Source organism: Triticum aestivum, chromosome 5B, assembly GCF_018294505.1.
Source record: "Triticum aestivum cultivar Chinese Spring chromosome 5B, IWGSC CS RefSeq v2.1, whole genome shotgun sequence".
Lineage (NCBI taxonomy): Eukaryota > Viridiplantae > Streptophyta > Magnoliopsida > Poales > Poaceae > Triticum > Triticum aestivum.
Genome location: NC_057807.1, coordinates 669,360,803 through 669,432,891, shown reverse-complemented (window position 1 = coordinate 669,432,891; position 72,089 = coordinate 669,360,803). Strand labels below are relative to the sequence as shown.

General features: G+C 44.7%; 1 protein-coding gene and 1 pseudogene across 1 annotated transcript; one reads left to right on the top strand and one right to left on the bottom strand.

The window, feature by feature from the left end:
• Positions 1 to 16,838: 16,838 nt before the first annotated feature.
• LOC123115223 (expansin-A7-like) lies at positions 16,839 to 49,546 on the bottom strand (annotated as a pseudogene).
• On the top strand, positions 36,176 to 39,401 carry LOC123112413 (ferritin-3, chloroplastic). Its single transcript, XM_044533393.1, has 8 exons — positions 36,176 to 36,232; positions 36,584 to 36,655; positions 36,767 to 36,909; positions 37,651 to 37,734; positions 37,839 to 37,899; positions 38,006 to 38,093; positions 38,445 to 38,532; positions 39,147 to 39,401. Exons 1-7 carry the CDS (start codon positions 36,176 to 36,178, stop codon positions 38,522 to 38,524), a joined length of 585 nt encoding a protein of 194 aa, XP_044389328.1. The 3' UTR covers positions 38,525 to 38,532; positions 39,147 to 39,401.
• Positions 49,547 to 72,089: the final 22,543 nt, after the last annotated feature.

The window sequence follows — 72,089 nt, the reverse complement described above, 5'->3', positions numbered from 1 at the left end:
ATATGTTCAAACTTGTTTAAATCATAACAGTAATATTTTTTATAAAAACAGTAATAATTTTTTAAAAAATATGTTCAAATTTCTTACTTGAAAATATCATCAGCGGCAGCGGTGGAGCGGGGGAGGGTGCGGGGATCGAGATCGAGATGGAGGGGGAATCGAGATTGGGATGGAGGGGGATCGAGATCAAGTGTCCTCATGAATTCAAAACGTGCCCATGAAATTTAAAAATATTCATGATATCAAAAAGTGCCCATGAAATACAATCGAGAAATGAAGACTACGATTTAAATACAATCGATCTTAGCTAGCTATCTGTTCACAATCTTCTTGCCCTTCTTTTTCGCAAATGGAGTTCTTCTGTGGAACGGACGTCCTTTAGGTAGGGTGGTCCTGCTTCTTCTTGTGGTTTGTGCTGCTACTTCATCGTCGTCGTCATGTTCGATCTTCGGGTCGCCGTACTTGTCGAAGTCTTGCTCATTGGCTACTCCATCCATTCCGATGATCTTCCTTTTGCCTCTCCTCACGACAACACGACTGGGCTTTGGCGGGTCGGTAATGAAGAAGCATTGGTCCACTTGGGAAGCCAGTACCCATGGCTCATTTTTCGCGGTGACGTTTGCGCCCGCGGTCTTGGATTTGGCTTCGGGTATAACCATGGTGGTGAAATATCGGTCTTCTTTTAGGACGCTCTTGGCCCATCTGACACGGAACATCGGCACCTTCTCTCCAGCGTAGCTCAGCTCCCAGATCTCCTCGATCCTTCCGTAGTATCTGTCCTTGTCCTTACCGGTGTAGGATTCCATCGTTACCCCGGAGTTCTGATAACCATCGCTCTTCATGTCCTTGTCCTCGGTGTAGAATGTGTAGCCGTTGATATCGTACGCCTCATAGGTCATCAGGTTGTGCTCGGCGCCCTGTGACAAGGCGAATATGAGTTGTTCTTCCGCGGAAGAATCTTCATGTAAAGGGTACGACAGAAGCTTCTGCTTGAACCAACGCGTGAAACATGAGTTGTGCTCTTTGAGTATATCTCCGTCCGTCCTCTGTTGGCCTCGGTCATTGTACGTCTTCTCAATAAAGGTTTTGTGCTCTACCACCCAAGGATCGACCACGTCTATGTGTTGTAGCGCGACTAGGTTTGCTCTTTCAAAGTCGGCGAGTCGACCCTCGAAGTCGACATGCATTTCGCGGCGACCCTCACGGTGACCCCATCCAGCGAGCCTGCCGAGGTGCCTGTTGACGGGCAGACCAACGGGGTTCTCGATGCCTAGATAATTCGTGCAGTAGGAGATGCACTCTTCGGTCAGAAAGCCCCTGGCTATACTTCCCTCTGGACGTGACATGTTCCGAACGTATCCTTTGATGACACCATTCATCCTTTCGAACGGCATCATGCTGTGCAGGAACGTCGGCCCGAGTTGGATGATATCCTCCACGATATGGACCAGCAGATGCACCATAACATCGAAGAATGCGGGCGGGAAGTACATCTCAAGCTCGCATAGTATCACCACGATCTCTTCCTGTAGCCTTCTGAGTTGCCTCACGCCAATCGACTTCCGAGAGATGACGTCGAAAAAGTTGCATAGGCCAAATAGCGTTTCACGGACGTGCGCGTCCATGATCCCACGGATTGCAACTGGAAGTATCTGCGTCATCAGCACGTGACAGTCGTGAGACTTCATCCCGCTGAACTTCTGCTTCGCTGGGTCTAGGTATCTGCTTATCTTCCCCGCGTAACCGTAAGGAAGTTTTACTCCTAGGAGGCAGGTGAAAAACTGCTCGATCTCCTCCTGACTTAGAGTGAAGCACGCGGGAGGGTAGTCATTTCCGGTCTTCTTGGCCTTTTTGCCTTTGCGACGACTTTCTGTGTCCTGCTTCGCCTCATCATCATCATCATCATCATCATTAGCGTGAAGCTCCTGCCTGATGCCCATTGATTTCAAGTCTGCCCTTGCTTTCGGCCCATCTTTGGTCCTCTCTGGCATGTTGAGCAGGGTACCAAGCAGACTCTCGCACACGTTCTTCGTGATATGCATGACATCAAGGCTGTGAGGCACACGGTGGATCTTCCAGTACGGCAAGTCCCAGAAAACAGACCTCGTTTTCCATACCTTCAGCAGCGGCTCTGGCGCCTTTCGCTTCTTTCCCGGCTCTGGCGCCTTTTGCTTCTTTCCCGGCAGTGGGCAGTCTTTCCAATTTTTCAACAGCTCGTCTATTTCCTCGCCGCTCCTCGTACACGGGCGTTTTCGGGGTTCGGTTTCACCATCGAACAGATCCTTGCGTTTCCTCCACGGGTCATCGTCGCGAAGCCACCTTCGATGTCCCATGAACACGGTTTTCGAAGACCCGGGATCTCTATCTAGCTGGCGATACGTTGTGTCATCCATGCACCTTACGCATCCAGAAAATCCGTGGACTACCTGCCCCGCGAGATATCCGTAACCGAGATAGTCGTGCACCGTCGTGAGCAGTGCGGCTCTCATAGGGAAATATTCTTTCTCTGCGGCGTCCCACGTATTGGCTGGCGTTTTCCACAGCGTGTCTAGCTCCTCCTTCAGCAGCCCCAGATACAGATTGATGTCGTTCCCTGGTTGTTTCGGCCCTTCAATTAGCATACTCATGTGAATGTACTTCCTCTTCATGCACAACCAGGGGGAAGGTTGTACATCCACACAAACACAGGCCAGGTGCTATGTGTGCTTCTCTGGCTGCCAAACGGATTGACTCCATCGGTGCTCGCGCCCAGCACGATGTTCCTTGGATCCTTCCCAAATTCTGGGTATTCGAAGTTCAACGCTTGCCACTGGCTCGCATCCTTAGGGTGACTCAGCATCTTGTCTTTTTTATTTATCTCCGGATCATTTCCGTCATCTTCCCGCTTCTTCTCCTCCCTATCCGCGTGCCAACGCAGGAGCTTTGCTACCTTAGGGTCCGCGAAATACCGCTGCAGACGAGGAGTGATCGGAAAGTACCACACCGATTTTCGAGGAGCTTTCTTCCTCTTCTTGTATCGAGTGACGCCGCACACCGGACATATGGTAGACTCCGCGTGCTCGTCCCGATAAATGATGCAATTGTTCATGCACACATGGTATTTCACGTGCGGTAAATCCAAAGGACACACGATTTTCTTCGCCTCCTCGAAACTGGTCGGGCACTTGTTCCCCTTGGGAAGACGTTCGTGCCAGAATGACATGTTCTCGTCGAAGCATGCGTCGGTCATTTTGTGTTTTACCTTCATCTCCAGAGCCATGAGCGTTACTTTCAGGCGGGTATCCTCGGGCCTGCATCCTTCATACAATGGAGTAACCGCGTCTATCTCCAGTTGATCCAGCTTGGCTTTCTCTCGGGCGGCAGCTCTTGCGTTATCCGTCTGCTTGCGAAGCAGCTCTTGAATATGAGGGTCCTGCACCCAGCCTCCATCGTCGTCTGCTCCGGCATCTTCATCTTCATGATCATGCCCTTCGTCTTGATCTTCCTCATCATCATGTACGACATCTTCTACATGATGATTGTGTACATCATCACCGTCGTGATCATGTCCTGGAGATTCTTCGTCTTCTCGCCCGCCCTCGCCGCGGTGGTTGTCTTGTTGCCCTTCCTCATTTCTTGCCCGGCCCCCATGGACGACTTCATAGTCATCTTCATCACCTTGCCACCGATAGCCATCCATGAAACCACGCAAGAGCAGGTGGTCCCGCACCTGCCCGGAATCCGGGTCCGCAATAAGGCTCTTCAGCTTGCATCTTCGACACGGACATCTTATCTCCGTCTCGTTCTTTTGAAGCATCTCGGCCTTCGCGGAGCTCAAAAACCTATTCACGATGCCTTCGGTCATCGTGCGGACCATGGTCGCCTGCGGGGTAGAGCAAAACGATATTTTAGAACCAAGAAAAATTTGGCATGACCTTCCCTAAAAATAGGACCAAAAAGAATGCATAGTGCCAAAATTCTCGCCGAAACGGAAATGAATCAACATTCCGGCAAAATATTGGCAACTATCGCATTTCAAATACCGGTACCTGCAAACACAAACATATATGCAACACCACAAACACAAGCAACACCACAAACATACATAGATCTAGCTAGGCCACAAAAAGTGCATGTGCACGTTGTTGGAGCGAGCTAGGGAGAAAAAAAGTAGATCTACATCATGAAGATAGCTTTCCCCTTACTTACCTATCAAAAAAAGGTAATTTCACCACTTAATTTTGATGAATCTATGGTGGAAATGAGGTGAGGAGGAGGAGGCAGCCGAGACAAGCTTGGAGGAGGAGGTGGAGAGAATGAAGTGGGGAAAGTGAGTGGGTAGGTGGGCTGTCCAAAATATCTTGTTGGTCCCAGGTTACTAATGGCGCACCACCACAAAATGCGCCATTAGTAACCCTGGTTACTAATGGCGCACCGGCAGGTGGTGCGCCATTAGTACTTTTTGCAAAAAAGTAAAAAAAACATATGTATACTAATGGCGCACTACGGAAAAGTGTGCCATTAGTAGTTTAAACTAGTAATGGCGCACTTTGGCATAGTGCGCCATTAGTAGGTTTGCAAAAAAGTAAAAAATATATACTAATGGCGCACTGTCTTGGTCGTGCGCCATTACTAGTTCTAACTAGTAATGGCGCACTTTGCCACCCCTGCGCCATTAGTTTGTATGGAAAAATGGGGAAAAATCAATAGTAGTGGCACACCGTGAGCATGGTGCGCCATTGGTGTCTTCCACACTAATGGCGCACGAGGAACCGGTGCACGATTAGTATATAGTAGTGGCGCACCATTTACCTGGTGCGCCATTAGAATCAGTCCAATCTATAGCCCTTTTCCTAGTAGTGTACCCGAGATTCGATCGTCGGTATCTTCATACCTAGTTCAATCTCGTTACCAGCAAGTCTCTTTACTCATTCCGTAATACTTCATCCCGCAACTAACTCATTAGTTACAATGCTTGCAAGGCTTATAGTGATGAGTATTACTGAGAGGGCCCAGAGATACCTCTCCGAAACACTGAGTGACAAATCCTAATATCGACATATGCCAACCCAACAAACACCTTCAGAGACACATGTACTGCATCTTTATAATCACCATTTTATGTTGTGACGTTTGGTAGCACAAAAAGTGTTCCTCCGGTATTCGGGAGTTGCATAATCTCATAGTCTGAGGAACTTGTATAAGTCATGAAGAAAGCCGTAGCAATGAAACTGACACGATCATAATTCTAAGCTAACGGATGGGTCATGTCCATCACATCATTCTCCTAATGATGTGATCCCGTTCATCAAATGACAACACATGTCTATGGTTAGGAAACATAACCATCTTTGATTAACGAGCTAGTCAAGTAGAGGCATACTAGGGACTATATGTTTTGTCTATGTATTCACACATGTACTAAGTTTCCGGTTAATACAATTCTATCATGAATAATAAAAATTTATGATTAATTTAAGGAAATAAATAATAACTTTATTATTGCCTCTAGGGCATATCTCCTTCAGTCTCCCACTTGCACTAGAGTCAATAATCTAGTTCACATCACTATGTGATTTAAAACAAATATTCACATTTGTATGTGATTAACACCCATAGCTCACATCATCATGTGACCAACACCCAAAGGGTTTACTAGAGTCAATAATCTAGTTCACATCGCTATGTTATTAACACCCTAAGAGTACTAAGGTGTGATCATGTTTTGCTCGTGAGAGAAGTTTAGTCAACGCGTCTGTCACATTCAGAGCCATATGTATTTTGCAAATATTCTATGTCTACAATGGTCTGCACGGAGCTACTCTAGCTAATTGCTCCCACTTTCAATATGTATCCAGATTGAGACTTAGAGTCATCTGGATCGGTGTAAAAGCTTGCATCGACGTAACTCTTTACGACGATCTCTTTTATCACCTCCATAATCGAGAAATATTTCCTTAGTCCTCACTAAGGATAATTTTGACCGTTGTCCATAGATCTACTCTTAGATCACTATTGTACCCCCTTGCCAAAACTCATGGCAAGGTACACAATAGGTCTGGTACACAGCACAACATACTTTATAGAACCTATGACTGTGGCATAGGGAATGACTTCCATTCTCTTTCTATTTTATGTCCTGATCGGGCTTTGAGTCTTACTAAACTTTCCACCTTGTAATACAGGCAAGAACCCTTTCTTTGACTGATCAATTTTGGAACCTTTTCAAATCTTTATCAAGGTATGTGTTTTGTGAAAGTCCAATTAAGCGTCTTGATCTATCTCTACAGATCTTGATGCCCAATATGTATGCAGCTTCACTGAGGTCTTTCATTGAAAAACTCTTATTCAAGTATCCCTTTATGCTATCCAGAAAATCTATATTATTTCCAATCAACAATATGTCATCCACATATAATATTAGAAATTCTACAGAGCTCCCACTCACTTTCTTGTAAATACATGCTTCACTGCAAGTCTGTATAAAACTATATGCTTTGATCAACTCATGAAGGCGTATATTCCAACTCCGAGATGCTTGCACCAGTCCATAGATGGATCGCTGGAGCTTGCACACCTTGTTAGTACCTTTAGGATTGACAAAACCTTCTGGTTGCATTATATACAACTCTTCTTTAAGGAATATCCATTTAAGGAATGTAGTTTTTACATCCATTTGCCGGATTTCATAAAATATGGCAACTCCTAACATGATTCGGACGGATTTAAGCATCGCTACAGTTGAGAAAATCTCATTATAGTCAACACCTTGAACTTGTCGAAAACCTTTTGCGACAAGTCGAGCTTTGTAGATAGTAAAACTACTATCAGTGTCCGTCTTCCTCTTGAAGATCCATTTATTTCATATGGCTTGCCGACCATCGGGCAAGTCCACCAAAGTCCACACTTTGTTCTCATACATGGATCCCATCTCAGATTTCATGGCCTCAAGCCATTTCACGGAATCTGGGCTCATCATCGCTTCCTCATAGTTCGTAGGTTCATCATGGTCTAGTAACATGACTTTCAGAATAGGATTACCGTACCACTCTGGTGCGGACCGTACTCTGGAAAACCTACAAGGTTTTGTAGTAACTTCATGTGAAGTTTCATGATCATCATCATTAGCTTCCTCACTAATTGGTGTAGGAATCACTAGAACTGATTTCTGTGATGAACTACTTTCCAATTCGGGAGAAGGTACAATTACCTCATCAAGCTCTACTTTCCTCCCACTCACTTCTTTCAAGGGAAACTCCTTCTCTAGAAAAGATCCATTCTTAGCAATGAATAACTTGCCTTCGGATCTGTGATAGAAGGTGTACCCAACAGTTTCCTTTGGGTATCCCATGAAGATGCAGTTCTTCGATTTGGGTTCGAGCATATCAGGTTGAAGCTTTCATATAAGCATCGCAGCCCCAAACTTTAAGAAACGATAACTTTGGTTTCTTGCCAAACCATTGTTCCATAAGGCGTCATCTCAACGGATTTTGATGGTGCCCTATTTAAAGTGAATGCAGCTGTCTCTAATGCATAACCCAAAAATGATAGTGGTAACCCGGTAAGAGACATCATAGATCGCACCATATCCAATAAAGTGCGGTTACGACGTTCGGACACACCATTACACTGTGGTGTTCCATGTGGCGTGAGCTCTGAAACTATTCCACATTGTTTTAAATGAAGCCCAAACTCGTAACTCAAATATTCTCCTCTACGATCAGGTGTAAAAACTTTATTTTCTTGTTACCATGATTCTCCACTTCACTCTGAAATTCTTTGAACTTTTCAAATGTTTCAGACTTGTGTTTCATTAAGTGGATATACCCATATCTACTCAAATCATATGTGAAGGTCAGAAAATAATGATACCCGCCACGAGCATCAACACTCATTGGACCGCATACATAGGTACGTATTATTTCCAATAAGTCACTAGCTCGTTCCATTGTTCCGGAGAACGGAGTTTTAGTCATCTTGCCCATAAGGCACGGTTCGCAAGCATCAAATGATTCACAATCAAGTGATTCCAAAAATCCATCTTTATGGAGTTTCTTCATGCACTTTACACCGATATGACCCAAATGGCAGTGCCACAAATATTTGCACTATCATTATCAACTTTGCATCTTTTGGCATCAATATTATGAATATGTGTATCACTACGATCAAGATTCAATAAACCATCAACATTGGGTGTATGACCATAGAAGGTTTTATTCATGTAAATAGAATAACAATTTATTCTCTGTCTTAGATGAATAATCGTATCACAATAAACATGATCTAATCATATTTATGTTCAACGCAAACACCAAATAACATTTATTTAGGTTCAACACTAATCTCGAAAGTATAGGGAGTGTGTGATGATGATCATATCAATCTTGGAACCACTTCCAACACACATCATCACTTCACTCTCAACTAGTCTTTGTTTATTCTGTAACTCCTGTTTCGAGTTACTCATCTTAGCAACCGAACAAGTATCAAATACCCAGGGCTACTATAAACACTAGTAAGGTACACATCAAATACTTGTATATCAAATATACCCTTGTTCACTTTGCCATCCTTCTTATCCACCAAATATTCAGGGCATTTCCGCTTCTAGTGACCATTTCCTTTGCAGTAGAAGCACTCAGTTTTAGGCTTTGGTCCAGCTTTGGGCTTCTTCACAGGAGTGACAATTTGCTTGCCATTCTACTTGAAGTTGCCTTTTTTTTCCTTTGCCTTTTTTCTTGAAACTAGTGGTCTTATCAATCATCAATACTTGATGCTCTTTCTTGATTTCTACCTTCGTCGATATCAGCATCACGAAGAGCGTAGGAATCGTTTTCGTCATCCCTTGCATACTATAGTTCATCAGAAGTTCCAGTAACTTGGTGATGGTGACTAGAGAACTCTATCAATCATTATTTTATCCGGAAGATTAACTCCCACTTGATTCAAGCGATTTTAGTACCCAGACAATCTGAGCACATGCTCACTGCTTGAGCTATTCTCCTCCATATTTTAACTATAGAACTTGTTGGAGACTTCATATCTCTCAACTCGGGTATTTGCTTGAAATATTATCTTCAACTCCTGGAACATCTCATATGATCCATGACGTTCAAAACATCTTTGAAGTACCGATTCTAAGCCGTAAAGCATGGTGCACTAAACTATCAAGTAGTCATCATATTGAGCTAGCCAAATGTTCATAACGTCTGCATCTGCTCCTGCAATAGGTTTGTCACCTAGCGGTGCATCAAGGACATAATTTTTCTGTGCAGCAATGAGGATAAACCTCAGATCACGGACCCAGTCCGCATCATTGCTACTATAATCTTTCAACTTAGTTTTCTCTAGGAACACACATAAAAACATAGGGAAGCAACAACGCGAGCTATTGATCTACAACATTATTTGCAAAATACTATCAGGACTAAGTTCATGATAAATTAAAGTTCAATTAATCATATTACTTAAGAACTCCCACTTAGATGGACATCCCTCTAATCATCTAAGTGATCACGTGGTCCAAATCAACTAAACCATGTCTGATCATCACGTGAGATGGAGTAGTTTTCAATGGTGAACATCACTATGTTGCTCATATCTACTATATGATTCACGCTCGACCTTTAGATCTCAGTGTTCCGAGGCCATATCTGCATATGCTAGGCTCGTCAAGTTTAACCCGAGTATTCTGCGTGTGCAAAACTAGCTTGCACCCGTTGTATGTGAACGTAGAGCTTATCACACCCGATCATCACGTGGTGTCTACGCACGATGAACTGTAGCAACGGTGCATACTTAGGGAGAACACTTGTACCTTGAAATTTAGTAAGGGATCATCTTATAATGCTATAGACGTTCTAAGAAAAATAAGATGCATAAAGGATAAACATCACATGCAATCAAAATATGTGACATGATATGGCCATCATCATCTTGTGCTCATGATCTCCATCACCGAAGCATCGTCATGATCTTCAACGTCACCGGCGCGACACCTTGATCTCCATCGTAGCATCGTTGTCGTCTCGCCAACTATTGTTACTACGACTATCGCTACCATTTAGTGATAAAGTAAAAAAATTACATGGCGATTGCATTGCGTACAATAAAGCGACAACCATATGGCTCCTGCCAGTTGTCGATAACTTTGTTACAAAACATGATCATCTCATACAACAAATTATATCACATCATGCCTTGACCAGATCACATCACAACAAGCCCTGCAAAAACAAGTTACCTCTACTTTGTTATTGCAAGTTTTACGTGGCTGCTACGGGCTTCTAGCAAGAACCGTTCTTACCTACGCATCAAAACCACAATGATTTTTCGTCAAGTTTGTCGTTTAACCTTCAACAAGGACCGGGCATAGCCACACTCGATTCAACTAAAGTTGGAGAAATAGACACTCAGTAGCCACCTATGTGCGAAGCACGTCGGAAGGACTAGTCTCGCGTAAGCCTACACGTAATGTCGGTCTGAGCCGCTTCATCCAACAATACCGCCGAATCAAAGTATGACATGCTGGTAAGCAATATGACTATTATCACCCACAACTCTTTGTGTTCTACTCGTGCATATAACATCTACGCATAGACCTGGCTCTGATACCACTATTGGGGAACGTGGTAATTTCAAAAATAATCCTACGAACACGCAAGATCTATCTATATGATGCATAGCAACAAGAGGGGGAGTGTATATTCATACCCTTGAAGATCGCTAAGCGGAAGCGTTTATCAACGCGGTTGATGTAGTCGTACACCTTCACGATCCGCCCCAATCAAGTACCGAATGTATGGCACCTCCGCATTCAGCACCTCGATGACGTCGTCGCCTTCTTGATCCAGCAAGACGGGCGAAGTAGTAGATGAGTTCCGACAGCACGACGATGTGGTGACGGTGTTGGTGAAGAACAATCTCCTCAGGTCTTCGCCTAAGCACTATGGAAACTATGACGGAGGATAAACTAGAGGGGACGGGGTTGCCGGCACATGGCTTGGTGTTTCTTGACGTGTCTTTGGTGCTAGCCCTGCCCCTCTATTTATATGTTGAGCCTTGGGGTCGAAACTTGGAGCAAAAGCCTCCTCAAAGTCGGTTTTGCCCGAAAGGCAAGAGTCCCACTCGGACTCCAGGACCAACCGCCACAATCCTTGGCGTTTGGACCAGACGCCATGGGTCTCACCGTCTGGCCCAGGGCCAGATGCCAAGGTCTCTGGCGTTTAGCCCCCTGGCCTCCGCAAAACTCCTTTTGCACTGACTTATCGCCCCGTGGGCCTGACCCCTTGGCCTAACCATATCATCCAATATATGAATCATTAGCTCCGGACCATTCTGGAGCTCCTAGTCATGTCCGTGATCTCATTCGGGACTCCGGACAACATTCGGTCACCAACATACATAACTCATATAATACTATATCGTCAACAAACGTTAAGCGTGCGGACCCTACGGGTTCGAGAACTATGTAGACATGACCGAGACACTTCTCTGGTCAATAACCAATAGCAGAACCTGGATGCCCATATTGGTTCCTACATATTCTACGAAGATATTTATCGGTCGAACCTTATGACAATATACGTTATTCCCTTTGTCATCGGTATGTTACTTACCCGAGATTCGATCGTCGGTATCTTCATACCTAGTTCAATCTCGTTACCGGCAAGTCTCTTTACTCGTTTCGTAATACTTCATCCCGCAACTAACTCATTAGTTACAATGCTTGCAAGGTTTATAGTGATGAGTATTACCGAGAAGGCCCAGAGATACCTCTCCAAAACACGGAGTGACAAATCCTAATCTCGATATACGCCAACCCAACAAACACCTTAAGAGACACCTGTAGAGCACCTTTATAATCACCCTTTTACGTTGTGATGTTTGGTAGCACACAAAGTGTTCCTCCGGTATTCGGGAGTTGCACAATCTCATAGTCCGAGGAACTTGTATAAGTCATGAAGAAAGCAGTAGCAATGAAACTGACACGATCATAATGCTAAGCTAACAGATGGGTCATGTCCATCACATCATTCTCCTAATGGTGTGATCCCGTTCATCAAATTAAAACACATGTCTATGGTTAGGAAACATAACCATCTTTGATTAACGAGCTAGTCAAGTAGAGGCATACTAGGGACTGTATGTTTTGTCTATGTATTCACACATGTACTAAGTTTCCGGTTAATACAATTCTACCATGAATAATAAACATTTATCATGAATTTAAGGAAATAACTAGTAACTTTCTTATTGCCTCTAGGGCATATTTCCTTCAACCATTACTTTATCGCTTGGGAAGCGCCACTAGCGTGCTTAGCATGGAAGATGTTGATAACTGATGGTCGTGAAGTGAATAAGAAGGGTGCATGTCTCAAAATATCATTTATCTCTGTTTTAAAAATTGAGCTCTGAAACCTCTGCAAATCATTGCTTCCCTCTGCGAAGGGACTATCTATTTACTTTTATGTTGTGTCACCACCTTCTAAAACAAGCGCCAGAAACTGAGTAGAGCACATCTGTCATGATTTATGCATTATGTGTAGCTAATGTTGGGTGCATCATGACTGGATCTTTTCTACCATGAATTACAATGTTTAGTCGCTTCTTGAACTTTGGAGGTGCTCTGCATTCATGTTTTGCGGTCTCAGAAAGGGCTAGCGAGATACCATTATTGTCATATTTGAGATATCATGGTTGTTTTGACAACATGTTGCTATTTGAGATATTTTTTTATTGCTCGCTAGCTGATTATGTCATTGATATGAGTCACTATAATCTTTAAATGTTATTGTTGACATGGTTAGTTATAATGTTGGCTGAAAACTTGGGTGTTGTTTAAGCTTATTTATGCAAACAAGAGCAAAAGAGTTCGTAAAAGTTTTTCTTTCTCACTTTCAGTTTATCAACTGAATTGCTTGAGGACACGCAAAGGTTTAAAGCTTGGGGGAGTTGATACGTCTCCAATGTATCGACTTTTTCTCATGTTTTCCCTCTTGTTTTGGACTCTAATTTGCATGATTTGAATGAAACTAACCCTGGACTGACGCTGTTTTCAGCAGAACTACCATGGTGTTGTTTTTGTGCAGAAATAAAAGTTCTCGGAATGGAACAAAACTTTGCGAGGATTTTTTATATCAATAATAAGAATTTCTAGAGCCAAGACCTGCAGGAGAGGGGCACCTGGGTGGGCACAACCCACCATGGCGCGCCCAGGTGGGTTGTACCCACCTGGTAGCCCCGCAGACGACCCCCTGATACTATAAAATCACATATTTTCAGAAAAAAAACCGGGAGAAAGAATTATCGTGATCCATGAGACAGAGCCGCCACGAAGCCATGTTCTTCCTCGGGAGGGCAGATATGGAGTCCATTTGGGGATCCAGAGAGGGGGGTCTTCGTTCTTTGTTATCACCAACCCATCTCCATCGCCAATTCTATGATGCTCCCCACTGGGAGTGAGTAATTCCTTCATAGGCTCGTTGGTCGGTGAGGAGTTGGATGATATTCATCATGTAATCGAGTTAGTTTTGTTAGGTCTTGATCCCTAGTATCCACTATGTTCTTAGATTGATGTTGCTATGACTTTGCTATGCTTAATGCTTGTCACTTTGGCCCTGGGTGCCATGAACTCAGATCTGAACCATTTATGATTTTATCATTATATCCATGTTCTAGATCCGATCTTGCAAGTTACAGTCACCTACTACGGTTATGATCTGACAACCCCGGAATGACAACAACCGAGCCCACTCTTGGTGATGACCGTAGTTTGAGGAGTTCATGTATTCACTATGTGTTAATGCTTTGTTCCGGTTCTCTATTAAAAAGAGGCCTTCATATCCCTGAGTTTTCAATATGGACCCCGCTGCCACGGGAGGGTAGGATAAAATATGTCATGCAAGTTCTTTTAATAAAGCACGTATGACTATTTACGAAATACATGCCTACATTATCGATGAACTGGAGCTAGTGTTGTATCGCCCTAGGTTATAACTATCACATGATGAATATCATCCAACAAGTCACCGATCCAATGCCTACGAATTTATCATACATTGTTCTTGCTAAGTTACTACTATTGCTACTGCTGTCGTTACTGCTACAATATCACTGCTACCACTGTTACTGTTACCGTCACTACTGCTGCTATCATCAAAACTATCATACTACTGTGCTACTAATCACTTTGTTGCAGATAATTAATCTCCAGGTGCGGTTGAATTGGCAACTCAGTTGCTGATACCTTCAAATATTTTTTGGCTCCGCTTGTGTCGAATCTATAAATTTGGGTTAAATACTTACCCTCAAAAATTGTTGCGGTCCCCTATACTTGTGGGTTATCAACAACTAGTGTATCTGGTCCATCATCTTGTGTGATAATGACCTCCTCATGTGTATCTTGTCCATCAACATGGACCTCCTCATGTGTAACTTGGCCATCAAGTGGCCCTCCTCCTGTGTAACTTCACCATCATCTTGTGTGACATGAACCTCCTCCTGTGTACCTTAGCCATCATCTTGTTGTGTCAGAACAAGTTCAACATCTAACACATCATCAGGAATGGCCCTTGGCCCCCTTCTTGTTGTTCTCTCTGCTAGATTTGGCAAAATGCCAGCCTTTCTTTGATTACATCCTTTGATGTTGTGGCATGTTTCATGGTAGTATGAACATGTTATTATGATTCCATGTCTGCTCATCACCTTGGTTCCATCTTTCTTTTCAATCTCATAAGGCTGCTTTCTCCTACTCTTGTTTGAAGGCCTCCCTACTTTTTTTCATAGACAGATGGCTTGATTTCACAACCATTCATCTTCTGCCACTCATTCCTATCTCTGCAAGGCTTGATAATGGGTTTGTATGCTAGCTTGAATGCTTCTATAGTGTAACAGGAGTGCACCAAACTCTCAGGATCAATCCTCTCATGCCTGCACCATGCAATTGCATGGTGACATGGAACTCCACTAAGATCCCACCTTTAGTATGTATAGCTTTCTTCCTTCATGTCAACAATGTATGTCATGTTCCTGTTGTCAACCTGAAAGATGCCATCACCAGCCCCTGAAACCATGCATGTAGCTGACAGCTCTATATTCTTCTCAATTCTTATCCTAATTTTTGGCCATATTGAGCCAGGCCAGGTCTCTGTCTCCTTTCTTTTGTTGTAGAATCTGACCATGAGTTGTGTTTTGATCATGTCAATCATTGATCTGAGATGCATCTCCCTAGCCTCAAGAATATATTTGTTGAAAACCTCACAGTTGTTGTTCAGAAGGATATCACACTTGACCAATTCTCTTTGGAATCTACTAACCCAAGTGTTGGGTGGTAGCTGCTCAAGTCATTTGTATGCTTCTTGGCTGATGGCCTTCATTTCCTCCATGCTTTCAGCCCACAGTTCTGGTGTTGTGCTCCTTGCACACTTCCACAACTAGTTCTTAAGAACATCTCCTTTGTGTGTTTGCTGAAAATTCTGCCATATATGCCAAACACAGTGTTTGTGCGCTGCATCAGGAAAGTGCTGCCTCACTCCCTTGATCAGCCCCTTTTGCTTGTCTGACATTATAGTCCATGGCTCTGTGTTTAGAATTCCCAAGTCACTCTTCAGATTTGACAGAAACCATTTGCATGTGTCAGTGTTCTCTACCTCAACAATTGCAAAAGTTGGAGGGTAAATGCAATCATTAGGATCCATGCAACAGCACACAGTATAACACCTCCATACTTTATCTTCAGGTGGCATCTATCCAAACAAATGACAGGCCTATAGGCTTGCATGAAACCACTTTTGTATGCATCCAGAGAGAAATAACAACTTCCAAATATGCCATCACTGACACCCACATAGAAAGAACTGGCTGGGTTTGATCTTCTGAATTCTTGTGTGTAATCCCACATGCTGTTGTACTGCTCCAACTCATCTCCTTCAATGACTTTCTTCACTAGCCTCTTAGCCCTTCTGAGCTTGCTCCTTGTTGTTGTCATGTTCCAATCTTTCTGTACCACCCTTGCAAAAAAATTGTATTCATGTTTTCATCTGCTCTGAAAGAATCAACATATTTTCCAGCCATAAAAGGAGCAGTGAATGACTTAACACACCATTTCATTATGCATGTATGCTTTGGGTTGTATCTTTTGATCATGAAGCAGTTGATTCTCCCATCAAATGATGCAGACAAGGTCCAAGGGCACCCATCTTCACCAAGGTCCAAGGGCACCCATCTTCACAAATGGCATTGAGTCTTTTCCTATCATTTCTGGGGCATTTAATGTCAACTCTCTCCTGACAACTGTACTCTTTGATAGCTTTCCTCGGGAACCCAACAGATCCAAAGGTCTGGCCAACTTGAAACTGTGGTTTAGTGAGGTCTTTCTCTCTAAAACTTTTGAAATTTGGCTTCACCTTATCTTCATAAGAAGAAGGCAGACACATATCCACATCTTCAATAGGATCATCATGTTCTTCTGGCACTGCTTCACCTTTACCTTTCTCACAATCAACATTTCTGGCAAATAATTCATCATCATCTTCAAGATCAATGTCTGAATCAACAAGCTGAGGATTGTATTCTTCATCTGAACCATGGATTACTAAATCACCAACTGCATCTGTTGCATCCATGTTTAAAACCTACAGGATTTTCTGGCCCTAAACCTAAACTGAGATGGAAGATAAGTAGTTCCCGGCTGGGGTGGACTTGGTATGAAATCATCTTCTTCTGACTATGCTCCACTTTCTGACTCTGCTTCATCTTTCTCATGCTATTGATCATGCTCATGCTCTTGATCATGCTGAGGCAGCTCCTGTTCCACTTGAGGGAGCTCAGCCTGCTCCTGTTCCACTAGAGTGAGCTCAGCCTGCTCCTCTTGCTGCCGTTGTGCCTGCTCCCTTTGCTGTTGGTGTGCACTCCTTCTTTGGCCTAATGCCACTGAACCTGGCAATTGGAGGATCCTCATCCTCAGAGTGAACAGGAACAGGAGAAATAAATGATCTCATGCTCTCATCATGATCAAGGAAAATCTGTTGGAAGTGGTTACAATTCAGAGCACAATCCTTCATGTTTTCTGTCATAGTGTTGTCCCCTAACTTAATCTCTCTTAATCCATTCTTGTAGACTGTCAACCCAGGAACACACCAATAAGCCTCGATCATGCCCTAAAACGCATATCCAATTTCCTCCACTAGACTGGCAACAACATTAGGTGTCCAATTATCTATGTCACAGTAATCATATCAAATGGAGTGACCTTTGTGATAATCCCTATGCTTGCGAGCACAAAGAAAATAGCCACCATGTATGACCTCAATAGAGAAGTGGTTGCTTAAGGGTCCTGCAAAACAATCAAAGTGAAAAAAGTTCAGACATTTCAGACAAAGGCAAGTATAGAGAGGTTCAGACAGTACAGAATTCAGAATTTTTTAGAAAGAAAAGCAGAGATTCCTGGCCTCCAATTAACAAATGTATGATCGTACAGGTCATAAAGCAACCACTTTTGGTAAATTAGAGCTGATGTAATTGCAAATTAAAACAATTATGCACACCAAGTGAACTCTCACACTATAATCAACCTTTACTTCTTAAACCCTAGGCCCCTAGACCCATGACAAATTGGGGGACACTAGTAGAAAAGGGGGCAACGGTCCAGGCCGGGTCAGCCCATTAATCCCGGTTCAATCCAGAACCGAGACCAATGGGGGCATTGGACCCGGTTCGTTAGCCCCGGGGGCCGGCCGCGCCACGTGAGCCATTGGTCCCAGTTCGTCTGGACCTTTTGGTCTCGGTTGGTGGGACGAACCGGGACCAATGTGCCTTGCTCCTGGCCCACCACCATTTGTCCCGGTTGGTGGCCTGAACCAGGACCAAAGTCTTCCCTTTAGTCCCGGTTCAAGCCACGAACCGGGACCAATTAGTTGCTGATATATACCCCACGAGCAGAGCACTCTCACTGCTCTGTTTTTCGTGGTCGGCGAGGAGAAAGCTTTGTGGTGCTCTAGCTCACCTACTATGCACACGAGGTGTTCGATGGAATGCCCGAGCCACACTACTTAAGCTTTCTCCTCTCCAAGCTCCATTTTTCTCAATATTTGTCTAGGTTTAGCGGTCTGTCACATCCCGTCCCCGTCTTCACCGTCGTCGATTGCCCGCGCCGATCTCGTCGCCGGCATCACCGTGGTGAGCCTCTTGTTCTTATCTTCTTTCTAAAAGGAAAAAAAACTCTTACTTGTATGTTTATATAGATACTTGTATAATTTTCTTACTTTTATTATTGCATCTTATATAGTGCGATGGTTTTGGTATCCGCCCCCATCGGCCCTCGTCCTGTCTATGATTCAGATGTGGTATATATTATCTTTTCATAACTATTGGTTCATTTATTGTTTATGACAATTATGCCGACCAACGTGACATAGATTTTATTTATCTAGGAGGTTGTTGAACCGGAAATTCCAACCGACCCTATTGTCGAGAGGTTAAATTTAGTTGAAGAAGAAAATAATTTGTTGAAGGAAAAAATTAGAAAAATTGAGGAGGAGAAGATGATATTGGAGTTGCATGTTTCGGATGTCATCGATGATCACAAGATCAAGATGGATGCAATGCGCTTGAAGATTAAAAAGATTAGAAAATATGACATTCATACCGAGGCTTGGTATCATTATGCCGTTGGATCAGTTGTTACATTGGTTGCGATTATGATCGCATTTGTTTTCGCATTGAAATGTTTTACATAGTTTCAGTGTATGGTTTAATTAATTTAGATGCTCTGCAGAGCTTTATGTTGTTAGATGAGAACTATGTATGTACTTTGGTTTTAATGTGATGATGAACTTCTATTAATTTGGTCACTTAATTATCTATTCATGATGTTCTGTAATGATTTTTGACACACTTAATTATATATAATGCACGCAGATGAACCAGCAATGGATGTACGGTTCAAGACACACCTCCGAGTACATTAAGGGCGTGCATGATTTTCTCGAAGTGGCTGAGGCAAACAAGCAGAATGGTTTTATGTGTTGTCCATGCCCTATATGTGGGAATACGAAGTCTTACTCTGACCGGAAAATCCTCCACACCCACCTGCTTTACAAGGGTTTCATGGCACACTATAATGTTTGGACGAGGCACGGAGAAATAGGGGTTATGATGGAAGACGGTGAAGAAGAAGAGTACGATGACAACTATGTGCCCCCTGAATACGGTGATGCTACTGAACATCAAGAGGAACCAGACGATGTGCATGATGATGCTGCAACGGGTGAAGCTGCTGAAGATCAAGAGGAACCAGACGATGTGCCCGATGATGATGATCTCCGTCGGGTCATTGTCGATGCAAGGACGCAATGCGAAAGTCAAAAGGAGAAGCTGAAGTTCGATTGCATGTTAGAGGACCACAAAAAAGGGTTGTACCCCAATTGCGAAGATGGCAACACAAAGCTCGGTACCGTACTGGAATTGCTGGAGTGGAAGGCAGAGAATGCTGTGCCTGACAAAGGATTTGAGAAGCTACTGAAAATATTGAAGAAGAAGCTTCCAAAGGATAACGAATTACCCGACAGTACATACGCAGCAAAGAAGGTCGTATGCCCTCTAGGATTGGAGGTGCAAAATATACATGCATGCCCTAATGACTGCATCCTCTTCCGCGGTGCGTACAAGGATCTGAACGCATGCCCGGTATGCGGTGCATTACGGTATAAGATCAGACGAGATGACCCTGGTGATGTTGACGGCGAGCCCCCCGGGAAGAGGGTTCCTGCGAAGGTGATGTGGTATGCTCCTATAATACCACGGTTGAAACATCTGTTCAGAAATGGAGAGCATGCCAAGTTGATGCGATGGCACAGTGAGGACCGTAAGAAAGACAGGAAGTTGAGAGCACCCGCTGACGGGTCGCAGTGGAGAAAAATCGAGAGAAAGTACTGGGATGAGTTTGTAAGTGAGCCAAGGAACATATGGTTTGCTTTAAGTGCAGATGGCATTAATCCTTTTGGGGAGCAAAGCAGCAATCACAGCACCTGGCCCGTGACTCTATGTATGTATAACCTTCCTCCTTGGATGTGCATGAAGCGGATGTTCATGATGATGCCAGTTCTCATCCAAGGCCCTAAGCAACCCGGCAATGACATTGATGTGTACCTAAGGCCATTAGTTGAAGAACTTTTACAGCTGTGGAATGGAAACGGTGTACGTACGTGGGATGAGCACAAACAGGAGGAATTTAACCTAAAGGCGTTGTTGTTCGTGACCATCAATGATTGGCCCGCTCTCAGTAACCTTTCAGGATAGACAAACAAGGGATACCACGCATGCACGCACTGTTTACTTGACACCGATAGTATATACCTGGCAAGCTGCAGGAAGAATGTGTACCTGGGCCATCGTCGATTTCTTCCGACCAACCATCAATGTCGAAAGAAAGGCAAGCATTTCAAAGGCGAGGCAGATCACCGGAAGAAGCCCGCCATGCGTACCAGTGATCACGTACTTGCTATGGTCAATGATTTACACGTAATCTTTGGAAAGGGTCCCGGCGGACTAGCTGTTCCGAGTGACGCTGGGGGACACGCACCCATGTGGAAGAAGAAATCTATATTTTGGGACCTACCCTACTGGAAAGACCTAGAGGTCCGCTCTTCGATCGACGTGATGCACGTGACGAAGAATCATTGCGTGAACCTGCTAGGCTTCTTGGGCGTGTATGGGAAGACAAAAGATACAGCTGAGGCACGGGAGGACCTGCAAGGTTTGCACGAAAAAGACGGCATGCCTCCAAAGCAGTATGAAGGTCCTGCCAGCTATGCTCTTACCAAAGAAGAGAAGGAAATCTTCTTTGAATGCCTACTTAGTATGAAGGTCCCGACTGGCTTCTCGTCGAATATAAAAGGAATAATAAATATGGCAGAGAAAAAGTTTCAGAATCTAAAGTCTCATGACTGCCACGTGATTATGACGCAACTGCTTCCGGTTGCATTGAGGGGGCTTCTACCAGAAAACGTCCGATTAGCCATTGTGAAGCTATGTGCATTCCTCAATGCAATCTCTTAGAAGGTGATCGATCCAGAAATCATACCAAGGCTAAGGAGTGATGTGGTGCAATGTCTTGTAAGTTTCGATCTGGTGTTCCCACCATCCTTCTTCAATATCATGACGCACGTCCTAGTTCATCTAGTTGACGAGATTGTCATTCTGGGCCCCGTGTTTCTACACAATATGTACCCCTTTGAGAGGTTCATGGGAGTCCTAAAGAAATATGTCCGTAACCGCGCTAGGCCAGAAGGAAGCATCTCCATGGGCCATCAAACAGAGGATGTCATCGGGTTTTGTGTTGACTTCATTCCTGGCCTTAAGAAGATAGGTCTCCCTAAATCGCAGTATGAGGGGAGACTGACTGGAAAAGGCACGCTTGGAAGGGACTCAATAATATGCAGGGACGGATATTCTTGGTCTCAAGCACACTACACAGTTCTACAGAACTCTACCTTGGTGACCCCGTATGTTGATGAACACAAGAACAGTCTGCGCTCCAAACACCCGGAGCAGTGCGACGACTGGATTACATGTCAACACATCAGGACTTTCAGTAGTTGGTTGGAAGCACGTATCAGAGGTGACAACACTGTTTGTGATGAGTTGTACTTGTTATCCAGGGGACCATCTTTGACTATTACGATTTGGAAAGGATACGAGATAAATGGGAATACATTTTACACGATTGACCAAGATCAAAAGAGCACCAACCAAAACAGCGGTGTCCACTTTGATGCAACAACCGAGAGGGGAAAGGCCACATATTATGGTTACATAGTGGACATATGGGAACTTGACTACGGACACGATTTTAAGGTCCCTTTGTTTAAGTGCAAATGGGTCAATCTGTCAGGAGGCGGGGTACATGTAGACCCACAGTACGGAATGACAACAGTGGATCTGGAAAAACTTGGGTACACTGACGAACCGTTCTTCCTAGCCAATGATGTGGCACAGGTTATCTATGTGAAGGACATGTCTACCAGACCGAGAAAGAGAAAAGATAAGGAGGCGAATACATCATACGATGAGCCAAAGCGCCACATAGTTCTTTCAGGAAAAAGGGACATCGTGGGAGTGGAGGACAAGACAGACATGTCTGAAGATTATGAAAAGTTTTATGAAATTCCTCCCTTTAAAGTCAAGGCTGACCCCAGCATCCTAATAAACGATGAAGATTATCCATGGTTACGGCGCAATAAGCAAATGACACAAGCGAAGAAAAAGTGAAGACTTTCTCCCGCAACTATTATGATGATACAATGCCAACTTTGTAACTGACGAGTATGATACCATTGTCCGTTTTGTACATGCACATGCTATGTGTGGGTCAATTTATGATACCATGCCAACTTTCAACTTTTTCAGAGTTCATTTGAAATGCTTTAATGTCTTATGGTTCGGCCCTCGTAATAATTAAAAATAGCAACAATAAGTATTTTGTTGTAAGTAGAAACAAAAAAAGCAAAAACACAAGAAAGTGTTTTCAAATTTGAAAAGTAATGGCACTAACAGAAAGTTTATAATTTTCCTAAAACTAAAAGCAAAAAGAATTAAAAAATAAATAAAAAACAAAAGAAAATAAATAATGTAGAAAACAAAACAAAAAAAACAACAATAAGTATTTTGTTGTAAGTAGAAACAAAATAAAATAAATAAAGCAAGAAAGAAAACAAAAAAGTGTTTTCAAATTTGAAAAGTAATGGCACTAACAGAAAGTTTATAATTTTCCTAAAACTAAAAGCAAAATGAATCAAAAAATAAAGCAAAAAACAAAAGAAAATAAATAATGCAGAAAACAAAACAAAAAAATGGAAAAAAATAAAAATAGCAACAATAAGTAAAGAAAACAAAAAACAAAAAAAATGCCACCTACTGGGCCCACACGGCCTGAATACGACTTGAATCCCTACTTTGGGCCAGGATTCATGCCCGCAGTAGGCCCAGAAGGCCCATCAGGCAAAGCAGTAGAAACTAGGCCCGTAAGCCTGCAATGGAGAGGAGCTCGAGAGGGGTGTGGCAGTGGGGCTTATAAACCACTGTGTGCCCCTCTCAACTAGCGAGATGGGACTAAACTTTGGCCCCGAGGCGGGTAGCACAGAGGCCTTTGGTCCCGGTTGGTGGCACCAACCGGGACTAAAGGGGGAGGCATTAGTCTCGGTTGGTGCCACCAACCGGGACTAAAGGCCGCAGCTTCCCGCCCTTTGGGCTGCCGAAAAGAGGCCTTTGGTCCCGGTTGGTGGCACCAACCGGGACTAAAGGGTGCATTAGTCCCGGTTCGTGTCACGAACCGGGACCAATGCTCCTTGTATATAAGTAGCACTTCACAGTTTTGCAGAGTTCATCGCCACCAGTTGCCCCCCGACGACGCCGAGCACATCGTCGCTGCCAGGCTGCCCCGACGCCGCCCGCCGCCCCCGCCGTCGCGGTCGCCGTCGCCCGCGCCCGTCGTCGTCGCCGGCCTCCCCGAGCCCACGCCGGCCTCCCCGAGCCCACGCCCGCCGTCGTCGTCGCCAGGCTGCCCCGTCGCCGTCGCCCGCCCCCGGCGCCGCCACCGCTGTGAGCCGCCGCGCCGCACCGGCTCTGTTTTTTTTTCATTTTTATTAGTTTAATTTTTTTGTTCATATATATATATAATGTATATGTGTATGTATATGGCTATGTGTATGTAGATGTTCAAAAATTGTTCAGAGCGTGTTTTTGTTCATATATGTATTTTTTGTTCATATGTGTATTAATGTTTTCATATATGCAAAAGATAGATCTTTAGAAAAGTTAGGTTTTTTTCTGTTCATAGATTTTTTTTGGTGATATTAATTATTGTAGAATATGCAAATGTTTGTATATTCATATGAACAATGCATTAGGCAAAACCTTTGTTTTTTTCGAAATTTTCTATTTGAACATTTTTTTTAAAACAAGCAATACTAAAAGAATGAGAGGAAAAAGGAAAATAAGAAGAGGAAGAAAGGAGAAAAAGAGGAGAGGAAGAAGAGGAGAAATAAATAAGAAGAGGAAAAAAGAAGAAAAAGAAGAGGAGAAGAAGAAAGGAATAGAGGAGAAAGAAGAAAAAATAGAAGAAAAAAATTCTATTTTTTCTTCTTCTCCTCTTTTTTTTCTTCTTATTTTTCTTCTTCTTCTTCCTTCTTCCTTCTTTCTCTTTTCTTCCTTTTCCTTAATTGTTTTCCTTTCTCGATACCCCCTCCCCGATAACTCTCGAGGACACCCAAACCCTAGAGAGAAAACGATGTTGGTCTCCTACCCCCTCCCGCCGCGCCCCTACCCGACAAATTAACTCTCTCGAGGCCACCCAAATTTATCAAGTTAAAAGAGCGTTGTCGTCGAGGGCCACCCCAAACCCTTGAAGCGTTGTGTCGAGGCGACCCCAAACCCTAGAGAAGCAGCGTCGAGGCCACTAACATGATTCCTTATTGTGATTAGCTAGCTAGTTCTATGTTTGCCACTAATATATATATATATATATATATATATATATATATATATATCCATCTGTACCATGTTTGAATGATAATTGACATGTTGTAAATATTTGTAGAAACTATGGAGCACACCCGAGACGAAGAAGCAGAAGCGATATTGAGGGACATAATCTCAAATGGAAGGGATGAAGTTGCGTCATTTCTCCTCGACACCATTGTTGGTCAGCTGGAAGAACGGGGTGAAGAAGAGGGCTATGTTCATGATGGCTTCGGCCCATTAATGCCGGTACAAGAACAGGACTATGTTCATGATGGCTCCGGTGACACAATGGAGGAACAAGAAGGAGACCGTGCTGACTGCTCCGGTGACCGAACCGAGCCCGACCAGGTATATATATATTAGTTAAGCCCGTGCTGACTAGTTAATTGATGCTTCCATTGTTTTGGTATATGTACACATATTAATTACTCTCGTCTTTCTTCCTTATAATTTCTAGCCCTCCGGATCGAGCACAACTTCGGTAAGGAGACGAGGCCCGAAGAAAAAGTTGAGCTCGGATGAAAAGTTTGAGATCATAGAAATCGCGCCTGACGGCGAACCGATTGAACCCATCCGGACAAGGAAGGCATTTTCTTCTCAGTGCGGGGTTCTTGTTAGGGACAAGATCCCGATCAGCATCCAGCAATGGTATAAGCCTAAGGAGGAAGATGCTCCAGTGTCTTATGTCAATGATATGCAGAAAGAAGATCTTTGGACTCAGCTGAAGGCAAATTTCACCCTGCCCACAGAGGAGGATCCGGAGAAGCCAGTTAAAGAGGAATTAATCAAGTCGTGTGCTCTTAAGAAGATGGCAGCTCTAATGAGGAGGTGGAGGAAAGAGCTCAACCAGTTTGTCAAAGATAAAAAGACACCAGAATTCATCGGCAAATATGAGAAGATCAAAGATCACTGGCCCGCATTTGTGGCCCACAAGACATCGGAAAAGAGTAAGAAGATGTCGGAGACAAACAAGAAAAATGCTGTGAAGAAGACGCTTCACCATCGCACGGGGTCAGGTGGCTACCTGCAAGCCCGGCCTAAGTGGTCCAAGGCTGAGAATGATCTGCTTGAAAAAGGGATCGAACCAGAGACAATGAGATGGCCAGTCCGTTGCCGGACTTGGTTCTTCGGGTCTGGCCGAACCTTGGACCCTGCAATAGGGTTTTGCCAGTGGACGGACGAGAAACTGGAAATACCAGTCAAGAACCTTTGACACTATATCGATGCAGCGCAGCGAGGGACGTTCCTTCCAAACAGGGAGAAGGACGAGCTCACAATGGCCCTTGGGAATCCTGAGCACCTTGGACGGACACGAGGCACGCCAGGCTCCATTCCGTGGAAGGTTGGTTTTCTGGACGCAGGGGGTTACAAAACCCACGAGAGGAGGAAGAAACTGGAGCAGGACCAACTGCAGGCGCTGCACGAAAGGGTAATGGGGCTAGAGGATCGAGAAGAGGAACAAGAAGCAGCAGATCGCAGCAAACGACCTACCAAAGCTTCCCCCGAAACTACCCCGCCATCTCAGCCGAGAAGCAGCGTGGCTTCCACCGAGCTGCTTCAGCCGGAGCATGTCTTGACGGCTCCTGCCAGCTATCCCATGGATGGTATCATGGAGTCTCAAAATTGCCACATGATGGCGCGATGGATGACTTTCAAGGTCAAGGCGGCTGTTGGCCAAGTTTATCCTAGTGGACCCGGCACAACTTATCACTGGCAGCCGATTCCAAAAGGATATGCTAAGGTGATGGTGGATGAAATAACGGAGGGATTTGAGGACCTCGTTCTTGACCACCCTACTGGTGAAGGGGAGACTAGGCTGGGTTCTGCTCTGAAGACTCCATGCCTATGGAAGAAGGAGCTCATCAACCTTTTGAACTGGACGCCTCCGCCTCCTCCTGCTCCGGCGAGTCAGGGCACTCCGCCTCCTCCACCGCCTCCTCCTCCGGCGAGTGACGATCAGGACACGCGTGGCGGCACTCCGCCTCCTTCTCCGGCGCATGGCGGCACTCCGCCTCCTTCTCCGCCTGCGCCGGCGCTCCCGAGCAGCCAGCAACATCCTCCTTCTCCGCCTCGCCAGCAAGAGCGGAAGAGACCCGCCGCCACCCCGGCTGCTCCGGTGCGTCGTACTCCTTCTCCTCCGCCTCGTAGGCAAGCACGAAAGAAGACAGAAGCCGCAGCCGCTCCGTCTGCTCCGGCGTCTAGCAGCACAACCAGAGGCGGAGGCAATACAAATACGGTCCATCATCTCTCAAGCCTCTAGAGAAGTTACCGTACGAGAGGTCCGAGGAGGAAAACGATACGATTGTGTGGACCCACATGAAGGAGTTCTTTGAAGGGGTGAAAGCAAAGAGACATCCACCTCCGGAGGAGAAGGTAGATCCAGTGAAAGCAAAGCGCACTCTCGACGCCCTGAGGAAACCACCAAAGTCTCCGCCGAGAACCAACTATGAGCGCATTACTGAACAAACATATCTCCAAGCCCAGCGGTCGGGAACTACTGTCAGTGCTAAAAGGTCAAAAGAACGATCAAAGGGGAAAAAAATTGCCCAGCTCGGCGAACAAGCACAGCAATCGTGCCCCCCACTCAATGTGTCTAATGCTCCAGGGATGGTGGCCGGTTATGGCAATCTTGATGATTACCTGCCTGACGATGCACTTCCTGATTTCTTGGAGGTGGACGGACACAGATACGACTACGGGAAGCCTCTCGTCAAAGATGAAAAATCTCTCACAACAATGATGCGAAGATTCCATAATTGGTACATGGAAACCTGCAGAGAGTCTGAGGGTAAGAATGCTTTGTATCTGCATATTAAAGAGGAGCACGATCTCGTTGCAAATGATCTGTTGACTGTTCCATTTGAGGAGTTCTTCGAGTTCTTCAATCAAAAGGCCCTCGATAAATTAATGGTCTTTTGCTACTGCCTGTAAGTACTATTTCTGTCATTAAGTCTCTATATATAGCTCGGCTCTTTCATTGCATGTATTTATAATTAATTATCCTCAATATATATATTATGCAGATTGAAGATCGTCGAGTGCAAAAAACAAGAAATTTATGATATTGGGTTCATTAACACAAATATCATAGATGTATTTCTGGTTGAAAAGAACGTCAAAGAGGCCGAGGACAACTTGCTACAATCGTTGATCAAAAACCAAAACAAAGATACCATACTCTTTCCTTACAACGGCCCGTGAGTGTTACTGTCGTGTGCATATTCGGTTTCCCTTATTACTCAAGCGAGCTTATAGTAATGTAATTGATGAGTTATGCATGTGTGCGCAGGTACCACTATATTCTTCTGGAGATTAAGCTTGAGCGTGGACTAGTAACCGTCTTAGACTCGAGACGGAAAGATCCCAAATCCTATGCGGACATCACTGAAATGCTCAGCAAGTAAATTCAATCAATCATTATCGCACCATATCGGCAACTTTTTGTTCATTTCCTGATATCTCAAGTAATAATAATAATTTTCTTTGTCTTGCGGGGTTTGGAAACAGTTCACCGCAGAAGCTCCGGGACTGCCGAAGGAGCTGACATATAAATGGCCGAAAGTAAGTACTACTGGCTAGCTAGTTGCGCGCATCTCCCGTTGATTCTATAGCTATACTTTCATCAATGCCATTTATAATGCTTCATTATCAGTTTGATTGACCTCTATTTCTCGTAAAGTGCTTGTGGCAGGAGGAAGGAAATGATTTCTGTGGATACTACGTGTGCGAGTTCATCCACACCGCGACTTTGAAAAACAAGCGGGGCTACTCTCAAAGACAATATGAAGTGCGTAAGCAATAATATTCACAATTTCATTTTATTACACCATCATTTCTGTTGAGTTTCATTCATATATATGTATTAATTAACCCCCTTCTTCAAATTAGACGTGGCAGATGCGAAATGAACTCCTAGAACCAGATCGCATGAAAGCAATTCAAGAGGAATTGGCGGGATTCTTTCTTGACCACGTCATCAATAAAGCCGGAGAATACCATGTGGAAATTGATTTCAAATGCTAGGGGTTTGTAATTAAGAGATCTTATACATATTGTACATGTATGTAGCCAGTAGCGTCGGATACATGATACGAAAACTTGTTGTTCGACCAATCTCTCGAAGAAGGAGAGGTCGATCGATCACTTCTCTCGGTATGCATGACGAACTTCTGTACTGAATGCTTCTCTCGATCACTTATGTATATATAGTACGTAGCGTCGACCAAGCACGAACATAAGAGAGGACACTTCTCTCTATTAATTAGCTAGCTAACACAATATATGAAACACCTAAATTAACCCCCCAAAACCCCCAACCTCCCCTCCTTTCAAAAAAAACAAAAACCCCAGCCAATGGAATGCTGACGCATGGATGCCTTTTGGTCCCGGTTGGAGCCACCAACCGGGACCAAAGGCCACCTGACTGGGCTCGGCGCACAGGGCCACGTGGAGGCACATTGGTCCCGGTTCTGGTTTGAACCGGGACTAATGGGTGGAGGTATTAGTAACGGCCCATTAGTCCCGGTTCATGAACCGGGACTAAAGGCCCTTACGAACCGGGTCTATTAGGTGTTTTTCTACTAGTGGGAGAAAGAACCCTAACCACTCCAAGTCTCTACAAACACTAGAACAACTGTGAACACCCCATCCTAACACAAGACGCAACCCTATTTTTGGCCTGCCACTAAGTTCATCAAGAACTGCTAAAACCCTACCACCCACACCCAATCCGTTAGAAAGTACAACAAAATCCCAAACCCTAGCTCGTACGCGCAACTGATCCCACCAGGAACTCTTTACCGGAGCTAAATTATACAGATCGAGCACCGGAGCTGCTGGCGACGGCGACGTACTGTACATGGGCGGCGAGGCATCATCATGACGACACATAGGAGCAAGAGGGACGTTGCGCAGGCCCCTCCCGAACGGCGCGAATGGCGGCAGCTCAGCGTCCAACGACGTGCTCATCGAGCCGTCGTCGACGCCAACGAGCTCGAGGACCTCGGCAGCGGCGACGAGCAGAGAGGGTGTGGGAGGATAGGGAGACAGCGAGCGGGTGCGGGAGGAGAGGGAGAGAGGAGCTAGTGCGGTCTGAGCAGGTGGGCTGGTTTAATGGTCATGCCGTTTTGCAAAAAAAGACGGATGGACTAGTATTCACCGAAGGCACGACCAGGTGGCGGTCAAAGTTGAAGGAATTTGACTTTTCAAAAGAAAATAGAGTGTGTATTGTTTTTTTATTGTTTGATGATCTGATGAGCCTTTCTTGATGTGATTTTATGTTATCCGCTAAGAAACTCATATTTACGTGAGGAAATTTCTACGTCGATAGCTGCATGTACTATATTGGTGCTACAGTATCACATGGTGGCGTTTTTTTCTCGATGTGATGAGAGAGTGCGCATGATTGATATGTTTTTATATGTCGGTTGCTACTGATTGATTTGAAAAAGGATTGGCTCCATAATTGAATACCTCAATCGAATTCAAGAGCTTCAAAATTAGGGAACAAAAGTGACTTAATGGGTGAGCTCATTGAGTAATTGTTGACCTGGTCAAAATTGAGCGACTCGATTTAAATTGAAGAACTCAATTAATTGTGTGGCCTTAGAAATTAGAAAGCACGGTGTATCGTATAAAAGAACTAAATGAGGGAGCTTTAAGAAATTGTTGACCCGGTCTAAATCGGGTGACCCAATTTCAATTGGAGACCTCAATTGATTGTAAGCCTTTCTAAAATGGGGGGCTTAGTGTTATAGAAGATATTATTTTTTGAACGAAGGCAAATTAAAAAGATAGTTGTCCAGTTAATTATGAAAAATCAGCCAAAGACCAATGCAATCAGGGCCGAATCCTCTTGAAATCATGACGCACTCGGAGCCACGTCCACTCCCGCCAAAGACAACAGAAGACGCATAACATCACCCACCACAATAGCCATCCCACAAACCTCAAACGGACTACTCCCAAAATAAAACACCGGAGCAAGAAACATATCCTTACGACTAACATCTTGCAAGGGCTGTCACACCGGCTGGCCGACGAGGATGGCGTTGGACTGCCAGTTCTGGCCCCAGTTGCCGGGCATGGGCATCCACCCGGTGCCCGAAATTTTTATTAATAGTAATTAATAGTCCAGTAATTAGAAAAGTAATAAACTGTAAATGGAAATTTTAAATATAGTAAGGACGCGGTCAACAACAGCGTCCCTATATGGACGCACATGATAATAGCGTGACGTCCACCCCTGGACGCTGTTTTGGATAGCATCCATTCACCATATGGTTGGGTCAAGCCTGCTCGCGGTTGCCGCATCCATCTCATGCATGTCGCCCACTTCATCTCCTCTCCTACCACGGCCGGCCCTAGCCTCCGGCAAATCCCTGCTGCCCACCTTGCTCGGACCGCCTCCGCCTCCGCCTCGCCCCCCACCTCCTCACGATCGGCTCGGCCTCCGCCTCGTCCCCTGCTTCCTCACGACCGCCCCTCCCTCCGGCTCATCCTCGACACCCACATCCTCACGGCTGGCCCCGACCTCCTCTGGTCCAAAGGGGGTGGGCGGAGAACGCCGCTGTGGCGGCATCAGCAAGTTGGTCGGAGGTGTTCGAACCTCTTCCTTATCTCCATTGCTTCTCTGTACGCCGTCCCTATCATTGTTGGATCTTCCCAGGGTGCTACACTGTAATTTGTTGTCATAGAAGGTACGCATTGTGCTATCCCCCAATTAAACAACAGTACTCCGGCCAGGCATTCTACTAGCCCACTAATTAGTGATTACAGTGTTGATGCTTTCAAATTAAACTGTACAAGGAGCAGATGCTTTCAAATTACTTCTGACTAAGGATTTACTACTTGTCTCTTATTCTGTCTAATAGATTCATATGAAAGTAACTTTTATGAAATAATATAAATTAGTTCCTTGTCTTTCATAAAAGGTATTGTGCATCGAATGAAAATATTATAAATTTCGGAACTGTTACGAAATAACATAGTACTTGAGCAGCTGAGCATAATTGATTCCTATGCTATTTTCTTGTAGCTTTACTGATTACACTGCGACATGTTGAGAGCAAAAACGATGCACACACTCACCAGCACTTTCGTTCCAACTAAGGTGCGGCTGCTTAAACACCCATTTGATTGCTTTGTGGCGATCTGAAATCACACACATGAATTTTCCAACACCAATTACCTCCCTTCGCAGCCATCTCATGAACCAGCCCCAGTTAGTTGTGTCCTCTTTCTCCACAATGCCAAATGCAAGAGGTATTAACTTGTTGTTAGCACCATATTCGCAAGCCATTATCAATGTGCCCTTGTATCTTCCTGATAGAAATGATGCATCCACACTTATTACTGGTCGAAGGTGGGGAACTGCTGCAATGCAAGGTCCAAATGCCCAAGCAACACATCGAAATTCTCTATGCCCTTCACTACAAGAAATATGTCAACTTGTGACCTTTTGTCAGTGACCCTGGAAGAATTGGTCATAGATTTATGACCATTTCAGACCAATTGGTCAAAAGCTGTTCGGGGGGCTCCAAACCCTAAACCATTGTGACCATTTTGGTCAGAAAGGTCGTAATTTCCTTACACAAAATGGTCACAAAGCAAACAGTGCTAGTCTGCTGCCTTATTTCTAGTTGTTAATGACCAATATAGATGGTCATAGCCTTGTAGATTGTGGTGGGTTGTGATGACTAGGCGCCATCTCATCAGTTTTGCCTATGTGTCATGTCCATGTGGCAGTTTTTGCCCTAGGTTGTGAAGCAACCTATATTTCTGTCATTCCAAAAATTCCCAAAAAATCTCATAAATTGTTTGGATCATATCTTCATCAAATATGTCAAAAACCTTCCTTGCCTAGTTCAAAAATAATTCAAAAATATTCATTTTCCTATTCTATTCAAAGCAGCACTTTGTGAAGGAAGTACCACTTTGGCATGTCCAAATGGTATCAATTTTCTACAGTGCTTTCCTATGCCCAAATAACCATCCTCCACCAAATGCCAGCTCAATCCATTCATTATTTTGAGCCGAGCTTCAACATTTGTAGTTATGTCCAGTGTGGTAGTTTGCAAAGCAAGTACCACCTAGGCTCCTCCTTTTGAGCTGAAAATTTGTGAAGACGGTCTTCTTAGTAACTGATCATCCTCAGCCAAAACTCACGCCCATTAGCCATGTGCATTTCCCGTACCGCAAATCAAACACTTGGCTGCTTATTCATGTTTGAGCATCGATCGGTCTCCTCGTGAGAATGTTATGTTGTGATTTTCTTCTTAGCACCTACCTGGGGAGTGCCCAACCCACTAGACATGCCTAGGCCGCCCAGAACACATGGCAACGCCACGTCACGCGGTGACCACGCGGCGGGCATGCGAGCTTACGCGCTCTAGAGTTGGGGCCCTCGGCCACCGTCCAAACCTTGATGTCTCGCCATCAAACCATGTATTTCTGATTAAATAGATACTTACTTACCTAGAAATGATTTTTGGAAAAAATAAAGAGCAAACTATGAGGCAGCTGCAGTTCAAATTTGACCCGCTTCCAACTGAATCGACGGGAATTTGTCTTTTTCACCAGAGGTGGATCAAAAATTTTGACACCCAACCATTTTGTCAATTGTGCATTAAATATGGCCTAGTATTTTATAAAAATGATTTGGTCCATTTTTGCAACAATTATTTGGTAGTTCCTTCACAAAAAACCTCCTTTTGGGCACTCGGAAAATGAAAAATGAATTTTCCGTGCAAAGAAAATGAAAACTTCCTTAGGCAACATTGTTCGGAATTCCAAGATGTACCCTTGTGCACAATATGAGATCATTTGAACAAACTATGCCATGAATGTGGCCATAAGATTGATCATTTGGCTTGAAAGCCATTGATCTCCACACGTGACAGCTCGTTTCTGAGAACACTTTTTAAAAATAATTGCCGTATGACAAGTTTGTTATTTTTCCTGGGAACTTGGCCACATATAATGACACAATACGAAGGTTTCCCAATTTTTTGATTTTTTTTTTGAATTTTTTATGCCCGTTTCAAAATGTGGTCAAAACGGCGGGAATGACCGTTCCTAGCTAGTGGTTGAATCTTGGAATTTTTTTAGTGTTTCTCTTATTAAATAGGTACTTATGTACCTAGAAATAATTTTTGGAAAAAATAAAGAGCAAACTATGAGGCAGCTGCAGTTCAAATTTAACCCGCTTCCAACTGAATCGGCGGGAATTTGTCTTTTTCACGAGAGGTGGATCAAAAAAATTTACACCCAACCATTTTGTCAATTGTGCATCAAATATGCCCTAGTATTTTATAAAAATGATTTGGTCCAATTTTGCAACAATTATTTGGGAGGTCCTTCACAAAAAAACTCCTTTTGGGCACTCGAAAAATGGAAAATGGTTTTTTCGTCCAAAGAAAATGAAAACTTCCTTAGGCAACATTGTTTGCCATTCCAATATGCACCCTTGTGCACAATATGAGATCATTTGAACAAACTATGCCATGAATGTGGCCATAAGATTGATCATTTGGCTTGAAAGCCATTGATCTCCACACGTGATAGCTCATTTATGAGAACACTTTTTTAAAATAATTACCGTATTACAAGTTTATTATTTTTCCTGGAAACTTGGTCACATATAATGACACAATGCGAAGGTTTTCCAATTTTTTGATTTTTTTTGAATTTTTTATGCCCATTTCAAAATGCGGTCAAAACGGCGGGCTTGACCGTTCCTAGCTAGTGGTTGAATCTTGGAAAAATTTTGGTGTTTCTCTTATTAAATAGATACTTATGTACCTAGAAATGATTTTTGGAAAAAATAAATAGCAAGCTATGAGGCAGCCGCCGTTCAAATTTGACCCGCTTCCAGCTGAATCGGCAGGAATTTGTCTTTTTCACCAGAGGTGGATCAAAACTTTTGACACCCAACCATTTGGTCAATTGTGAATAAAATATGGCCTAGTATTTTATAAAAATGATTTGGTCCAATTTTGCAACAAATATATGGTAGGCCCTTCACAAAAAAACTCATTTCGGGCACTCGGAAAATGGAAATGAATTTTCCATGCAAAGAAAATAAAAAATCCCTTAAGAAATATTGTTTGGAATTCCAAGATGCACCCTTGTGTACAATATGAGATCATTTGAACAAACTATGCCATGAACGTGGCCATAAGATTGATCATTTGGCTTGAAAACTCTGAATCTTCACGCGTAATAGCTCATTTATGAGAACACTTTTTTAAAATAATTGCCGTATTACAAGTTTATTATTTTTCCTAGAAACTTGGTCACATATAATGACATAATGCGAAGGTTTCCCAATTTTTTGATTTTTTTTGAATTTTTTATGCCCGTTTCAAATTGTGGTCAAAACGGCGGGAATGACCGTTCCTAGCTAGTGGTTGAATCTTGGAATTTTTTTGGTGTTTCTCTGATTAAATAGATACTTATGTACCTAGAAATGATTTTTGGAAAAAAAATAAATAGAAAACTATGAGGCAGCCGCAGTTCAAATTTGACCCGCTTCCAGCTGAATCGACGGAAATTCGTCTTTTTCATTAGAGGTGGATCAAAACTTTTTACACCCAATAACTTGGTCAATTGTGCATTAAATATGGCCTGGTATTTCAGAAAAATGATTTGGTCCAATTTTGCAACAAATATATTATAGGTCCTTCACAAAAAAACTCAGTTTGGACACTCGAAAAATAATTCTCTTACCGAAAACTTATTTCTAAGAACACTTTTTTATGATATTTGCATTATTCAAAGTTTGTTATTCTTACTGAAAAGTAGGTCACACTTGGTGACACAATGCAAAGTTTTTTATTTCTATTTGTTTTCATAAATTTTCTAGGCCGTCAAATAGCAGACATGTTTTAACATCTTATTTTCAATCGATTATGACCAATTTAAATGGTCTTAAAATCATCAAAGGGTACTGCGTTTTTATTAGTCCAAAACCATCTCACGCGGATCATGGATTAGCACCGTCGGATGCGCCCGGATCCAACGGCAGCTCACACTCCCCCCTCGTCGCTCTCCCCCCTCCCTCTCATCCTCATCCACCCACGAAAACCCTAGCTCACTTATCCCCATCGCCGCTGCCGCTCCCGCTCCCTTTTCCCCCGCCGCCGCCGCCGTACTCCTCCTCCCTCGTCCTCGTCTCGTTGCCGCCGCCACCTCCTCCCTTACCCGGCCTCCTTTCCTCCTGTCCCCGGCCTCCTTCCGTGGCACGCAATCCCCTCTCCCCTCCCCTCCCGATCCCACCCACCGAACCGATCTCGATCCAGTCCAGATCGAGAGAGAGTGAGCCCCCTCCCACGATTCCCACCGCCGCCACCCACACCCACCACCGCCGATCCGGCCCCGACGGCTCGTTCCCCTCGCGCAACTGCTCCCCTCCTCCCCGCCCTCCCTGCGCTCCAGATCCGTCGACGGCGTCTGGCCACCCGGCGACGGCGGGGATCCGCTGCTGGAGCACCTCCGCGCGGGGACCTGCGAGGCCGCGCCGTGGCTGCGGGATGCGCCGTGGTTGTGACCTTCTCTCCATGCCCGTGGATCCACTCCCGCAGCGGTCAGATCCACCCTCACTCCATCACCAGCGGCGCCAAGGACCCAGATTCAACACCTCACCTTCTCTCCCTGTCCACCACGCCACGGCGCCATGAAGATGGATGGAGATGGCTCCCCTGCTCTGCTCAGGACGTACAACGACGCCAAGGTCCAGCCCTTCTTCGTGGAGATGGATGGATTGGAGGGCCGACGACTCCAACAACGAAATCCACCACGCGCTCGGCGTCCACGGTGCAGTCTGCCATCGACGAGGCCTCCAATGCGGCTTCATCTTCAACGCCGACGTGAAGTGGCGAGGCCGTGGTCGTCGGACATGGTGGCGGCAGGCCGAAGAGTGGCGTGCTGGTGGAGTGCAGGATCTGCTAGGAGGACGGCGACGAGACCTGCATGGAGGCCAATTGCTCCTGCAAGGGCAGCTTGAAGGTAAAAACGTCTTGGCATATACGTACATTGCTCTTGTCTGAAAGCAGTAGCTGAATTGAATCAGTGTCTCTTTCAGTATGCTCACCGGACATGCGTCCAGAGGTGGTGCGACGAGAAGGGGGACACCATATGTGAGATATGCTTAAAGGTAAAATTTGGTTTCCCTGGTAACTTGTGCGCATGGCTTACTAATGGAGAATATTATTTATCTCAAATCATGTAAAGATATGGATAACTGATGTCATCCACTGATGTATAGCTTGTGTTTGTTGATGATAAAACAACAATTCACACCAAACTACAAGGCTCCTTCCAAGCTGTTTCGGCAGGGAAGAAACTCCATCTTCTTCAGGTACCAATTTCTAATGCTTCACCTGTCAAACATATCACATCTCACAAATGGTGAAATGGAATGCTTGGACTGGACTGATTCATTTTCTGCGTGCCCTTCACAAGTACACCATGACCATCATGTTCGACGGCACCTACACGAGTGGAGGTCTTGGAGAAGATTAGCCTCCTGCAGCGGCTTGTGACCCAACCTCCTCAACAATGAGGCTTCATTCATGGCTGGTAAGGTTCTGACACCTCTTGCTTGAGATTTCTGGTTGTATTATACATACAGTCAAAATTATACCTTTTGAGTTTTGATGAATCATGTGCTATTCCGCCCGCTCAGCAACAGTATCTGTTGTTTTCTCATGATGATAATCCTGCATCACTTGACTGAAACATACCAGTCCAGTCCATTCTCACAACCAATTAAGTCCAGAGCTCACACCTCTCCGTTGATGATGCACGTACATTCCAGTTAAAGAATAACACAGGATTAATTAATTCTTGGGCTCTTTTAGCCGTGCTTCTTACTCTAGGTTCCAAGTAGAGATGCAGTGATGCCAAACATCGCCTCTGCTTCAACTGATTAATTTTCTGCGTGCCAAACAGAGCCTGTGATGTTATCAAAATATTTGCTACTCTTAATGGGTTTATCCTACTTGATGATCTTAACCACCAAGTTACTGTAAATTTGTACAAAGGACTAATGGTTTTGGTTTGAGTTACTTGACCATTCTTAGCTTGCTAGATAGTGCCTGCATCTGGTCCTGATTAGAGGAAAACTAATACTGTATGTCGGCATTGCAGTGTGGAGTGCAATGCCTCGTACGAGTACCACTCCCTCTACGCCTACTTCGACCGGGACAATGTTACCCTTAAGGGCTTTGCCAAGTAAGCACAGTGATGTAGCTGTCTTCCATTACCAAAGCTACCAGTACAATATTCTGATCAAACTTGGTTCTGAATTCTGATATGCGACTGTTTCTTTTCTCCAGGTTCTTTAAGGAATCGAGCGACGAGGAGAGGGAACACACGGAGATGCTTATGGAGTACCAGGTACCAATAATTCCCTTGACCTTTGAATTATTAATACCATTGTCCTATGCGTGCTAGCTAGAAACTGATGGATGATGCTTGGTGTATTCTTGTGTGTGTCCATCAGAACAGACGTGGAGGGCGGGTGAGGCTCCAGTCTATCGTGACCCCATTGACAGAGTTCGACCACTCTGAGAAAGGCGATGCTCTGTATGGTAAGTTTATTTATGGTTGTGGGTGTTTATGCATATTCAATTCTTAGAAAGGGGCTGTTAGTTGTGCCAGATTAATTACCCGGGGAAAGTAAGACTTTGTGGAAGAAATAGGATATATATATGTGCTTCTGTTGCTTCTATAGTATAGTTAGTACTCATGCCCATGATCGACCAGGTCCCTGCTCTGTTTCTTCTTCTTTTGCTTCCTGTATGTATGTATGTGTCTATGCATGTAGCCCCCTCGCTCGCGTACTGTTGCCGCTGCTCCTGTTATTTTCTACTGCCTGCTGCCGCATACTGCTGCTGCTCGCCAGATGCCGCAGCTACTCACTGCTGCTGCTACTCTTGCAGTGCTGCTACTGATGCTACTCGTTATGGAATTCATTATGGAATTTGGTGCAGTGTACCATCAGTCACAGCTGCTGAGTTAGCCAGTTAGGTAGTAGTACATGACAGTGAACGGCTCAAAAGTATTTCTGTGTTTGATGCATGGCCTATCTTACTTCGTGGTTATACATTCTGTTCTGTACCTAACTTATATTTGAAGCTGACTATTCTGTAAGATGGATCTAACCATGATTAAGTGCACACATTTTCAGGATAATTCGCAACTGCATTAAAAAATTATAGTGGGAGTTATACATGTTTTCTCATGATAGATTGATCTAGACTGAAACATGATTTTGCATCCCGTTTTCCGTCGACAAATATACAAGTTATACAAGTTATATCAGCAAGTTACTGTATGTGTTAGAGAAATCAATGTTGATTTATTTGTTGTTCTTTTTTTCTTTCTAATTTTTGCATGAGAGCAAACTGGTGTAGCTAGCTGGACTATGCAGCCATGAATCAGGAAGTAGCATATTCAGTTTTGCTAATAGAAAATAAATGTATTAAAAACTTTAAAAACTGCATAGTAAGTGCTTGTTCATGTTTGGTTTTCTCTAAACTTTGTTTGTATGATTGAGGGCAAATTTACTTGGTTCTTTTCTCTAAATTGTGCTTGGAACATTCATTTTTATAATCTAAAATTGCCTTCCTATGATGATGCAGGTGCCCGGTTTGTGCTCGCTACCGAAGGAGCTCCATGTTGAAGAAGATTGAAGAGCACCAGGGTTAACACCAGGGCAGCTTGTAGAGCTTGTAGAGCTTGTATATGTATAGAGCTTGTAAATGTATCACGTGTAGAGCTTGTAGAGCTTGTATATGTTAGAGCTTATTATGTGTAGAGCTTGAAGAGTATATATTATTTGTACAATAGGAGCTCTGTACTGAATCTGCCTGATAATATTTGGAGTATTATGTGTGTGTTTTGTTTGTGCCAATTTAAATACTAGTTATTTATTTACTGTTAGATTGAAATATAAAGAATAAGAACTTGCTAGCTGGGACCCACGTACCTGAACCTGACATCTGGGACCCATTTGACTAGTGGACCTTTTTTATATTACAAAAAAACTAAAACTTTCTAGCAGAAAAGGCCACGGCCCCAAAATGAGAAGGCTTAATTGTTGGGCTTGGCCCATCTACCTAGCCAAAATTAATATGAGAAAAAAACATAAATAGGCCGGATTGTTGGGCTAGGCCCATGTAGAAAACCGAATTGGACCGGGCTGAATCTTGTGCCACATCAGCTTGCCACGCTGGATGCCTACGTGGCCTGGGGAGGTTGCTAGTGACCAAAACGCCACAGTAGGAATATTTTGGTCGTAAACGTCTTCGACCATTCCAGAAGAAAGGTCGCTATAGTCAGTTTATGACGGCCAGCTTTTGACCTTCTGTTTTTGGTCACAAAAAGGTCGCAAATGGAAATTTGTGACCTTTCAGTGACCAATAGTGGTGGTCACAAGTTGACATATTTCTTGTAGTGCTTCTTGTGCCATGGATTTCGATAGAAGAACATACTTTGTACCTGGATTTTTAACTCTAATAGCCTCGAGGAATGGGATGAGAAGATTGTATGATCCTTCCCAGCTACCAAACAGTTGTGATATATCCTTCTCCCTTCCACGCCATAACTTATTATATGATGGTTTCACATTTCTGTAACGTTGTCTCACCAATGCCCGCACATTTTTTATACTCAACTCCAGGTCATCCTTCAGTGCTTCACGGATCCCATCTGCCACTATAGAGGCTGATAACTGAGAATGGTCAGTTCTATTAGCCGGTGCACGACAAGTGTGAGAATAAGGACACTTCCTTACTTGCCAATATGAACCAATTTTCGTTGGTGTTGCATACAGCCTCCACATGCAGTTGTCATCAATACACTCTGCTATAAGTTTAGATTGACTGCTTGTGCTGTACTTCACTTCCAAGTTTGCGTTTATGTGAAATTCACCAATCGCAATTTTGAGGTGCTCTTTTGAATCAAAAATCTGATGCTTTGACAATGGGCTCTGAAAGCGTTTCTTACATCCAAAAAAACCTTCATTTGTTGTCTTCTCCGTTAGTATAGATATGTCACTAAAGGCTCTCACATCATTCTGTCCACATCTATACATGAACAGAAATGCATTAACATGATGCGCAACTCTTGGTTCTGAATCTTCGTCTGAACTCTGGCTTGGTGCGGCATCGGAATCATGCTCATCGTCATCATCATGTTCCATCAAGTCCTCCTCTGGATCTGTATCCTCCTGGTCAAATGATTCATTAACAGTACTTGTTGGCAAATCATTTGTCATATTACAATGAGTGGAAGATGGAGCATTTTCCCTGTAAAAATCAGGACCACGTGTATTACTATTTGAGAAGGCACTAACAGATGTTTGATGCAATGGTGATTGTATCAAACTTCCATACCTTTGTGATTGCCTTTCAATTATTGGTATGCTGCTTCCACCGCTGACTTGGCTCAACATGTCTTGATTTGGCGTGAAATTAACATATAACTCTATCACTTGCCACGTTGTCCGGGACTTGGTCTGCTCAAAAATCATGTTCCACCCTCTTTCCTCATATAATGGAATTAATTAAAAATAATGTGGTCCGGGAGATCCAATATCATAACAAGCTTGGATATTCAGGTTGTTTTGAGCACCGACATTAACATGCCCAAGCCCTCGACATGTCTCACTCTTGATCTCTTCAAAAGTGGTTTTCTCGCATGCTGGAAATGTTAATTTGGGAGGAACACTATACTCCACACCCATGGATCCATGTTGCACTTCACCATCTACGTAAACCAGAACGATTAACGTGTTCTTATACTCACCTACAAACATGAACGTGTAGGAAGTGAATAACATAATTTTAAATTGATCTACTATAAACTGATAATTGAAAATTTGGCTTCTCATGGACTAGCCAATTAAGAACCATAACCCAGGAACAACAATCCAATAATGTATAAAGTATCCACTTGTAAATCATTGAATCAGTTGTATAGATGATTCAAACAAGAAAGATGCAGTAGGATCGTACAACAACTAACATGAATCAACAACAAGATCGATTGGAGGATCCTAATGGAGAGTGGGTGGTGGGACGATGCCGCCCCTCAGTGTTGTCGGCTACGGGAGGGTGCTTACCGTACGTCGTGGTCAAGGATCGACGACTACATGCGTACTAGGGTTTATAGCCCATGAAAGTTCCATAAGTCAGTACGAAACGACCCAGTTTAGTCCGATCTAAGGGGTAGGCCAACCTCTTAATTGGACGTCACTTGCCATAGCGTCCAGGCCTGGACGCTGTCTACAATAGCATCCGGGACTGGACGCTGTCCTCAATGGCGTCCTTCCTATTTTTCAAATTTTCGCCCACCCTTGACTAGTTTAAGAATTACTGGATTATTAATTACTATTAATAAAAAATTCGGCCCCGGTGCTGGACCCCTTCATGCTGGCGCGCACCAGGTCCCCCGTCCCCGCCACGTTGGTGATCAGCACCAGGTTGATCGTGAACCGCACCAAGCCAGACTTCCGGCACGCCACCCTGCACGCACATTGACACAAAACACCATCACACGTTAGCCAAACCATCAGCACATCAGAAACAGATATACTACATGGCACGCAAGCGAATCATCAGCGGCGAGTAATCCATCTAGTCATGGGGTAGGATGGTAAATTTGGCGTGGTGGACACAGGTGGTGCCAGGGGCAGGGGAGTGGGCAGCGTCGCAGAGGCGAGGACGACGACGGACCGACCATGCAGGGTGAGCTGGTTCACGCGCGGTACTGGTCGACGACAGGGCGAAAGGACGAGATGGCCCTCTTGGACATTCCGGGTCAGTCGAGAACCGGGCCACCGGTGACGGAAGGAACGAGGGGTAGGGGGTATATGGGCCATTTGCTCGTCGGAGCATGGCCTGGGGTGTTCCATGTCAGTGAAACCAGACGACGGAGCAGTGGAGAGTGTCACGGGTCGCACCCTCCTCACACCACGAGCCCGACTGCGAAAACCAAAGGTCAAAGGTTTCGATGTTGTTGACGCATAATGTGCTGCCTAATCTCTTCCATCAGATCGGTCTTTTAGTTGTATTGGCTAGAGCATGCACTTTTACACGTGTGTGCATTCTGTGCCCTACAGAATGGGTTCTACTGCAGCTACCACTACTACGAGTACAACCACCACGGACACGCCCGGTATGGATGTTCCTCCCAGCATCATGCCGTGCCCCAGCGCAAATCGCGGCATTTTCCTGTGGGGGCATCCGGGTCACCCCTCGCTAACCAGAGTGCCGGAGCACATGACAGAAAGAGCGTCGAGATCACCAGACACCAACTACTACTCCTAAACATTAAAGCCAAACGTGACAAAAACAGTGTACTCCTGAGCAGCATTGACGCCCACTTTGACACGGAAACAAAAGAGACGTCGAAGCACATGGCGCCGGCCGTAGCGTTGGCTGGAACCAGCGTCGCTCCAAGGCCGCTTTTACTCGTACCACGACACAAAGAAGTAATGGTGGGCCGAGTGCGACCAATCGTGTCACGTTCCGCTTTTAAAGCCCGCGTGCGCCCGGTCCCGGTGGTGCACATTCCCGGTCACGTTCTCACTATCCCTCCCGGCCGTATACATAGATTCACAAGATAAGGGCATGTACAATGGTTCTATCTTAGCAATGTCACGTAGGATAAATGATGAGGTGGAGGAGAGAGAAATCATAAGAGAAGGCTTGTCTTCTCTTAATTAAGAGAAGGCAAGAGATGATCTCTTAGCACAATATGTCTCACCATGTTTTTAGGAATAACTAGTTATTGAAGATAAAGCTAAGAGATGACCCATTGTAGACATGTTTTTTTGTCATCTCTAAATTACATGCAATATTTAAGATAAGACTACCTTATCAACCATTGTACATGCCCTAAGAAATGCTTCCAACTCTACTACTAGAAGAGCCGAGATTTAAGGGCCATGCCCTGCCTGTTCTGTTCTTACCGTCCCGGTGCTACGTGCCACCCATATCTACCGTATCATATCTTGAGTTTTTGGAGGAAAAAAGCAGCCCATGTTACCGTATCAATTTCAACAGTACAGGATAATACTCAAGTTCAGAGATTTTGTCCATAATGAATTTTATTATTCGCATGCTACTCTGCAAGTGACGGCGAGGATAAGGGAAATTAATTATCTGACGGGACAGAAGACATATCTCTTTTCCTTTTTTTTCTGTGGAATTCAAGGACGTCTCAAAATACGCGAAGGAAAGGAATCACTCTGCCGGGTAAACAGCGCTCTCCCCATTGGCCGGGGACGATGCCGGCGCGGTACTGGGCCATGTGGAGGAACATGGGCATGGCAACGTCGAAGTGGGGGCGGGGCGGGTTGCACCAGCCGCTGTCGTCCGAGGGCAGCGCGTAGTTGGGCGGGTAGAAGTTGGTGACGGTGACGAAGATGGACGGCCTCCCGGCACTGGTAGAAAACAAGGCATTTGTCCCGGTTGGTGAGGGTTTTTTGTCCCGGTTCTTAAACCGGGACTAAAGGGTCGTTACTAATGCCTCCACCCTTTAGTCCCGGTTCTAACACGAACCGGGACAGATGGGCCTCCACGTGGCCACTGCGAGCAGTCCAGGCAAGGGGGCCTTTGGTCCCGGTTGGTGACATGAACCGGGACCAAAAGGATTCCATGTGTTAGCAGCTGAGGTTTTTCTTTTTTTAAAAAAAAAATTGGCTGGTTTTGGGGTTTTGGGGGTTAATTTTAGGTTGTTATTAGCTAGCTAATAGAGAGAAGTGTCCTCTCTTATATCTTCGTCCTTAGTTTACCAACGCTACTGATATGTTTATTTCACCCGCTGATATATAATAACTCATGCATGCTCGCATCATACATCATCATATATAATAACAAGTCCTACTAATCATGCATCATCATACAACTTCTACTCGTTATTAATAACAAGTCATACGATCATCATCCTCATAGTCATCGAACCCAACCCTACATAATTGTTTTTAGCACATGATCATCACTATCAGGTAGGACCTAAACACCCTTAAGGTAAAATAGCATAAAACAATATAGACCCTGACTCTCCATTATGAAAAATGGAGATCATCATGTCTCCAATTCTTGCGCTGCGCCTCCTTTTGCTTGCAAGAAGCTCCTTACGACTGTCCATAAAATTTTTCCATTCTTTGATTGTAATGTCTCCACTTATTTTAGAAATCCAGTATGGACAGTTAAGATTCGTAGGACGATCTGGTTGTATGTTCAAAACATCAAGGCGACCGTGTGTATACATCAGATGAGGCACACAATCATTTGGGATTATCTGTTGAAAAACATAGTAATAACTTCATAGTTAGCAATGATGTATTAGTTTTAGAAGTTTAAAAAGATGCAGGGATGTCGTAATAGTAAAAATCTTATCAGGGTATCTCCATGGTAGTTACCGTAGTTCAACACGTGTACTAGTGACACGTATTGACCATAATGTTGAGGAGTTCGATTGTAGACATTGTAATTCTCAAGATCAGTACAAAATGCGATCAGATGATTTTTCTCCTTATAAGTTAATTCGGAGCCATCGGTGTAGTGGGTTTTGTCTACCATTTTCCGCACATTCTTTGAAGAATGAAAATAAGCTGTCAATGGAAACAAGTTGTCAACTATTTTTGAAATAAACAATATAAATTACTTAATAACTATGTTAAGCTCACACGAGGGAAGAATTGGAGGTGTATCCACAAGGACCCAAATGCCCATATTGTCTTGTTGGATTGTAGGATCACCAAGATCCATGGTGACAAGCATACCCTCATCAAAACCATATATCTTGCAAAGTGCTTCCCAATTTTTGCAACCAAAATGGGTTACACTCTCAGCATTGTACAACTTTACTTGAAAATCCACACCATGATGGGTCCTTAAGAGAATTTTTTTGGTTTCCATACTTTCATGGTCTTCAAAACCCATCCTCTTCAAGACATAACGCCTTGCATAGCATGGGATAAGCTAGTCGAATTAAAAAGATGAAAAATACACGTTAAAATAGTTGAAGTCGTGCTTAATTACGAAAAAAACTATGTCGTCGCTGCGTACCATATGAACATCGAAGGTCTCCTCGAGCTTAATGCTGAAGGCCGATCTTCGTCCAGCTCAATGAATGTGTCGCACATACATCGGTCGTCGTGGCACCAGTTGCACTCCCCCGGGCGGTTTTCATCGTCCGAGTACGACATTTCCGGCCTAAGCTCATAATTCAAATATTAAACTTGTACAATTAAATATATGTAATAAAAACCTAAATTATATCATTATTATTAATCACGGGTTGACTATCGGTGATGGTACGTAGCTCCTGCTTTCATTCCCGAGTGCATTATTATTACACCGAATTGTCTAGCACACGGGAATGAAGGAGAAGCTACCCCCATGACGGTGTGGATGATGGAGGTGGCTCCTAGATTTCTGCATAGAGTGCTCTTCAATTTTAGCATTCAAAGTAGGAGTACTTTTCCAATATGAGCATTCAATAAGCAAAACCAACTCGTAAAATAAAGTAGTATTCAAATTAGCACGCATTCAATTATAACCAAAAGTACATCATCTCTTGTGTCCGTACATCATCGAATACTCCTCGAATACTATCATACATATAACATCGCTAATTAATACAGCTAGAACCATAGCGCCCGACGGGTATCATCGCGGGCGGTGGACACCCAAAGATAAGGAACGATCACATGATCATAGCTCCAGTGAGATCCCTGAAGAACTTACCAGGTATTGTCGAACCTGCCCTCCAACGCAACCATGTAGCGACGGACGTGCTCGTCCTCCTCGCTGACACGGTGACGTACCACCTCCGCGGTGTCCGGAAGCCCCGGCACCGTCACTGGCCCACGCGACCGCCACCAAACAAGGATCGGGTCAATAACGGGCTGCCTCCTCACCAACCTACGTCCCCCAGAAGGTAGCACCTCCCAATACCAGCCCGGCGGAGCCCAGTCCCGAACATGGCCCTGATCAAGCAGGCCTCCACCGCCGAGTCGACGACGACGAGGATGCGGGATAGGCATCGTCGACATCGATGCGGGAACTACTTTTATATATAGTTAAATAAAGTAGTTTTATTAATTAAATCAACTAGTTCAACTACTAAGCACTTACTATAAATAAATAAGGTAGTACTTACTAAAAATAAACTACTTCTATATATAGTAAAATAAATTGTTTTATTAAATCAACTAGGTAGTTCAACTATATATGAAGCACTTACTATAAATAAAATAAAGTAGTACTTACTAAAAATAAACTAGTTTAACTATAGTTCTATTATTTTTCTAACTAATTATATTAAACACTTTCTCTTCTTATTTTCCTTTTTCCTCTATTCTAAATATGAACATATTCATAAATGACTTTGATCCTGCACAATTTTCCTATACATACACAATATGATCATATACATAAATTGAAAAAGGAAATTCTGTGAACAAAAAAATCATTAAAATTCTATGAACAAAATTACAACAGAAAAAAATCATAAAAATTCTATGAACAGAAAAAAATCATAAAAAATTGACATATTCGATCTTTGCATATATACGAACATACAAACTTGCATATTCAACAATAATATCACCAAATAAAATCTATTAACAGAAAAGAATGAACAAATTACACAATATGAAAATAAATCTATGAACTACACATCTAAATTACTACACATCTAACAAAAAAATCTATGAACTACAAAAAAATCTAACAAAATCTAACTCAATTAAGTACACATCTAAATTATACTACACATCTAAATTAACTACTACATCAAATAAATAAATTAGCAAAAAATCGGGACGGGGCGGGGCGGGGCGGCGACGTACGGCGTCGGGGCGGGGCGGCGACGGCGCGGGGCGACGATGGCGCGGGGCGGCGACGGTGTCGGGACGGGGCGGGGCGGAGCGGCGACGTACGGCGCCGGGGCGGGGCGGCAACGGCGCGGGGCGATGACGGCGCGGGGCGGCGACGACGTCGGGGCGGCAAGGGACGGCGCGGGGCAACGACGACGACGGCGACGGCGAATCGGAGACGGCAGCCTCGCGACGTCGGGCGCGGGGAAGAAGGAACTGAACCAAATTTTCAGGAGTGCTACTTATATAGGCAAAGCATTGGTCCCCGTTCGTGAGACCAACTGGGACCAATGCCCCCTTTAGTCCCGGTTCGTGCCGCCAATCGGGACCAAATGCCTCTTTTCAGCAGCCCAAAGGGTGGGAAGCGGCGGCCTTTGGTCCCGGTTAGTGGCATGAACCGGGACTAAAGGGGGTCATTGGTCCCGGTTGGTGCCACGAACCGGGACCAAAGGGTGGCATTGGTCCCGGTTCGTGCCTCCAACCGGGACCAACGGCTTTGCACAGCGGCGTGGTGGTGGGAGTTTAGTCCCACCTCGCTAGTTGAGAGCGCCCCGCACCTGTTTATAAGCTCCGCTGCCTCTTCCCACTCGAACTCCTCTGAACTGCAGGCATATGGGCCTAATCTGACATTGCTTTGCCTGTTGGCCTTCTGCGGGGCTGAATCCTGGTCCATGGTAGGGTTTTTAGTCGTATTCAGGCCGTGGGGGCCTAGTAGGAGGCACTTTTTTTGTTTTTTTGTTTTCTTTAGTTATTGTTGCTATTTTTATTTTTTCCCCAGGTTTTTTGTTTTGTTTTCTGCATTGTTTATTTTATTTTGTTTATTGCTTTATTTTTTAATTCTTTTTGCTTTTAGTTTTAGAAAAATTATAAACTTTCTGTTAGTGTCATTAGTTTTTAAATTTGAAATCACTTTTTTTGTTTTTTTGTTTTCTTTCTTGCTTTATTTATTTTATTTTGTTTCTACTTACAACAAAAAGTGAAGACTTTCTCCACAACTATTATGATGATACCATTCCAAAATAAAAGAGAGGTGCAATGCTCACCTGCACGTTGCTTAGCTTTAGGCCAACGTGCAGGTGAGCACTGCGCTTCTCCCTTCATCGTCTCTACACTCAGGGCTTATAAACCGCTGCGAGTGCCTTTCGCTTGGTGAGGCAGGACTAAAAAACAGCTGCAGAAAGAATCAACTAAAAAACACTTTTACCGGTTCATGCCACGAACCGGTACTAAGAGGTGCTCGTGGGGCCCCAGCCTTAAAACCTGTGCCAAATAAATTGCCTTTGTAACAGCCTTAAAACTGGTACTAAAGGAATCAATTAAAAAGATTTTATAAACGTCTACCATTATTGAAACTAAAATTATATAGAATTTTGTTATAAACTTTAATAGCAAAAAAATTTATCATAAAAGAAAAATAAATAAGTAATTAGAATTTAGTTCAAAACATTAAAAGCAAAAAGAATTAGCATAAAAGAAAATAAATTAGTAATTAGAACTTTGTTACAAACTTTAATAGCAAAAAGAATTATCAGAAAAGAAAATAAATAAGTAATTAGAATTATGTTCAAAACACTAAAAGCAAAAAGAGTTATCATAAAAGAAAATAAATAAGTAATTAGAATTTTGTTAAAAACTTTAATAACAAAAAGAATTATCATAAAAGAAAATAAATAAATACTTATTGTTGCTATTTTTATTTTTATTTCCAGTTTTTTTGTTTGTTTTTTGTATTATTTAGCCGTTGGTCCCGATTTGAGCCACCAACCGGGACCAATGGTGGTGGGTCAGGAGCGAGGCCAATGCCGGTTGGTCCCACCAACCGGGACCAAAAGGTCCAGACGAACCGGGACCAATGGCCCACGTGGCCCGGCCGCCCCCCGGGGCTCACGAACCGGGTCCAATGCCCCCATGGGTCCCGGTTCTTGACTGAACCGGGACTAATGGGTTGACCCGGCCTGGACCTTTGCCCCCTTTTCTACTAGTGCGGGAGGCACCACGCCCACCCCGGCTGGTTCACGCACAGGATCTCGAAGCACGCCCCGCACCTCTCCCCCTCGTTGAACAGCGCCGTGCTCAGCGCCGCGTTGTTCACCCCGTATACCCTTGGCTGTACAGGTTCCCGTACCCGCACGTGCCGCCTACATGCATCTATATCAATATATGTATTGCATATTCTAAGAAAGTGTATTGTTATGTCAACCTAAATATATTTTTTGATTTTGAGAACGATTTTTCATAGCTGGGCTACACGGTATCCCTTATCACAGCTTTCCAATCGTTTTCATGTTTCATGGAAATATGTGCACATAGCAGTTGGCCAGACGCTTAGTCCTTAATTATCTGCCGCGAAGTCTATGAATTTCGAATTTTGGATGGGCCTTAGTAGGCCAATGTTCACGACAGGACTTGACGAGAACGATGGCAAGCGTGCTCATAAAAAGAAGCAAGATTCTGATTCCCTAGCATACAGGCTACGTTTTGGAATCTCTAGTACAATTGACACAGGCTGATGGGCAGCAGCTGTGCTCCGCGACGTCAGGATGGACAGCAGCTGCGTCCGCGATGGCAGACTAATGTACAGAACCTGGGCCCTCTATGGCGCAAAGTAAAAGAGGTAGTAGTTAACTACTCTTCGAACCTATGCTGCTTTAAAAAACCTATGCTGCTTTAAAAAACGAAAATACCAAGATTATTACGAATAAATCTCACCGAATACAAGATCATCATACGAACAAACTCGAACTCGCCACAAAAATCATCATATCGCAATACAAATGATAGCTGGATCTTCATGAACTAAAAAATAAACTTCTGTATCCAGATCCAGAACGACACGTGTTGGTCAAAACAGGCATCTGGCTGACTCAAACGCAGTGTGGTGCTTCTGTTCCTGTGAAACTGGTGTGGCTGTACACGGGACACGAACATGTCCTGTTAATGTGTGGGTGAAACAGAGGGGGCGGCTGGAACTGATGGGGATAGAAAAAACCGGACCGACCATCTACGGAGGCCAGGCACTGACACGAGTCCCCATCCCTCAACATGTCTCACTCTTGATGTCTTCAAAAGTGAACACTATACTCCACACCCATGGATTCATGTTGCACTTCACCATCTACGTAAACCAGAACGATTAACGTGTTCTTATACTCACCTACAAACATGAACATGTAGGAAGTGAATAACATAATTTTAAATTGATCTACTATAAACTGATAATTGAAAATTTGGCTTCTCATGGACTAGCCAATTAAGAACCATAACCCAGGAACAACAGTCCAATAATGTATAAAGTATCCACTTGTAAATCATTGAATCAGTTGTATAGATGATTCAAACAAGAAAGATGCAGTAGGATCGTAGAACAATAAACATGAATCAACAACAAGATCGATTGGAGGATCCTAATGGAGAGTGGGTGGTGGGACGATGCCGCCCCTCAGTGTTGTCGGCTACGGGAGGGTGCTTACCGTACGTCGTGGTCAAGGATCGACGACTACATGCGTACTAGGGTTTATAGCCCATGAAAGTTCCATAAGTCAGTACGAAGCGACCCAGTTTAGTCCGATCTAAGGGGTAGGCCAACCTCTTAATTGGACGTCACTTGCCATAGCGTCCAGGCCTGGACGCTGTCTACAATAGCATCCGGGACTGGACGCTGTCCTCAATGGCGTCCTTCCTATTTTTCAAATTTTCGCCCACCCTTGACTAGTTTAAGAATTACTGGATTATTAATTACTATTAATAAAAAATTCGGCCCCGGTGCTGGACCCCTTCATGCTGGCGCGCACCAGGTCCCCCGCCCCCGCCACGTTGGTGATCAGCACCAGGTTGATCGTGAACCGCACCAAGCCAGACTTCCGGCACGCCACCCGGCACGCACATTGACACAAAACACCATCACACGTTAGCCAAACCATCAGCACATCAGAAACAGATATACTACATGGCACGCAAGCGAATCATCAGCGGCGAGTAATCCATCTAGTCATGGGGTAGGATGGTAAATTTGGCGTGGTGGACACAGGTGGTGCCAGGGGCAGGGGAGTGGGCAGCGTCGCAGAGGCGAGGACGACGACGGACCGACCATGCAGGGTGAGCTGGTTCACGCGCGGTACTGGTCGACGACAGGGCGAAAGGACGAGATGGCCCTCTTGGACATTCCGGGTCAGTCGAGAACCGGGCCACCGGTGACGGAAGGAACGAGGGGTAGGGGGTATATGGGCCATTTGCTCGTCGGAGCATGGCCTGGGGTGTTCCATGTCAGTGAAACCAGAGGACGGAGCAGTGGAGAGTGTCACGGGTCGCACCCTCCTCACACCACGAGCCCGACTGCGAAAACCAAAGGTCAAAGGTTTCGCCCTACACAGTGGGTTCTACTGCAGCTACCACTACTACGATCACAACCACGACGGACACGCCCCGGTTTGGATGTTCCTCCCAGCATCATGCCGTGCCCCAGCGCAAATCGCGGCATTTTCCTGTGGGGGCATCCGGGTCACTCTCTTGCTAACCAGAGTGCCGGAGCACATGACAGAAAGAGCGTCGAGATCACCAGACACCAGCCCCTCCTCCTAAACATTAAAGCCAAACGTGACAAAAACTGTGTACTCCTGACTGAGCAGCATTGACGCCCACTTTGACACGGAAACGAAAGAGACGTCGAAGCACATGGCGCCGGCCGGAGCGTTGGCTGCAAACGGCTTCGCTCCAAGGCCGCTTTTACTTGTACCACGACACAAACAAGTTTTTTTAGAAAATCATACGAAGCTTTATTATATCGTCACCACACTTACAGAGACGGAGGGAAGGTTTTCCGGGTGACCTAGCCAAACATGACGGCCAGGCCCCAAGCTTAAAGCGTGCTTCGCAAAACTGTGAGCCTTGAAATTCGAGCTCCTACTTTGCGACACAAACAAGTAATGTCGGGCTGAGTGCGACCGGTCGTGTCACGTTCCGCTTTTAAAGCCCGCGTGCGCCCGGTCCCACATTCCCGGCCCACGTTCTCACTATCCCTCCCGGCCGTATACATAGATTCACAAGATAAGAAATGCTTCCAACTCTACTACTAGAAGAGCCGAGATTTAAGGGCCATGCCCTGCCTGTTCTGTTCTTACCGTCCCGGTGCTACGTGCCACCCATATCTACCGTATCATATCTTGAGTTTTTGGAGGAAAAAAGCAGCCCATGTTACCGTATCAATTTCAACAGTACAGGATAACACTTGCCCATAATGTTCAAGTTCAGAGATTTTGTCCATAATGATTTTTATTATTCGCATGCTACTGTGCAAGTGACGGCGAGGATAAGGGAAATTAATTATCTGACGGGACGGAAGACAGATTTCTTTTCCTTTTTTCCGTGGAATTCAAGGACGTCTCAAAAGACGCCAAGAAAAGGAATCACTCTGCCGGGTAAACAGCGCTCTCCCCATTGGCCAAGAAAAGGAGCTTTTCCTTTTCCCTGTGGACGGACGGACGGACGTCTTAAAAGACGCGAAGAAAAGGAATCGCTGTGCCGGGTAAAGAGGGGCGCGTGCGGTGTGCGGTGTGCGGTGTGGACTGTGGAGGATCTGAATAAACCCGACTTATCCTCCCGCGCGCGGGCCAGGCTCAGACGCTCAACCACACCAATCACACACGCCGCCCATGCCCCATGCCCATGCTATCACTATATGTACGCGCATCGATCGATCGCACGGAATACACAAAACACGCAAATACGTGCATCGATCATAAACCTCCTTGTTGACCGATAGTGGCCGGCCGGCAATGGCTAGACCTCGCGTTAGCATCTTCCTCACGGCGGTCGCCATCGCCGTCTCCATGCACGCCGCGCCTAGCACCCTCCACGCTGCCCCGTTGGAGCCGGCTATGGAGTTCTTCCAGGAATGGTACACAACCTTCAAGAACACGTTGGAAGAAGACCCAGCCGAGGTGATCGGGAAGATAAAGGATGCCGTGGATATCGGGCAGAACCTGCATGAAGCCCTTGAATCAAGATCATCAGATGGCGGAGCCCGCGGCACGGCTACGGCACCGTCGACCCAGCAGCCGTACATCGCCGCCGGCAACCTGAGGTTTCATGTCGTCGCTGTCGACATCACTAACCGGCTGGTCACATGGACCAACATGTGCGACAGGAGCGTCTCCGCGGCGCCGGCGGCCACGTGCTCCAGCCAGGCGCCGTCGATGTGCGCCACGGCGGCGCGTCAGCCAAACTGCGGCGCCGCGCCTATATGCTGCCTCTACAGTGCTAGCGCAGCTCTGGTTCAGGGCCCAGTGACATTGTCCGCGGGGCCTAACGGCCGGCCATTATATCGCGGTTGCGCGGTCTACACGTGCAGGATCGCCGACGGAGGAGGCGCCACCTCCGCCGTTGTCGGCCTCGGCAGGGGCGGCATTCTCACGTCCATACTCGGCGGATTCTCCTATTTCTTCGATAGCAACCTTCGGACAAACCTTTGGCTGGGCCGCGACGCCGACGCGGCCTACGCGGAAGGTCGCAGCAGCACCACTCCACTAATTAACAATCGATTCAACCCTAACCTCTACTATCTCAGTGTCACCGGGATACAGGTCGGTTCTAGGCCGCCGCTTGAGATGCGGTCGCTCGATTTGCAGGCAGATGGCACCGGCGGTGTGTTCCTGAGCACGACCGTGCCATTCACGTTCCTCAACAGTAACGCGTACCAGGTACTCAAGCGGGAGTTCCCAGCGGCGGGACGTATGCAGACAGAGCTCGGCCGTGAAGTCGACCAGCTGTGCTACGCCGCCAACTCAGCGGATCAGCTCCCGGCGATCACGCTGGCCTTCACCGGCCCCGCCGTCATGCAGGTGGAGGCGGAGAGCTGTTGGTACACGCAGAGCGATGGGTCGGTGTGCTTGGCCATCCTGCCGTCGCCGTGGATCACCGGGGAGAGCGTCATCGGGACCATGCTGCAGAGGGGCAGGCGGATGTCCTACGACCTCTTTGAGGGGAAAGAGGGGACATTGACGTTTCAGATATCAACGGCGACCACGCCGGCGGCCGTGGCAGCTTCTGGGAGTGGGACATCGTCAGACATGCCCGCGGCCGCCGCCAGCAAGCCACGGTCGTCGGCCCCGGCGGGCGTCGACAAGCTGACGGCCGCTTTCCCATTCCTTGGTGTGTGGGTGCTCCTGCTCGTGATGATCATCTCGACCTAGCTATCTGGCAGGGCTCAAAAAAAAAAAAACCTAGCTATCTGGCAGAGTGTGCTACACGACGTCTTATCATCATACAGTATATGTGTGTCGCGCCATATGCATCGATCGGCTCGGTGGCCGGGATAATAAAAGGTTTCATTTTCTAAAATGAATAAATATTATCATGCAATGTAGTATATGTGTATCTCGATGTATACACATTTCTGCCAATGAGATGTTTGTACTATTCTTCTTCACGTAGTACATGTTTATTTTTCAATACAGTATAATCGTAAATGCTCACATACACACATGTAAACTCATCCCTGATCTGACCCTCCCATGTCGCCCCCATGGGCGACGAGAAGGGCGCTCTCGCCGCAGTCCCAACACCCTCATCTCCCTCCCTCCTCCCTTGCGGCCGCCAGAGGAAGTGGCCGGTCAAAGCCTGGCCGGCTGCGGGGTATTTCACCTTTCCTCCGCCACGGGTGGCAATGCCGGGCCGGGACACCGTGATGGCGAGGGTCGATATGTTGCACCCCTATAATGCCTGAGTAGATTCTTTTTATCCTATGAGTTAATTGTGGTATGACGTGGTTGAAATGAGTTGTATGTTATTATGTTGATGTCCTATGATGCCCTTCATCTCGCGTAAGCGTGTGGGATTCTCACTGTAGGGTTGCAATATGTTCATGATTCGCTTATATATAGTGGGTTGCCGGAGCAACAGAAAACTAAACCCGAGTTTGTGAGTTGTTTGCATATGGGAATGAGACTTTACACTTAATGCTATGGATAGGTCTTACCCTAATGAATCTTTAGTAGTTGTAGATGCTTGCTAGAGCTCTAATCATAAGTAGTGAGTCAAGAACGTAATGTATGTTAGCTTAAGCCTCTTCCTCGGAAACTATGATGAGTATCACACATGTCATATCTAGCCCAGCTCCCCCCTCCCCCCAATAGAGCATTCAGCGAATGTGTTTGAATGGATTCTTTTTCTTTCTTTTCATCAAGAGACAGGAGAACGAGTAGCCGAGTAAGGTTGGAAGTGGGCGATGAAGGGACGCACCCCACTGAAAAATCGGGGGGAGAAGATATTTAGTTTGGAAAGTTACGTCACATGTTTGTAAGACGTTCGTGGGTCTAGGATTATAGCTCACTATAAGACGTGGAAAATGAAGAAAGTGAACTCGGGTTCGACCCGAAGGACCCGAATTGTGAGCGCATACAAACATACGCAGCTCACTCCACAGCTTTCTCACTTTCTTTGTTGCGAGGAACCACAGCTTTCTCACTAACACACTCTCCGCCACTTTCGTCGAAAGCTGGATTCATTTCATGGGAAGAAGCGACAAGTACAAGTAAGTGAGGTGTGTCCCTTGTTTCTGCAGGGCCAATAGCTCCTGTGCAACGTTTTTCATTCGAATTGGAAGGAGTCCGATGTAGTTCGAATGAATGGCTGTGGTACGACACATTTTAGCGTGTAAATAGCCCAAGGCCACATGGGGTGTTAAATGGGGTTAAATTGGTCGTCAACCAAGCCCGTTTATGTTAGGACATGTGGGTCCAACTTAATTGGTCATCAAAACAGCTGACCATGCTCTGCCACCCCCGTCCGCCCCCACTGCCACTCTGCCCCCCACCCCACTTCTTCTCCGCCGGCGGCGGATCTTGCATTCTCGGCGGCGGCGGCGGAGCCCTCGTTCTCACCGAGCGCCCGTTCCCTTCGTCCTCAGGAAATGGTGAGTGAATTCGAACCCTAGTCCCGTTCCTCTCTCGGACCCGTAGATCTCAGCTCGTTTCCTCTGTTTTCACTTGTTGAATCGATATGTTGTGAGGGGAGCCCGTGGGCATACTGAGATGGAGCCGCAAGATTCAACTTCGAATAGGTAATGCGCCTCTCTCTAATCCATTTCGTCTGCTCTTTCTCACGGGCTCACATTGTCTGCCACTGACAGAGGGGATGTTGCCGCTCGGACGTTCGAACTGACGGTCAATTTCTTTCCATCAAAGGAAAAATTAGTTGATGGTAGCATACAAAACATTGAGAGAGACACAATTGTTAAATGGGAGGTTGAGTTTACAGAGATTGATCCACGAGTTCTACAGAACATGGGAGAGAAGACAGTGAAGAAATGGGTGGAAACAATTGGGGAGAATATTATTTGGGGTCTAGAGCAAGAAGTATCACTGTTGCGGTTTGATGATTGGAAAGGAGAGTATGTGAGAATAGAAGATGGTGAACAAATTGTTGAAGAAATCGATCGGCAAAACGGCTGGACAAGCAAACAGGATATTTTTTTTGCTGAGCTCGTTGATCTGAATATTTTTTTGAAGGTTGGATATGTGTCATCACACTTGGTTGCGCAGATGGTAGATGATGATTGGGCTTCATAGAGGCCATTGATTCCCATGTATACTGAACTTACAGTAATAGCCAAAGAGGGACAGGTGACTGGAACTGAAACTGCAACTACTGTTGATTGGAATGTAGTTGAATTAGATGAGCCTACTGATTTGGTCATTGCACCAATGCCTGATATTGAGATGGCCAAACTTTTTGGCATTCCAGTCGATGACAGAGATAAGCAGGAGAGGGGCGAATCTAGTTTGCCTGCTAATGCTGATGAAGATGTAGATGGACAGTTGATGGAACAAGCTGCAGATGAAGTAGATGATGCACATGATGATGAGCTGGTGCATGTGTATGACAAAGAAAACCCTGTCATTGAAGTAGGCAAGTTGTTCCCAAGCATGAAGGAGTTTAGGATGTGTTTCAAGACTTATGCAGTGAAACATGAGTTTGATGCCAAGACTGTTTGGACTGATAGAAAGAAGTTTTATGCGAGGTGCAGAGGATTTGATGGTAGTGTCAAGCCTTGCAAGTGGTACATATCTGCTAGACTGCAACCTGATGGAAGTACTGTCAGGGTTAACCAAATCCCCAATTAACATACTTGTATTACAAGTTCACAGAGAATATGAACCATGACATCACAACTTTGGGTTGCAGAAAGATCACCCCAATTTTAGCCAAAACACCAAACACTACTGCCAAGAAATTCAAAGTAGACTTGGAAAAGATGTACCCCATTAAACTGAAATATACCATAGTGTGGAAGGCAAAACAAAGGGCAATGAAAAATTTATATGGTGATTGGGCAAATATATTTAGGATGCTTTACAACTTCAAAGCAGAGGTGGAAAAGAGGTCACCTGGCAGTGTTGTGGAGATAGATACTGAGGTATCAGCCGAAGGTGAAGTCAAGTTCTCCAAGTTTTTTATGGCTTTGAAGCCTTGCATCGATGGCTTCAAAGCAGGGTGCCGTCCATATTTGAGCATAGACTCATCATTTTTGACAGGCAAGTGGAATGGTCAGTTTGTAGCATGCAATGCTCTAGATGGACACAACTGGATGTTTCCTATTGCTGTTGGCTTGTTTCAGTCAGAAACAGAGGCTTCATGGACATGGTGTTGGAAATATGCCCTAGAGGCAATAATAAAATGGATATTATTGTATTTCCTCGTTCATGATAATTGTCTATTGTTCATGCTATAATTGTATTGACCGGAAACCGCAATACATGTGTGAATACATAGACCACAACATGTCCCTAGTGAGCCTCTAGTTGACTAGCTCGTTGATCAACAGATGGTCATGGTTTCCTGACCATGGACATTGGATGTCATTGATAACGGGATCACATCATTAGGAGAATGATGTGATGGACAAGACTCAATCCTAAGCGTAGCACAAGATCATGTAGTTCATATGCTAAAGCTTTTCTAAATGTCAAGTATCTTTTCCTTAGACCATGAGATTATGCAACTCACGGATACCGTAGGAATGCTTTGGGTGTACCAAACGTCACAACGTAACTGGGTGGCTATAAAGGTGCACTACGGGTATCTCCGACAGTGTCTGTTGGGTTGGCACGAATCGAGACTGGGATTTGTCACTCCTGTGACGGAGAGGTATCTCTGGGCCCACTCGGTAGGACATCATCATAATGTGCACAATGTGATCAAGGAGTTGATCACGGGATGATGTGTTACGGAACGAGTAAAGAGACTTGCCGGTAACGAGATTGAACAAGGTATCGGCATACCGACGATCGAATCTCGGGCAAGTACTATACCGGTAGACAAAGGGAATTGTATACGGGATTGATTGAATCCTTGACATCGTGGTTCACCGATGAGATCATCGTGGAACATGTGGGAGCCAACATGGGTATCCAGATCCCGCTGTTGGTTATTGGCCGGAGAGTTGTCTCGGTCATGTCTGCATGGTTCCCGAACCCGTAGGGTCTACACACTTAAGGTTCGATGATGCTAGGGTTATAGGGAAGGTATGTACGCGGTTACCGAATGTTGTTCGGAGTCCCGGATGAGCCCGGACGTCACGAGGAGTTCCAGAATGGTCCAGAGGTAAACATTTATATATGGGAAGTCCTGTTTTGGTCACCGGAAAAGTTTCGGGTGCTATCGGTAACATACAGGGACCACCGGGAGGGTCCCGGGGGTCCACCAGGTGGGGCCACCGGCCCCAGAGGGCTGTGTGGGCCAAGTGTGGGAGGGGACCATCCCAAGGTGGGCTGGTGCGACCCCCCCACCAGGGCCCAAGGCGAAGAGAGAAGGGAAAGGGGGGGGGGGAACCCTAGGCTCAGATGGGCCTAAGGCCCACCTAGTGGTGCGCCCCCCCCCTCTCTCCCCCTTGACCGCCCCCCTAGATGGGATCTAGGGTTGGCCGCCACCCCTAGGGGTGGAAACCTAGATGGGGGCGCAACCCCTCCCTTTCCCCTGTATATAGTGGGGGTTTGGGGCTGCCATACACATGAGAACCTCTCCCTCTTGGCGCAGCCCTACCTCTCTCCCTCCTCGTCTCTTGCGGTGCTTGGTGAAGCCCTGCTGGAGTGCCACGCTCCTCCATCACCACCGCGCCGTTGTGCTGCTGCTAGACGGAGTCTTCCCCAACCTCTCCCTCTCTCCTTGCTGGATCAAGGCACGGGAGACGTCATCGGGCTGCACGTGTGTTGAACGCGGAGGTGCCATCCGTTCGGCACTAGGATCTTCGGTGATTTGGATCACGACGAGTACGACTCCCTCAACCCCGTTCTCTTGAATGCTTCCGCTTAGCGATCTACAAGGGTATGTAGATGCACTCCCCTCTCTCTCGTTGCTAGTCTCTCCATAGATAGATCTTGGTAATGCGTAGAAAATTTTGAATTTGTGCTACGTTCACCAACAGTGGCATCATGAGCTAGGTCTATGCGTAGTTTCTATGCATGAGTAGAACACAAGTTGTTGTGGGCGTTGATTTTGTTCAATATGCTTACCGTTACAAGTCCAATCTTGTTTGGATGGTATTGTGGGATGAAGCGGCCCGGACCGACCTTACACGTACACTTACGTGAGACAGGTTCCACCGACTGACTTGCACTTGTTACATAAGGTGGCTAGCGGGTGCCAGTCTCTCCCACTTTAGTCGGATCGGATTCGATGAAAAGGGTCCTTATGAAGGGTAAATAGCAATTGGCATATCACGTTGTGGCTTTTGCGTAGGTAAGAAACGTTCTTGCTAGAAACCCATAGCAGCCACGTAAAACATGCAAACAACAATTAGAGGACGTCTAACTTGTTTTTGTAGGGTATGCTATGTGATGTGATATGGCCAAAAAGAATGTGATGAATGATATGTGATGTATGAGATTGATCATGTTCTTGTAATAGGAATCACGACTTGCATGTCGATGAGTATGACAACCGGCAGGAGCCATAGGAGTTGTCTTTATTTATTGTATGACCTGCGTTTATTGTATGACAACCGACTTTACTTCATTTCTAAGCCGTTAGCCATAGTAGTAGAAGTAATAGTTGGCGAGACAACATCATGGAGACACGATGATGGAGATCATGATGATGGAGATCATGGTGTCATGCCGGTGACGATGATGATCATGGAGCCCCGAAGATGGAGATGATATTGGCCATCTCATGTCACTTTTTGATTGCATGTGATGTTTATCATGTTTATGCATCTTATTTGCTTAGAACGACGGTAGTAAATAAGATGATCCCTCATTAAAATTTCAAGAAAGTGTTCCCCCTAATTGTGCACCATTGTGAAAGTTCGTTGTTTCGAAGCACCACATGATGATCGGGTGTGATAGATTCTAACGTTCACATACAACGGGTGTAAGCCAGATTTACACACGCGGAACACTTATGTTAACTTGACGAGCCTAGCATGTACAGACATGGCCTCGGAACACAAGGGACCGAAAGGTCGAACATGAGTCGTATAGTGGATACGATCAACATGAAGATGTTCACCGACGATGACTAGTCCGTCTCACGTGATGATCGGACACGGCCTAGTTGACTCGGATCATGTATCACTTAGATGACTAGAGGGATGTCTATCTGAGTGGGATTTCATAAGATGAACTTAATTATCCTGAACATAGTCAAAAGGTTTTTGCAAATTATGTCGTAGCTTGCGCTTTAGTTCTACTGTTTTAGATATGTTCCTAGAGAAAATTTAGTTGAAAGTTGATAGTAGCAATTATGCGGACTGGGTCCGTAAACTGAGGATTGTCCTCATTGCTACATAGAAGGCTTATGTCCTTAATGCACCGCTCGGTGTGCTGAACCTCGAACATCGTCTGTGGATGTTGCGAACAACTGACATACACGTTTTCATAACTACGTGATAGTTCAGTAATGTTAAACGGTTTAGAATTAAGGCACCGAAGACAATTTCGAAATGTCGCGGAACATATGAGATGTTTCGAGAGCTGATATTGGGATTTCAGGCTCGTGCCCACGTTAAGAGGTATAAGACCTCCGACGAGTTTCTTAGCCTGCAAACTAAGGGAGAAAAGCTCAATCGTTGAGCTTGTACTCAGATTGTCTGGGTACAACAATCACTTGAATCGAGTGGGAGTTTATCTTCCAGATGAGATAGTGATGTTTCTCCAAAGTCACTACCACCAAGCTACTAGAGCTTCGTGATGAACTATAACATATCAGGGATAGATATGATGATCCTTGAAATATTCGTGATGTTTGACGCCGCGAAAGTAGAAATGAAGAAGGAGCATCAATTGTTGATGGTTAGTGAAACCACTAGTTTCAAGAAGGGCAAGGGCAAGAAGGGGTACTTCATGAAACGACAAATCAGTTGCTGCTCTAGTGAAGAAACCCAAGGTTGAACCCAAACCCGAGACTAAGGGCTTCTGTAATGAGGGAATGGTCACTGAAGCAGAACTACCCTAGATACTTGGTAGATGAGAAGGCTGGCAAAGTTGACAGAAATATATTGGATATACATAGTATTAAATGTGTACTTTACTAGTACTCCTAGTAGCACCATGGTAATAGATACCGGTTCGATTGCTAAGTGTTAGTAACTCGAAATAAAAGGCTACGATATAAACAGAGACTAGCTAAAGGCGAGGTGACGATATGTGTTGGAAGTATTTCCAAGTTTGATGTGATCAAGCATCGATCGCCTGCTCCCTCTACCATCGAGATTGGTGTTAAACCTAAATAATTGTTATTTGGTGTTTGCGTTGAGCATAGACATGATTGGATTATGTCTATCGCAATACGGTTATTCATTTAAGAAGAATAATGGTTACTCTGTTTATTTGAATAATACCTTCAATTGTCTTGCACCTAAAATGAATGGTTTATTGAATCTCGATCGTAGTGATACACATGTTCATGCCAAAAGATATAAGATAGTAATGATAGTACCACCTGCTTGTGGCACTGCCATGTAAGTCATATTGGTATAAAACGCATGAAGAAGCTCCATGTTGATGGATCTTTGGACTCACTCGTTTTTTGAAAAGTTTGAGACATGTGAACCATGTCTATTGGTATGTACGCATGGAGAAACTCCGTGCAGATGGATCGTTTGGACTCACTTGATTTTGAATCACTTGAGACATGCAAATCATACCACATGGGCAAGATGACTGAAAAGCCTCGTTTTCAGTAAGATGGAACAAGAAAGCAACTTGTTGGAAGTAATACATTTTGATGTGTGCAGTGCAATGAGTGCTGAGGCACGCAGTGGATCTCATTATGTTCTTACTTCACAGATGATTTGAGTAGATGTTGAGTATATTTACTTGATGAAACACAAGTCTGAATTATTGAAAGGTTCAAGTAATTTCAGAGTGAAGTTGAAGATCATCGTGACAAGAGGATAAAATGTCTATGATATGATCATAGAGATGAATATCTAAGTTACGACTTTGGTACACAATTAAGACCTTGTGGAAATTGTTTCACAACTAATACCGCCTGGAACACCATAGAGTGATGGTGTGTCCGAACATCATAGCTGCACCCTATTGGATATGGTGCATACCATGATGTCTCTTATCGAATTACCACTATCGTTCATGGGTTAGGCATCAGAGACAACCGCATTCACTTTAAATAGGGCACCACATAATTCCGTTGAGATGACACCGTATGAACTATGGTTTAGAGAAACCTAAGTTGTCATTTCTTAAAAGTTTGGGGCTGCGACGCTTATGTGAAAAAGTTTCATCCTGATAAGCACGAACCCAAAGCGGATAAATACATATTCATAGGACACCCAAAACAGTTGGGTATACCTCCTAATTCAGATCCGGAAGCAAAAGTAATTGTTTCTAGAAATGGGTCCTTTCTTGAGGAAAAGTTTCTCTCGAAAGAATTGAGTGGGAGGATGGTGGAGACTTGATAAGGTTATTGAACCGTCGCTTCAACTAGTGTGTAGCAGGGCACATGAAGTTGTTCTTGTGGCGCCTACACCAATTGAAGTGGAAGCTGATGATATTGATCATGAAACTTCGGATCAAGTCACTACCAAAAACTCGTAGGTCGACAAAGATACGTACTACTCCAGAGTGGTACGTAATCCTATCTTGGAGGTCATGTTGCTAGGCAACAATGAACCTACGAGCTATGGAGAAGCGATGGTGGGCCCGGATTCTGACGAATGGCTCGAGGCCATAAAATCCGAGAGAGGATCCATGTATGAAAACAAAGTGTAGACTTTGGCAGAACTACTTAATGGTCATAAGGCTGTTGGGTACAAATGGATTTTAAAAGGAAGACGGACAATAATAGTAAGTGTCACCATTAAGAAAACTCGACTTGTCGTTAAGATGTTTTCCGACAAGTTCAAGGAGTTGACTGCGATGAGACTTTCTCACTCGTAGCGATGCTAAAGAGTCTATTGTAATTATATTAGCAGTTACTGCATGATTTATGAAATCTTGCAGATAGGATGTCAAAACATTGTTTCCTCGACGATATTCTTGAGGAAAGGTTGTATGTGATACAACCAGAAGGTTTTGTCAATCCTGAAAGATGCTAACAAGTGTGCAAAGCTCCAGCAATCCTTCTAAGGACTGGAGTAAGCATCTCGGAGTTGGAATATACGCTTTGATGAGATGATCAAAGATTTTGGGTTTATACAAAGTTTATGAGAAACTTGTATTTCCAAAGAAGTGAGTGAGAGCACTATAGTATTTCTGATGAGTATATGTTGTTGACATATTGTTGATCAGAAATGATGTAGAATTTCTGGAAAGCATATAGGGTTATTTGAAAAGTGTTTTTCAATGGAAGACCTGGATTAAGCTACTTGAACATTGAGCATCAAGATCTATAAGGATAGATCAAAATTCTTAATAGTACTTTCAAATGAATACATACCATGACAAGATTTTGAAGGAGTTCAAAATAGATCAGCAAAGAAGGAGTTCTTGGCTGTGTTATATGGTGTGAGTATTGAGTAAGACTCAAGACATGACCACGGCAGAAGAGAGAGAAAGGGCGAAGGTCGTCCCCTATGCTTCAGACGTAGACTCTATAGTATGCTATACTATGTACCGCACCGGAAGTGTGCCTTGCCATGAGTCAGTCAAGGGGTACAAGAGTGATCCAGGAATGGATCACAGGACAGCGGTCAAACTTATCCTTAGTAACTAGTGGACTAAGGAATTTTCTCGATTATGGAGGTGGTAAAAGATTTCATCGTAAAGGGTTACGCCGATGCAAACTTTGACACTAATCCGGATTATTCTGAGTAGTAAACTGGATTCGTATAGTAGAACAGTTATTTGGAATAGCTCCAAATAGAGCGTGGTAGCTGCATCTAGGAGATGACATAGAGATTTGCAAAGCACACATGGATCTGAAATGTTCAGATCCATTGACTAATAACCTCTCTCACAAGCGAGATATGATCAAACCCCATGGGTGTCGATTCATTACAATCACATAGTGATGTGAACTAGATTATTGACTCTAGTGCAAGTGGGAGACAGTTGGAAATATGCCCTAGAGGCAATAATAAAATGGTTATTATTGTATTTCCTCGTTCATGATAATTGTCTATTGTTCATGCTATAATTGTATTGACCGGAAACCGCAATACATGTGTGAATACATAGACCACAACATGTCCCTAGTGAGCCTCTAGTTGACTAGCTCGTTGATCAACAGATGGTCATGGTTTCCTATCCATGGACATTGGATGTCATTGATAACGGGATCACATCATTAGGAGAATGATGTGATGGACAAGACTCAATCCTAAGCCTAGCACAAGATCATGTAGTTCGTATGCTAAAGCTTTTCTAAATGTCAAGTATCTTTTCCTTAGACCATGAGATTGTGCAACTCCCGGATACCGTAGGAATGCTTTGGGTGTACCAAACGTCACAACATAACTGGGTGGCTATAAAGGTGCACTACGGGTATCTCCGAAAGTGTCTGTTGGGTTGGCACGAATCGAGACTGGGATTTGTCACTCCGTGTGACGGAGAGGTATCTCTGGGCCCACTCGGTAGGACATCATCATAATGTGCACAATGTGATCAAGGAGTTGATCACGGGATGATGTGTTACGGAACGAGTAAAGAGACTTGCCGGTAACGAGATTGAACAAGGTATCGGCATACCGACGATCGAATCTCGGGCAAGTACTATACCGGTAGACAAAGGGAATTGTATACGGGATTGATTGAATCCTTGACATCGTGGTTCACCGATGAGATCATCGTGGAACATGTGGGAGCCAACATGGGTATCTAGATCGCGCTGTTGGTTATTGGCCGGAGAGTTGTCTCGGTCATGTCTGCATGGTTCCCGAACCCGTAGGGTCTACACACTTAAGGTTCGATGATGCTAGGGTTATAGGGAAGGTATGTATGCGGTTACCGAATGTTGTTCGGAGCCCCGGATGAGATCCCGGACGTCACGAGGAGTTCCAAAATGGTCCGGAGGTAAAGATTTATATATGGGAAGTCCTGTTTTGGTCACCGGAAAAGTTTCGGGTGCTATCGGTAACATACAGGGACCACCGGGAGGGTCCCGGGGGTCCACCAGGTGGGGCCACCGGCCCCAGAGGGCTGTGTGGGCCAAGTGTGGGAGGGGACCAGCCCAAGGTGGGCTGGTGCGCCCCCCCACCAGGGCCCAAGGCGAAGAGAGAAGGGAAAGGGGGGGAACCCTAGGCTCAGATGGGCCTAAGGCCCACCTAGTGGTGCGCCCCCCCCCTCTCTCCCCCTTGACTGCCCCCCTAGATGGGATCTAGGGTTGGCCGCCACCCCTAGGGGTGGAAACCTAGATGGGGGCGCAACCCCTCCCTTTCCCCTATATATAGTGGGGGTTTGGGGCTGCCATACACATGAGAACCTCTCCCTCTTGGCGCAGCCCTACCTCTCTCCCTCCTCGTCTCTTGCGGTGCTTGGTGAAGCCCTGCTGGAGTGCCACGCTCCTCCATCACCACCGCGCCGTTGTGCTGCTGCTAGACGGAGTCTTCCCCAACCTCTCCCTCTCTCCTTGCTGGATCAAGGCACGGGAGACGTCACCGCGCTGCACATGTGTTGAATGCGGAGGTGCCGTCCGTTCGGCACTAGGATCTTCGGTGATTTGGATCACGACGAGTACGACTCCCTTAGCCCTGTTCTCTTGAACGCTTCCGCTTAGCGATCTACAAGGGTATGTAGATGCACTCCCCTCTCTCTCGTTGCTAGTATCTCCATAGATAGATCTTGGTGATGCGTAGAAAATTTTGAATTTGTGCTACGTTCACCAACACATGGTTCATGATCCAGTTGAAAAGATGCCTAGGGCCAGTGTCACCTTTGGCTATACACACAGATGCATGTAAAGGGCTGGAAAATTCAGTGAAAAATGTTTTCCCACATGCTCAGCAGAGGGAGTGCTTTGGTCATTTGTGGATGAATTTGATCAAAAAAATTAGAGGAGAAGAATTTGGGTGCATGTGGCCAGCAGCAAGATCTTACACTAGACAGACACACAAATATCATCCTGTGTTTGGTCCATGGCTGAACACCTACCATTCTTTGTTATGGTACATGTCAGGATTCAACACTGCCATCAAGTGTGACCACATCAACAACAATTTGGTAGAGAGTTTCAACAACAAGGTGAAGGAGTTAAAAGATTTGCCTGTGCATGACATGGTTGACCATATCAGGATCATGCTCACGCGGTTGTGGGAATTGAGAAGAAGGATAGGTGATTGTCTGCAAGGTGATAAGCTTCCAGCAGTGATACAACAGATGGTCAATAGGATAAGAAGTCTTTCACATTTGTTTGTTGAAAAATCTTCACCTTGTGGTGCTGAAGTTAGAGATAACAAAACTGGAAGGAGACATGTTGTTAACACTGAATTGCATGATTGCACTTGCCTCAAGTGGCAACACACTGGTAAACCATGTGAGCATGCCATTCTTTTCTTAGCATCCCAAGCAAAGATAAACATGCACCCATATTTGCATGAATATTATTCGGTAGCAAAATTCAAAGCTGCATATGCTACTCCAATTCCAGCACTTACAGATCAGTCTCAGTGGCCTGAAGTGGAGATTGAATTTTCCATGTGTCCTCCCATGAGGGAAAGAAAGGCTGGCAGGCCTAAACAGAGTAGATTCAAGGCATGGTTTGAGAAAGGTGGGAGTAGTAAGAAGGGAAAGAAAGATGGAAAGCCAAAAAGGGCCCAAAAAGGTAACAAAAATAGATGCAAGTTGTGCCAGGAACTTGGGCACAGAGTGGGATCTGTCAAATGCCGTTACACTCCTGATAAGCCAAAGTATGTTCTTGTTTATTTGTCTATGTTTTGATTTGATGCTTTTTTCCAATTACTATATCTATAACATTTTCCCAATGACCAGGAGGAAGCGCGCAAGTCAACCCCTTGTTGTTGAACAGTGTTGGCCAACAAAAAAAGCAAGAGTCAATGATTGTAGAAAGAAGAGAAGTGTGTCTGAGCCTAAGCAGACTGAAGAAAATCCTACTGCAGTCAACATTCAGACTGAAGAAACTGATGTCGAGGTGCACACCAAAGAAACTGAAATTGCAGTCAACATTCAGACTGAAGAAACTGCTCTCGAGGTTGAAACTGAACCTGAGCGTGTCGAGGTTCAGACTGAAGAAACCCATATTGAGGTACACACCAAAGAAAATTAAACTGTTGTCAACATTCTGACTGAAGACACTAATCTCGAGGGTGTTGACGAGGTGTTGAAAAGACCAGTGAAGAAAACCAAGATGATCAGTGAACTTGTTTGTGTAGTAGAACCAAAAACAAGAAGTGCTAAGGCGAAGGAGGGCACACGACGTGGTAGGGAGGGGCCCGGTAGGAAGAGGTAGAATAGAGAATTGTTTGAAAATTTGTGCCATGTAATAATATTTGTAACTTGGTGCATACTGGTAGTCACTATGTATCCACGTATTTCTATTTGAACTTGTTTGTTGGTCATTGTTTTAAATTAAAATTTGGATTCAAATTTGGGCTCAAATTTGAATTAGGGATGGGGTATTGATGTTTTAATGCTACCTAAAGTACCTCAACTGAAATATGTTTGCTTGCTGATCAATCCGAGCCCTTTTGGTAAGTTGAACTCGTAGTCATGAAAAGTGTGTTTCAAATGACCTCCAAAGGTAGGGTAAACGGCCTCATATTGATCCACGTAAACAGTTCATCGATGCAGCATCGCATCAAAGCATGCACCCGGCCACAATGCAGCAGCCAGACCCCGATGAAGAGACAACCAAAAAGCCAATGGTGCATGGCGTGCGGTGCATGGCGTGCTCCTCTTTGAACGACACAATACTGGCATGATGGGTATCGATGCAGTTTAAACGACGTGCTTCTCATTACAAGATGGCCAAATTAAGGCGTCCATTATTGTCACGTCTCCCATCGACCGAATGTTGCCCTCTAGCCAGGCCCTAGCAAGCAGGCTACATTGCCATGCATGCTTGCACGGGCGGCACATGCAGAGAACCCGGGGCAGGCGTGTCCCCTTGACCCACGATGGCACAGACGCGTGCGTGAGCCAGTCCCCCTTGACCCGCGACCGGTGGCATAGAAGCGTTGCAGCCCATTTCCCACGCTCATGTACACACTTTGATGGGTGATATGTCACCAACGTATCTATAATTTATGAAGCATTCATGCTATATTACTATCTGTTTTGAATGATTATGGGCTTTATTATACACTTTTATATTACTTTTGGGACTAACCTATTAACCGGAGGCCCAGCCCATATTGTTGTTTTATTGCCTATTTCAGTATTTCGAAGAAAAGGAATATCAGACGGAGTCGAAACGGAACGAAATCAACTAGAGAAGTTATTTTTGGAACGAAAGCTACCCGATGGACTTGGACCCCACGTCAAGGAAGGAACGAGGAAGCCACGACGGTGGGGGGCGCGCCCACCCCCCTAGGGCCCACCCCCCTGCCCCATGGGGCCCTCGTGGCTCCCCTAACGTGCTTCTTCAGCCTATATAACTCCACGTACCCTAAAACTACCAGAACAGAAGATAGATCGGGAGTTCCGCCGCCGCAAGCCTCTGTAGCCACCAAAAACCTCTCGGGAGCCCTTCCCGGCACCCTGCCGGAGGGGATCCTTCACCGGTCTCCATCTTCATCATCCCGGCGCTCTCCATGACGAGGAGGGAGTAGTTCACCCTCGAGGCTGAGGGTATGTACCAGTAGCTATGTGTTTGATCTCTCTCTCTCGTGTTCTCTCTCGTGTTCCCTCTATGGCACAATCTTGATGTATCCCGAGCTTTGCTATTGTAGTTGGATCTTATGATGTTTCTCCCCCTCTACTCTCTTGTGATGAATTGAGTTTTCCCCTTTGAAGTTATCTTATCGGATTGAGTCTTTTATGAGAACACTTGATGTATGTCTTGCGTGGGATAACCGTGGTGACAATGGGTTATTCTATTGATCCACTTGATGTATGTTTTGGTGATCAACTTGCGGGTTTCGTGACATTGGGAACCTATGCATAGGGGTTGGCACACGCTCTTGACTCTCCGGTAGTAGCTTTGGGGCACTCTTTGAAGTACTTTGTGTTGGTTGGATGAATCTGAGATTGTGTGATGCATATCGTATAATCATGCCCATGGATACTTGAGGTGATAATGGAGTATCTAGGTGACATTAGGGTTTTGGTTGATTTGTGTCTTAAGGTGTTATTCTAGTACAAACTCTTTTATAGATCGATCCGAAAGAATAACTTTGAGGTGGTTTCATACCCTACCATAATCTCTACATTTGTTCTCCGCTATTAGTGGCTTTGGAGTGACTCTTTGTTGCATGTTGAGGGCTTGTTATATGATCTATCTATGTTATTATTGTTGAGAGAACTTGCACTAGTGAAAGTATGAACCCTAGGCCTTGTTTCCTATCATTGCAATACCATTTACGCTCACTTTTACCACTTTTTACCTTGATGTTTTTACAATTTCAGATTACAAATACCTTTATCTACCTTCCATATTGCACTTGTATCACCATCTCTTCGCCGAACTAGTGCACCTATACAATTTACCATTGTATTGGGTGTGTTGGGGACACAAGAGACTCTTTGTTATTTGGTTGCAGGGTTGTTTGAGAGAGACCATCTTCATCCTACGCCTCCTACGGATTGATAAACCTTAGGTCATCCACTTGAGGGAAATTTGCTACCATCCTACAAACTTGTGCACTTGCAGGCCCAACAACGTCGAAGGTTGTGTAGTAGACATCAAGCTCTTTTCTGGCGCCGTTGTCGGGGAGGTTAGCACTTGAAGGTATATCTTTAGATCTTGCAATCGAATCTTTTTGTTTCTGGTTTTAGCGCTAGTTTAGTTTATAAAAGAAAACTACCAAAAAAATGGAGTTAAGTTTGTCTCATACGCTTCATATTTTTAATATCTTTCGTGAGAATGATGGAACGGAAAATTGTGCTCAAGTGCTAGAAGAAGAATTACATAGAATGCTTGGCATAAAATATGTGAATGATGAGCATGATTGCAATGTTGTTAGTACGAATTCTTTGAATATCCATGGTACTAATGATGATTGCTCTAGTCATGATGAAAATATCTATTATGAGCATGTTAACTTTTGTGGAGTGCATGTTTGCATGAACACGCCAAATAGAGAAGATATATATTGCAAGAGGCATAAGCATTTAGAAACCAAATTGTTGCAAGAAGAGCTAGATGAATGTGCTGAAAATTTATTTTTTCTTAGCCATACTTGTGAACTTTGCAATGAACGTGATCATTTTAGTACCCAATGCAAATTGTTTCATGATCGTATCGTGTCCAAAAATTGTGATGACTTGATTTCCCTTGCACATCATAATGAACTTAGTTTTCTCTTGGGTTATAAAGAAATTAAACGTATAACTAAGGATAATCCAAAATTTGCCCTTGATAAAGTTCTTCATATTGATCTAGAAAAGATTTATCTGTTTTGTGCGGAGAATTGCATTGAAAATCCTTATATTGCCAATTACCTAAAGAAAAGAAAGAAAATATAAGATGATGAAAATACTAATGAAAGGGAAGAGACTTCCCAATATCCTTCTATTATTTCTCATGATGAATCAGGTAACGAGGAGGAGCTTTCTATTCAACCAATCTCATCAATAAGGAGCTCAAAGAGGAAGGTTGAACCCACACATAATATGAAGAAGAAAAAGAAAAGAAGGAGAAACAAAGGTAGAAAGATATCCCTCCCAAATGATGTTGCTCCTACTACTCATTGTGATGATGATAATTGCTTTACTATTGGTGCTATCCATATTTTTAATGATGAGAGTGATTATGCTTATGATATGAAGGGGGCCAAGCTTGGGGAAGCTATGTTTGGTGAGAATGACATATTTGAGAATATATTTGCTGAAATTAATGTTTGTCCCAAGCTTGGGGATGCTACGTTTAGTGAAGATGATATTTTTAGCATCCCAAGTTTTGATATGCAAAGTTGTTATGATGATAGCATGCCTCCTACCTATGATGATTATATTGATGAAAGTGGGTTTGGAAGAGTGTCAACTTTAGGAAGTAGTGATCCCACTATTTTGGAGGATGTTGAATTTTATTGTGATGAATATGAAAGTGGATTTGGAAGAGTGTCAACTTTATTTAGTGATTCCACTATCTTGGGAGAGGTTTCAATCGATTAGGATGAGAA

What these genes read in the sequence shown, in the direction of transcription:
- LOC123112413 (XM_044533393.1), top strand. Translation starts at nt 36,176, where the DNA reads ATGAAGATGGATGGAGATGGCTCCCCTGCTCTGCTCAGGACGTACAAC. An exon ending in GGACGTACAACGACGCCAAG is followed by an intron (nt 36,233 to 36,583) that starts GTCCAGCCCTTC and finishes TGTCTCTTTCAG; the next exon opens with TATGCTCACCGGACATGCGT. An exon ending in AGATGCTTATGGAGTACCAG is followed by an intron (nt 37,900 to 38,005) that starts GTACCAATAATT and finishes TGTGTCCATCAG; the next exon opens with AACAGACGTGGAGGGCGGGT.